Here is a 72,089-nt window from a genome sequence, read left to right as displayed (position 1 = left end):
GTCCCTCCAGCATTTACCATTCTATGCTTTTTTCATTAGTAGAATATGAGGTGAAAGTTTTTGAAAATTTGTATTTCTCTTATTATTAGTGATTTGAACTATTCAGTCATTTGATCATTTATAATTCTTTTGAGAACTGTTTATTCATACCCTCTGACCATTTACCAATTAGAGCATTGTTTTTGTATATTATATATCTTCAATAATCCCACACACACACATTTGATGGCTCCCTTTCTTACCCTAGGTACATTTTTATTTTTTACCAGAACCTTTGTAGTTTTGTGTAATCAAAGTTGTGTATTTCTTCCCTTTTTTTCTTATGTGAATTATTCCCCCCCCCAACAGCTTTCCAGTTTCATGTAATTGAAGTTATCTATTAAGTTTTTTATGACTGCCTCTATTCTTTGCTTGGTTAAAAATACATATGAAGTCTTTCAGTATGGTTTTACTTTACCTTATTGTTGATACTGTGTAAATTATTCTCCAAGTTCTCTCTATCAGATAATGACATTTATGTAGCATTTTAAGGGCACAAAGAACTTTGCATATACTATTTACTTCATCCTCACAACACTGTGATGTAGATAGGTGTGTTGGGAAAGGAACTCATCCCCCCATTATGTTGTTTTGTTTTGATGTAATCAGGGACCTGGAGATCCTTTACCACTAAGATGGCAAGTACAGACAAATCCTCACAGAAAGGAAGATGAAACCATCAGGACCAGAAACTGATCCCACAGGCACTGCCCCCCTACCACTAGGCAAATTAAGGAACTATGTGATTGGTTCCTCAGAGAGCTCGTAGGTGAGGAAAACTACATATAAGCAGAGACCAAGGCTGCTTGCTCTCTCTTGGGCTCTTCTAGCTGAAGTTTAGAACCTGAAGGAGACTCTTTCGGTGGTGAGCTTCAATCCACCAAATGGTATGTAGGGTAGTAAGCTAATCAACTCTTTACTTCTTTCCTACAGTTCCCTCTCTTTACTATCACTACTTTTTAAAATTTTAATTTTATTTTGGTTACAAGAATCATGTTCTTTCCCTCCCTCCCCTCCATTCATCCTTCCCATAGCCAACACACAATTCCACTGGGTATAATATGTGTCCTTGACCAGAACCTATTTCCATGTTGTTGATGTTTGCACTAGGATGATCATTTAGAGTCTACATACCCAGTCATATCCCCCTCGACCCATGTAATCAAGCAGTAGTTTTTCTTTGGTATTTCTATTCCCACAGTTTTTCCTCTGAATGTGGATAGTGTGCTTTCTCATATATCCTTCAGAGTTGTTCAGGATCACTGCATTGCCACTAATAGAAAAGTCCATTATATTCGATTGTACCACAGTGTATCAGACTCTATATATAATATTCTCCTGGTTCTTCTCCTTTTGCTCTGCATCACTTCCTGGAAGTCGTTCCAGTTCACATGGAATTCCTCCAGTTTATTATTTCTTTGAGCACAATAGTATTCCATCACCAACAGATACCACAATTTGTTCAGCCATTCCCCAATTGAAGGGCACCCCCTCATTTTCCAATTTTTTGCCATCACAAAGAGCACAGTTATGAATATTCTTGTACATGTCTTTTTCCTTATTATCTCTTTGGGGTACAAACCCAGCAGTGCTATGGCTGGATCAAAGGGCAGACAGTTTTTTATCACCCTTTGGGCATAGTTACAAATTGCCCTCCAGAATGGTTGGATCAATTCACAACTCCACCAGCAATGAATTAGTGTCCCTACTTTGCCACATCCCCTCCAGCATTCATTACTTTCCTTTGCTGTCCTGTTAGCCAATCTGCTAGGTTTGAGATGATACCTCAGAGTTGTTTTGATTTGCATCTCTCTGATTATAAGAGATTTAGAACACTTTTTCATTTGCTTATTAATAGTTTTGATTTCTTTAACTGAAAATTGCCTATTCATGTCCCTTGCCCATTTATCAATTGGAGAATGGCTTCAATTTTGTACAATTGATTTAACTCTTTATGAATTTGAGTAATTAGGCCTTTGTCAGAGGTTTTTGTTATAAAGATTCCCCAATTTTTTCCTTCCCTTCTAATTTTGGTTGCATTTGTTTTGTCTGTACAAAACCTTTTTAATTTAATGTAATCAAAATTATTTATTTTACATTTTGTGATTTTTTTCTGACTCTTGCTTGGTCTTAAAATCTTTCCTTTTCCAAAGATCTGACATGTATACTATTCTGTGTTCACCTAATTTACTTATAGTTTCCTTCTTTATATTCAAGTCATTCACACATTCTGAGTTTATATTGGTGTAGAGTGTGAGATGTTGATCGAATCCCAATCTCTCCCATACTGCCTTCCAATTTTCCCAGCAGTTATTATCAAATAGTGGATTTTTGTCCCCAAAACTGAGATCTTTGGGTTTATCACTGACTGTCTTGGTGAGGTCACTTATCCTAAGTGTATTTCACTGATCCTCCTCCTTTCTGTCTTTTAGCCAGTACCATATTGTTTTGATGACCACTACTTTATAGTATAGTTTGAGATCTGGTACTGCAAGGCCCCCTTCCTTTGCATTTTTTTCATTGTTTCCTTGGATATTGTTGATCTTTTGTTCTTCCAAATGAACTTTGTCATGGTTCTCTCTAATTCAGTAAAAAAAAATTTTGGTAGTTCAATGGGTATAGTACTAAATAAGTAAATAAGTTTGGGTAGGATGGTCATTTTTATTATGTTAGCTTGTCCTACCCTTGAGAGCAGTTGATGTTTTTCCAATTATTTAGATCTAGTTTTAATTGTGTGAAAAGTGTTTTGTAGTTGTGTTCATATAGTTCCTGTTTTTGTCTCAGCAGATATATTCCCAAGTATTTTATATTTTCTAGGATGATTTTAAATGGAATTTCTCTTTCCAATTCTTGCTGCTGAGATGTGTAGGAGATGTATAGAAATGCTGATGACTTATGTGGGTTTATTTGGTATCCTACAGCTTTGCTAAAGTTGTTGATTATTTCTACTAGCTTTTCAGTTGATTTTCTAGGATTCTTTAAGTAGACCATCATATCATCTGCAAAGAGTTATAGCTTAATCTCCTCATTGCCAATTTTAATTCCTTCAATTTCTTTTTTGTCCTCTAATTTCTACTGCTAATGTTTCTAGTACAGTATTAAATAATAGAGGTGATAATAAGCATCCTTGTTTCACTCCTGATCTTATTGGGAATACATCTAGTTTCTCTCCATTGCAGATGATATTGGCTAATGGTTTTAGATAGATAGATACTGTTTATTATTTTTAGGAAAGATCCTTCTATTACTATACTTTCTGGTATTTTCAGTAGGAATGAGTGTTGTATTTTGCCAAAGGCTTTTTCTGCATCTATTGAGATAATCATGTGATTTTTCTTGGTTTGCTTGTTGATATGGTCAATTATGTGGATGGTTTTCCTAATATTGAACCATCCTTGCATTCCTGGTATAAATTCCACCTGATCATAGTGAATAACCCTCTTCATCACTTGCTGGAGTCTTTTTGCTAGTATTCTATTTAAGATTTTTGCATCTATGTTCCTTAAGGAGATCTGTCTATAGTTTTCTTTCTCTGTTTTTGACCTGCCTTGCTTTGGCATCAATACCATATTTGTGTCATGAAAGGAATTTGGTACCATTCCTTCTTTGCTTATTATGTCAAATAGTTTGTGTAATATTGGGATTAGTTGTTCTTTGAATGTTTGATAGAATTCACTTGTGAATCCACCAGGCCCTGGGGATTTTTACTTAGGGAGTTCTTTAATAACTTGTTCAATTTCTTTTTCTGATATGGGATTATTTAAGAATTCTATTATTTCTTTTGTTAATCTAGGCAATTTGTATTTTTGTAAATATTCATCCATATCACCTAGGTTGGTATCTTTATTGCCATATAGTTGGGCAAAGTAGTTTTTAATGATTGCCTTAATTTCCTCTTCGTTAGAGGTGAGGTCTTCCTTTTCATCTATGATACTGTTAATTTGGTTTTCTTCTTTCCTTTTTTTATTAGTTTGACAAGTACTTTATCTATTTTGTTTGTTTTTTCAAAATACCAGCTTCTAATCTTATTTTTTAAATCAATAGTTCTTTCACTTTCGGTTTTATTAATTTCTCCCTTAATTTTTATGATCTCTAATTTAGTTTTCATCTGGGGGTTTTTAATTTGTTCACTTTCAACTTTTTTGACTTGCATGTCCAATTCATTGACCTCTGCCCTCCCTAATTTGTTAATATATGAACTCAAGGATATAAATTTCCCCCTGAGTACTGTTTTGGCTGCATCCCATAGATTTTGCAAGGATGTGTCCTCATTGTCAATTTATTCAATGAAATCATTTATTGTTTCTGTGATTTGTTCTTTAACTAACTGATTTTGTAGAATCATATTATTTAATTCCTAATTTATTTTTGAATTGGCTCTCCATGTAACCATACTGATTATTATTTGTATTGCATTATGATCTGAAAAGGTTGCATTTATTATTTCTGCTTTTCTGCATTTGTTTGTTATGCTTTTATGCCCTAGTACAGGGTAAATCTTTGTGAATGTACCATGTGCTGCTGAAAAGAAGGTGTATTCCTTTTTGAACCTATTTATTTTTCTCCATATATCTATAACTTTAATTTTTATGAGATTTCATTCACATCTCTTACCTCTTTCTTATTTTTTTTTATTTATTTGATTTATATAGATTTGATTGTGGTAGATTAAGGTCTCCCTCTAGTATAGTTTTACTATCTATTTCCTCCTTCCACTCCACTAATTTCTCCTTTAGAAACTTGGAGGCTATCCCATTTGATGAATACATGTTTATTACTGAGGTTTCCTCATTGTTTACAATGCCTTTTATCAGGATGTAGTTACCTTCCCTATCCCTTTTAATCAGATCTATTTTTACTTTAACTTAGTCAGATATCATGATTGCAACTCCGGCCTTCTTTCTATCAGTCAAGGCCCAATAGATTTTACTCCAACCTTTAATTCTAACTTTGTGAGTGTCTACCTGCCTCATGTGTGTTTCTCGTAGGCAACATATGGTACAATTCTATTTCTAATCCACTCTGCTTTTTTTTATGGGTGAGTTCATCCAATTCACATTCAAAGTGCCACTTTTGTATTCCCCAGCATTTTGATATCCTCGCCTACTTCTGTCCTTTCTTCTTTTGCTATATCCTTTTAAATCAGTGATTTGCTTTTAATCAGTCCCTCTAAACCTCAACTATAATATGCTTCCCTTTCTTCCCCCTCCCTCTTTGTTCCATTCTTATTTTTTTGAATCTGTTAAGTACTTTCCCCACCTCTCTTTCCATCCCTTTCCTACTCCCCCCTCCTCCCCTTAGTTTTCCCTTCTCACTTTCCCTGTAGGATAAGATAGAATTCAATACCCAAATGGATCTAGATGCTCTTCCATCTCACAATTGGTTTCAATGAGAGTAATGTTTAGATATTATCTATTATCATTCTCTTCCTCTCCTTCTTATAATAGTATTCTTCCCCTCCCCTTCTCATGTGCCTCTTTGTGTGGTATAGACTATCCTATTTATCTTATTTCTTCAGGTTTCTCTTGGTGCCATCTTTGATTCCCCTGTCCCTTTTCCTTTTTTTTAATATCATCTTATACAAGTTATTATCCCAATCTGTTCCTGTGAATTATTCTTCTAATTACTATAATAATTAAAGTAATTTTTGAGTTACAAATAACATTTTTCCCATGTATTGATATGAACAATTTGATTTTATTGAAGCCCTTAAAGAAGAAAGTTTGAATAAAAAACATTTTTCTACTTTTCCCTCTCTTTCTTATTTACCTTTCCATGTTTCTCTTGATCTTCATGTTTGGATATCAAACTTTCCACTTAGTTCTGGTCTTTTCTTTACAAATATTTGAAAATCTTCTATTTTGTTGAATTTCCATACTTTCCCCTGGATGTATATTGTCAGTTTTGATGGGTAGGTTATTCTTGGTTGAAGACCCAATTCTCTTGCCTTTCTGAATATCATATTTCAAGCCTTGAAGTCCTTTAGTGTGGAAGCTGCCAAATCTCCTGTAATCCTGATTGTTGCTCCTTGATATCTGAATTGCCTCTTTTTGTCTTCTTGTAAAATTTCCTCCTTAGTTTGGAAGCTCTTGAATCTGGCACCTACATTCCTGGGAGCTGACTTTTGAGGATTTAGTGTAGGAGATATTCTATGAATTCAATATCTATTTTCCCACTGGTTCAAGAACATCAGGACAGTTTTCTTGGATAATTTCTTGTAGTGTGGTGTCAAGATTTCTGTTTATTTCTGGATTTTCAGGTAGACCAATGATTCTCAAATTTCCTCTTCGTGATTGGTTTTCCTGATCCATCATCTTGTCAGTAAGATATTTTATGTTTTCTTCTATTTTGTCAGTCTTTTGACTTTGCTTTATTAATTCTTGCTCTTTTGCAAGATCTTTGGTTTCCATTTGCCCAATTCTGGTCTTTAAAGTCTGGTTTTCTCCTTTTATCTGTTGATTTTCCTTTTTGGTTTGGTCTCTCCTGCTTATCATAGCTTCCAGTTCTTTCTACAATTGGGAGTTCTTGTCCTTTAAACTGTTGTTTTCTTTTTGAACTATTTCCTATTTTTCTTTCCAGAAGGCTTTCATCTTTTTGGTAAGCTCCAATTTAAATTCTTCAAGGGCTTGTGGCCAATTTCCATTTTTGGGGAAGATTTTGGCACATTTATTTGGATTTCCTCTTCTTCTAGTTCCTCTGTAGTCTGGATTTTTCCTCCATAAAAATTATCCAGGATCAATGCCTTCTTCTTGTTTTCTTAGTGTTGGGAACTTGTTCCTGGACACTGTTTGCCATCACTATGGTTGTTTTTCCTTCCCTTTCCAGTCAGAAATCTGAATGAGGTGGGCAGGGTCTCTGTGTATGGAGCTAAGGAGCAAGGACTTTGGTTGAGGCCAGCTCTCAAGTCTCTGCAGCTTCCACTGTTTGCTGCCCCTCTCTGTGCTATCTCCCCATGGGTACCCATGGTCTGTGCTTCTCAGTCTGCTCAGACCTCAGGTCTAACTGCTCTCAAGGGTAGGTCCTCAGTGATCTCAGTCAGCTGCTAAGGACCCAGAGGTGCCCTTCACTCACTCCAGAGGTGCCCCTCACTCACTCACCGATTCTAAGGCACGTTGGTTCTGACTCCTTCTCCGTAGGTGGGGTGGGGAAGGGTGGATCAGCTTGCATTTTGGTGGAAGCTTTTTCTTCCTCTTATGGTGTGGAAATGCCCAAATCCCATGTACCTTCAATGTTGAGCCTTACTGTAGAATTCCTTTGTTCATATGAATTTGGTATGTTTTTGGCTTTTTGATATGTATCAGTAGGTGGTGAGAAGAGGAAGAGTCCTCAGTCTAGACTGTTTACTTGGAAGTCTACTATCACTACTTAGATGTAATAAACTTACTGCAGCTACCAGCAGCCTCATGATTTAATTATAGTTATTGCAGGTACTGTTATTATCTCTATTTTACAGATGACTAAAAGGAGGTAGACAGAGGTTAAGTGACTTAACTGAGATTTATATTTAGTTATATACTAAATAAATGTCTGAAATAGGATTTGAATCTTCTTGACTCTAGGTCCAGTCATCTAGCCAGCTAGTAATTTTCCCCAAGTTTCTTTCTTTTTTATGTTTATTGTTTCCTGAGGTGAAAGAATATTTCATCTTATTTATATACTACCCTGTATTCAGGAATTCCCTAATCTAAGGATACTTATTTTCTGTCCCTTTCTTTGTTGTCACAAAGTGTTTTTTTACAGATATACACACATAACTTCATGAATAAATATACACACAGAACTATATATACACATACATGCATATGTCAATAAATATGCACACACACACACACACACACATATATATAATAGTTGTTGTTATTGTTGTTGAAGATCTTTTTCCAAATGGAGTCAAGCATTGAGACTTCTCCATGAGCCACATGCAAGATGGAAGAAATCTTTGTTTTAAATATTCACCTGCCTAAAGGGAGAAGTCTGTGACAGGTAGTAGCTTGGAGTTTTTTCTGCTCTGTAAGAATAAATATCTAGTGTTAAAACACTGTGTCTAGTGCCATTCAGATACTTGTTTGTTAAATTAGGTTGTGGGTGGTCATGGGTAAACAAAGAACAATGTTTTCACAACTTGAAGGAGATCTTTAAAGGTCATGCTTTGTCATAACTGGGACAGCCCTATAGGTTACTATTCACTAGTCCAGAATATTTTCATGTGAAGCTAGTTTCTCTGTCACCTTAACCTAAGCCTCAATGTCCTGGATCATCATATTCATGGGCAGTGTAAAGCAGCTTGATTTCATTCTGAATTTGTGCAAAAATAATTCCATTTGGTGCTTCCTAGGAAGGAGCACCCATGTAGTAAATGGAAAAAAAAGTTATACATAAGGCAGATGGCTCTGATTTAATGGTCAGTGAACTGAAGCTTGTCAGGGTTCCCTCAGGCAGAACGGTAATAAACAAGTGTTGGTTCTCTTCGTTGATCTTCCATCTCCCTCCTGGGCAGAGACACAACTTCCTTGAAGAGTGGGCTACATGAAAGAGAGTTGGATATTTAATTCGATGTGACAGTGAGGCAGTGATTGGATGTGGGAACTCCAAGGAGAGTACAAAATGGGGGACAAGATTTCAATTTTGAAAACCATAGACAGCTATTTCTTTAACAAGACCAGCCAGTGATTGGCACTGATTGAAGCACAGAGGTTCTGAGAAAAAGCTATAAGGTAACTTTAGAAGATTCTTTCTTTAAAGTGCCCTTCGTAGTCTAGGAAGACAAGCCTAGGTATGCTAGACCTTAATTATTTTTATTATCCAGCATTTTTCCTTCCAATGTCTCCCCTTTCCTACTAAAAAGAAGGGGGAGATTTAAAAAAAAATAGTTGACTTTTATGTCATTTTATTTACATTACTTCATTTGATCTTTACAACATCTCTGTGAATTAGGTGCATTATTATTTCCATTTTATAGAATAGGAAACAGGGAACTTAACTGACAAATAGTTAACAAATGTTTGAGGTAGAATTTGAAATTGGATCTTCTCCCCAAGTCAAGTGCTTCATCCCCTGCACATCTTGGAGACCTATACCTTATTTAGGTGCTAGCTGAGCAAACATCTTTGCTAGGAGTTTAAGCCCCAATAGTTTATTTTTTAAGTTGACAAAGGAACATGTTTTCTATGACTTTAGGCTTCTAGTATAATCCAGAAAGTGTCAACAAAAACCAAGTTGGTAATGTCAGATACCAATCCTACTTCCAATGGATTAACTTCCTCTCTTTAATTCTTTCCTGATTCACTCAGTTGCTGATAGTATTAGATAAATGTATACAAAGAGTTATATATTGGAGCAGTTAGGGTGTAAAATGGATAAAGTGCCAAGCCTGAAGTCAGGGAGACTTATCTTCCTGAGTTCAAATGTGACTTCAGACAGTTACTAGTTGTGTGACCCTGAGCAAGTCATTTAATCCTGTTTGTCTTAGTTTCCTCACTTACAAAAAGAGCTGGAGAAGGAAATGGTAAATCACTCCAGGTCTGTTGTTAAGAAAACCACCCAATGAGTTCATGAAGAGCTGGACACAACTAAAATGACTGAATAACAACAAAATAGAAATAGGAAATATATTATCCCTGGTTGGTTGGTTGTTCTTCATGCTGAAAGAGGATGAAAATTATATTACAGGATGATGTCTTTTGACTCATGTTAAGCTGAATTTAAGCAAGGCAGAGTCTCATATAACAGACAACATGAAAAGAACTGTGTACCAAGATACAGACAGGATCAATCAGAAACAATCAAAAGAAAGAAAACAAAGAAAAGGGAGCTTTCCCCATCTTTTTCTTTCCTACTTCCTTTCTTCATTCTCACCCTTACTTCCTCTATTTCCTTCATTTATTCCATCATTGCTTCCTTACCTCTTTTTTTTCATTATTCTCTCTCTCATTTCTTCAAATCCTTCCTATCTTTATTCTTCCCTCCATTATTTTCTTCTTTCCCCAAATATCCCATGTCTCCCCTTTCTCTTATTCTCAGCTAAGAACCTTGCTTCATATTTTACAGAACATTTTGAAGCTATTTTTTTTATTCAAGTGAATTTCCTCTTCCCTTCTATTCCCTCATCTCATAATTCAGATGCTTTTTGATGCATCTCCTCCTTCAACTCTATCTCTCATGAAAAGACAGCTCTTCCTGCCCAGACAAATCCCTTTACATAAGAAAGTGATTCCAATTGTATGCTGCTTTCCTCACCAGATTGCCCTCTCTATCTCGTCAACTTCTCACTCATCTTTAATCTCTCCCTGACTATCCTGGCTGTTTACCTACTGCCTTCAAGCATGTCTATATCTCCCATCCTCAAAAAATCTCATGATCTCTCCATCCCCTCTAACAATTATTCTATATTTATTTTCTCTTTTGTGTTTAGACTCCTCAAGAAGGGGTATATCTACTTCCTTTTAATTCCCACTCTCTTTTAACTCTCTGCAGTCTGACTTCCAATGGTATCATTCATTTGCAATTACTTTCTCCAGTTATGAATACTCTCCTAATTGCCAGATCTAATGCCCTTTTCTCAGTCTTCCACATTCTTGACTTCTTTGCAGTTTTTAACACTATCATCCTCTTCTCCATAATACTCTATTCTCTCTTAAGTTTTCATAATATGAATTCTTCCCTAGTTCTCCTACCTATCTGATTGTTTCTTCCCAGTCTCTTTTGTTGGATCTTCATCTAGGTCACATCTACTAACCGGAATTCTGTCCTAAAATCTCATCTCTTTTTTCTCTATATGATTTCACTTGGTAATCTCCCTGATTTTCATGGATTCAATTACCATCTCTATACTGATGATTCTCAAATCCACATATATGGCTCTCTCTCATTTCTCTATTGATCTCCAGTTTCATATCTCCAATTGCATATCAGATATATTCCACTGAATGTTCTGGAGATATTTTAAGCTCAACATATCCCAAGATGAACTCAATATCTTTTTACCAAAACCCTACTTACTTTTCAGTTTTCCTACTGTTGCTGAGGATGAGACCATTTTCCCAATCCCCCAGCCTCTCAAAAAACAGGATGCCCTATTCTCTCTCATATCTATTTTTTTTTTGCCAAGATCTATTGATTTTACCTTTGCAACATCTCCTAAATATTCCTCTCTTCTCTCCTTTGATCTTGCCACCATTCTGGCACAGGTCCTCACCACATCACACCTAGATTAATGTAATAGCCTGCTGGTTATTCTCCTGGTCACAAGCTTCTCTCCATTCTAGTTCATCAACTATTCAGCTCTTGTCATGATATTTCTAAAGTCAATGTCTGTCTGCATCTTTCACTACTCAAACTACAATAACTACATGCTACAAGATCAAATAGAAACTCCTCTGTCATTCAGAGCATTTTATAATCTCTTTGCCACACCCCTACATTCTTCTGATCTTTTTATACCTTATACTCCACTATGTACTTTGTGATCCAGTGGCATTGGCCTCCTTCCTATTTGTGAAACAAGATGTTCCATCATCCATCCATCATTGTTTTTCTCTTATCCCAGATTGCCCTCTTTCCTCATCTCTGCCTCCAAGCTTCAGCAGCTTCCTTCAAGTCCCTCCTTCTAGATGAAGCCTTTCACAACAGTGCATAATTCTATTATATTCTGTGTTGATTGTCTCAAGTTTAGCCTGAATATAGCTTGTTTGTACATCATTTTTTGCATGTTCTCTTCCTATTTAGACTGGAAGTTACTTGAGAATAGGTTCGGTTGGTTTTTTTGTTTGTTTGTTTGTTTTACATTTCTTTGTATCCCCTCATAGTGCCTGGTAATTGGTAAGTGATTAATGATTATTTTATTGATTGATTGACTACCTTCCTTTTCCTCTCCAAGCCCCTGAGTCAGGAGAGATCCTGAGCCAACATGTTCATCCATCCAGCCCCCAGAAACCATGGTTCGAAGGCTATAAGAAATGTGAAGGGAATAATAAGACCTCTGACAAACTTTTCTAACCAAGAGATTATTCCAAGGGGAGACCATGCTTTCTGTAATGTATTTCCTCCAACTAATAAAATGGTCTATTTTGTGCCTAAAATGCAGTCTCCTTCATGATTGTCAGCATGTGGTTCCTTTTAAACAACAATCTGGATGCTTTGGGACAAGGGGACTTGAAAAAACAAGCAGCCTGATGCTCTTGGATCTTTTTAAAGACATGTACCACCCAGACAGACTTCATGCTCTCAAACTGTACACAGGATGAAAGGAGAGTCATGGCAGTTGAAATAAACCCCACCCTGTGCATTTACTGAAGAGGGTGGGGTGGGCCATTCCTTGCTGGCCTCACTCCTTCATCCACTTCTTAGCCCTGTGGTCATCCTGACCTTAGCAGAGGGTAGGGCAGGCTGTACTGATAGCAACACTAGGGTTAGGAGAGGATTTCTCGAGACCTCAGAGCTATTTGTGACATGGATGTAAATTTGTAGTGACTATGGTTCTGTTACTGGAGATGTTTGAACTTCTGATGGTCTCTCCCCATCTCTACCACCATAGAATTCTGTCATCAGAAAAAAAAAGTAGGTTTACTTGGCAAATGTGAGTTTTCCATGATTTATTATTCTTGGTCTAGACCTGTGATTTCATTCCTATCAACTCCCTCTACTAATGTAGATTATCCATTTGACAATTTGAACTCATAAAACATTACTTGGCCCTCTTAAAGAGTGAGCAACTTCTTCAGGGTCATTCAGACAATATAAGGCAGAAGCAGGTCATGAACCTGTCTTCTGGACTCTAAAATAGCTCTATCCACAATACCACCCTGGCTATCTTTATATATTTGAGCTACTTCATGTTCTTTCTCGTGTCTGTGTGTGCATGTGTGTATACATATTTATGGGATGCTCAGGGAGGACTAGCACCTCTTCTGGGAGGACTTACTGACCCCTTTTCAGGACTTTTCATTCACCTTTGATGTCTACCTTTCACCCAACTCTCACCTGTGGCTCCAAGAAGTGGTAACAGACACAGCAATTACACTCCACATAAATCCGTCTCATCAGACTGAGGTCTTGAACACATCAGTGAGGTAGAGGGAATGTCTCCCCACAAGCATCTAAAGAATTTTCTGGGCAGAATGGGCAGAGAACAATTTGTTCCTACAGTCATAAAGGTGACTGAAGTAGGTGCTGGGGAACACTCAGATCTTGATTAGACATGGAAGACACCAAGGTCATTCTACCATGTCCCGGGCTGTCACCTTGATTTATGTCTTGACATTGGACTTTGATGACTCTGGAAGAAAGAACCAGGCTGACAATTTTGTGCAATTGATGGCATGGTCATTAGAATTCTCAGCCTGGAGTCAGTAGATCTGAGTTCAAAATCAGAGACTTCCTACCAATGTGATACTGAGCAAGTAATTCTTCTGTTTGCTTCAGTTTCTTCACTGTAAACTCAAAATAATAACAGGACCTGCATCTCAGGCTTGATCTTTTCCCTTAAAACTTCCCCAACTCCTACCTTCCCTACTGTAGAGGACACCATCTCCCCCAAACCCCAGAGTCTCAATCTAGAAGTTATTCTGCATTCCTCACTATCTCTCATTCCACACATTCAAGCTGTTGCCAATGCCTATCAATTTCACCTTTGCAGTACATCTCAGTTATGTCCCTTTCTCCTCTTTAATCGTCCCACTGCTGCATTATCTCATGCCTGAATTATTGCAATAACCCAAAAATGGTAGGTCTCGCTATCTCAGGTCTCTTCCCTCTCTAATCCATCCTCCATTCATACACTAAAGTAATTTTCCTAAAATAGAACTCCAATCATATCACCCTCTCTACCCCACCACATTCAATACATTTCAGTTGTTTCTTGTTGCCTATAGGAGCAAATAAATCCCAAAGCATTAAAAGTCCTTCATAATCTCATCCTCTCCCACCTTTCTAATCTAGTCTTACACCTTACTTCCTCATTCATGATTTTCAATTGGGATGACACTTTTCTCATGACTGTTCCACAAACAAGACATTCCATTTCTCATATCCAGACATTCTCTTTGGCTGTCCCCCGTTGTCTGGAATATTCTTGCTCCCATTGCCTTTGATTCAACTTTCTTGGTTTCCTTTAAGAGCCAACTAAGATGATACCATCTACAGAAAAGCTTCCCTAATCCCTCTTAATTCTAATACCTTCCTTATATTAATTATTTCCTATTTATCCTGTTTATGGCTTGCTTTGTATATAGTCATTTTCACACTCTCTAATTTGATTATAAATTCCCTGAGGGTAGGAACTCTATATGACCAGTGGTTAGGACAGTGCCCAGAACATAAATATTTTGTAAATGTTTATCATGATGATCAAATGAGATAATTTATGAAATATCATTGAACCCTCATAACAAACCCCTGAACTCAATAGAAATATTGGAGGTGTGGGATGCCCAGACACTCCAGTGTCTGGTAGGACACTCAGTAGAGTACCTGGCATGTTATAGGGACTATATAAATGCCTATTCCTTCCTCTCTCTCTTTCTCTCTCTCTTTCTCTCTCTCTCTCTGTCTCTCTCTCTGTCTCTCTCTTTCTCTCTCTTTCTCTCTTTTTCTCTTTTTCATTCTCTGTGTGTGTCTCTTCTTTTCCTTCTTAGTGCTTTTTAGGCAACTTTCTAAGGAATGTTACAAATGATCTCAACTCAAGGAATATACAGCCACCGGCCCACCCACACATACCCCATGAATTCCCTAGACTGAACATAAATTTAATCAGAAGGAATATCAAGAGCCATCAAGCCTAACTAAATTTTGCAAGAGAGGAAATAGAAACACAGAGAAGTGATGCAACTTCCCCAAACTCACACAGCTAGTAATTAGCTGGGGTAGGATTCAATCCCAAAGCTTCGTGACTTCAAGGCCAGTACCCTATATACTGTATACTACATGATAGGATCACAAATCAGGGCTTAGCCTCTAATCTCAATATCCAATGTAATTCTGGCATAGAAAGATCAGACTTCAAGTCTTGGTTCCATTACTTATAAGTTGTTTTACTCTGTAACAATCACTTAAGCCCTTTGAAGACAGAGGACATGACTTCTATTAATTCTTTTTTTGTCTTTGCCAACACCAATTTGTGGATATTTGGTAAAAATGTTTGCCTTTTTAGAGCACTTTTCTTTGTAAGCACAGTCCCCATTCTAGCCTTATGAGGTTCATAGTCCATTTTAGAGACGAGGAGAATTAAACTATGGGGAATTAAGTGATTTGCCAGTGGTCACATACCTAAAAAATGACAGAGACATTCAAACTCGGATCTTTTGACTCAGAATTCAGTGCCCTTCCCACTCTACCATACTGACTGAGGATAGAACTTTCAGTAAAAGCCAGAATCATAGATCTGTGTTTAGTCTTGAGGTTAGCTAGTTCCTCTTTGGGCCACCCCCAGGAGAAGATTGTGCAATTTTTCATAGTCATTCCTTCCTATGACTCTTGGTTTTTTAAATTGTATTTCTAACTCTTCGACATATGTAAAATCCTGGAAAGATTATCAAGGAAGACAATGGGATTTCCTTCTGTTTTTTTTTTTAAATAAGGTATCTGAATATGTTTCAGCTTCAGAGCCTAGAGTTTTATTTTTGTTTATATTGGTCTATATCTGTGGCATTTGTCTGTGAAACCTATAGTGGGACATTTGTTAGACTGTGAATTGGATTTAATTGAATTTTGTTGTTGTTTGTCCTTAATTCTCGAAGAGGACCAGTGACATCATGGGTCGATGTCTTGACTTGCACACTAATTGGATTTAAGGAAGACAGAGTTGCACAAAATTGTCAGCTTCATAGGATATGTGTTAGATCATACCTGAGGCAACTAGATGGAACAGTACATAGAGTAGTGGCTAAATCAAGGGAGGATCTAAGTTCAAATACAAACTCAGTTACTAGCTGTGTGTTTCTGGATGAGTCTTTATCCTCAAGTTTTCTCTCTATAAAATGGGGGAAAGAATAATACCTAGCTTGTGGGAACCAAGAAAGAAAAACTATGTAAAGCTTTGCAAATCTCAGTGTCATATAAATGTTGGCTATTATATATATATATATATATATATATATATATATATATATATATATATATAAATTATGGCTATATGACCTGATGTCATTTGTGTATTTCCAGACACCATGTTTTAAGAAAGAGATTAATAAATTAGAGACGATTCATAGGAAGACAATCAGTAGGGTGAAGGTAATCAATATCATTTTTTATAAGGTTAGATTAAAAGAAGTAGAATTTTTTTACATTAAAGATGGTTTTATTATCTTATTATACATTTTATTATACATTTTAATTTTTACAGATTACACATCAATACAATTTTAATATTCATTTTCTGATATTTTGTAGCCCATATTCTCTTTCACCCTCCCTTTCTTTTCCCTTTACCAAGAAGGCAGATAATATGATATAAACAATACATATATATATAATCCTATAATACATTTCCTTGTTCATCATGTTGTGAAAGAAGACACATATTGCTTACACTAGAGAAAAATTCATGGAGGAAATAAAGTAAAAAATAGTGTTTCAATTTGCATTTGGAGTCCATCTATTCCTTCTTTAGCAGTGGATATCCTCCTTTCATCCTGCATCTCTTGGCATTGTCCTGGAAGAAGTGATAATTTTTATGTAGATAAAATTATACAGATAATTTTTAAAGAAGTATAAAACTTTTTAAAAACCTTAAAGGACCAAGTTGTGTTAATTGATGCAATATGTTTTGTATCAGTAAAGAAAATTGACTGTGGGTTGAATTTTTTTCAAAGTAAAATATCAAGAATACCATTCTTCACTTAATTTCCTTTGTGAATTTTTCTTGAGTATAAATGAGATGTGTCCTTTTACATCATGATGAAAACAGAAATATATATTGCATAATATATGACCTATATCATATTGCCTACTGTCTCTGGGAAGGAGGAGGTAAGGAGGATCACAAAGGAGAAGATGGATCACAAAACGTCAGAAAATAATTATTAAAATTATATCAATACGTAACAAAAAGTTAAATTATGTTATATTCTTGTAACTATTTCTAAAGTCCATTTGCAAGAAAGGAGGACGGAAGTATTTATTATCAAATATATTTCTTCATCAATTTATGCATCTAGCCCTTTTAGTGGTAAAATGCTGATGAAAAGCCTTAGGGTTGATCCAATAACTGAAGGCCTGCCATGTTGAAAAGGTATTTTAAGAAATGACACACAGGATGATTTTAGAAACATTTATATGATCTGATGCAAAGTGAAGTGAACAGAACAAGGCAAACATTGTACACAGTAATGTCAATATTGTATGTTACCTAACTGTGAATGACTTAGCAATTTCAAAAATATACTGAACCAAGACAACTCCAAAGGACTCACGATAAAAAATGCAACCCACCTCCAGAGAAATAATGGTTGTAGTTTGAATGCAGATCAAAGAATAAAATTTTCCCCTCATTTTTTATATATGTCTTCTCCCACACATGATTGAATATGGAAAAATGTTTTACATGATAGCACATGTATAACCTATATAAAATAGCTTACTGTCTTATAAAGGGGGAAGGGTCAGAAGGAAATGAGAAAAGTGAGAACTCAAAATGTTAGAAAACAAATGTTAATGTAAAATGGAAAAGAAATGAAATATATTGAACTTAAAAATAATAATACTGCATTTAATCATCCATGGTGATATTTTCTCCATAAATGTAGATCATAGCCAATTTCCAACCTGTCCATTTTGTATGACTTATGGCCAGATCCTCTAATAAGTTATTATTAATTATTATTAATAAGTTATTCACCCAATTTTCTGTGAGTTTTCCTGGAATTATTTTGCTGTCTCTAGGGTAGAGATGGAGTGTTAAAGACATTTATTGATGTACTTTCCAAGAAAATAAGATCATATAATAAATAGAGAGTGGTAAAGCATAGACTATAAGTGCAAAGGCAGTAAGAAAACAGAGAGATTAATATTGACAGAGATTCAGAGGGAAAATCCCATGGAAAAGATACTTTGATTTCTTACGAAGACTATAGATAGGAGAAGAATAGATGAGAGGACAAGTTTGGGGAGAGAGGCACAAGAAGACTATAATAGCTATCAAAATGGGATAATGGAGGAGACAAAAAGTGATGGGAATGGCAACAACATGTGGAATGCCTTATAAACCAAACAGGAGTTTGGGTTTGATACTGTAGACTATAGGGAGTCATCACATTTCTGTCCTAATATGAGTTCTGGGACAGATGGGCAAGGGCTAACGAAAGGGGTTAAGTGACTTTCCCAGGGTCACACACAGCTAGGAAGTGTCTGAGCTCAGATTTGAACCAAGGCCCTTCCAACTTGCTACTTACAATCATCAAGGGATGGTATGAAGTGTGTCTTGCTGGAAAGGGTGGTTTTCACACTTACTTCTTGACTAAGAAAAAAAAATTATGGCTATTTCTATAAGCTTGTGAAATGATAGCCAGCTCAAATCCTTTTCATTGCTCAGTGATGGGCTTCCAGGGAGGCATCCACATATGCACAAGTGTTTACTTTGTTCTTTGAATGATGCCTCCAGTCTATTCCAAGGTTAAATGACTTAAACTTGCCCCACAGTGACACAGAAAGTTAGAAGGTGAGTCAAGAATAAAAGCCAGTCTACTGGATTTTTCAATTCTTTCCTGCCTTCTCCAGGCAGCTTGCATAGCCTCTGCCTATAGCTTGTGACACAGAATCAAATGTTCCTTTTGGATTATGGCAAATATTAATGCTCTAGAATTCTCACATGTGTTGCACATGAAATACAGCAATACAGTACTTGACTTCATTAAATCTGGTGAAGAGAGAAATATTCCACATCAACAGAAGTCCAGACTCAGAATGCCTTTCCAGGGTGAGTCTCCTTTTCTTCCCTGCTCTTTCCCTCCTGGATATGTCAGTTTTCATTTTCTGTAGAATGACATTTCCACCAAAAATGTGGACTTGGTCATCAGAGAGTATTTTGAGCATATTGAGAAATAATATAGTGGTGGTCACATCCTCCTCCTCTCAGTTTCAAATGACTTCACTTTTCTTCCCCTGGCAAAACTGGGGTTTTAGGAAAAAATAAATTCTCCTAGGTCAAATATAGCTTTTGTTATGGCGGCTAAGTCGTGTCATGGATGGAATGTCAGACCTGTAGTCAACTTTGGCCTCAGACACTTCACAAGATGCGTGATCCTGGAAAAGTGGTCCTTTGGCCCCATTTGCCTCAGTTTTCCTCATCTGTAATATAAGCTGGAGAAGGAAATGGCAAACCACTCTCTAGTATTTTTGCCAAGAAAAATCCAAAAGGGGTCATAAAGACTCAGACATAACTGAAATGACTAAACAACAAAAGCTTTTGTTAAATATGCTCCTTTTCTGGCCAAGAATCAGTATCCTTGTATTCTAAACCATGATTGGAAATCCAAATCCTATTCTCAGACATCACAGTCTTTAGTCAGATGTTTACTTCCTAATTTAATTTTTGTTCCCTGAGAAAAGGCATCTCTTGCCTTTGATGGGCAAAAATCAACCAAGGAAAAAAACAAACAATACCTCTATAGTCTACAATTTCTTGCCCAAGACTTCATAATCATTGTAATAATTTCTTGAACTGCTTCTGGTAATATCATTGGTGCCCACATGTGTCACTAAAAATAGGTAGCTTTTGGCCATTTTGATAAATTTTGTAAGATTGTCACTTTTTTAAAAATTTTATACATTATTTTATTTGGTCATTTTCCAACATTATTCCTTGGAAACAAAGATCATTTTCTTTTCCTCCCCATTCCCACCACCCCTCCCATAGCTGACACTCGATTCCACTGGGTATCACATGTGTCCTTGATTTGAACCCATTTCCTATCTGTCACTTCTTAGAGAGATACCAATCCAAAGAGGACAATAGACTTTTCTATTATTATCAGGTTGATAATTGTTGACTCAGAACATTTGAGCAGGGAATCACCAAACTCTTCTTAGTCACACTTTGTCTCTTAATGGATGAACTCTCACAAACAGGTTCTGTGGCTGCATTATGAGTCTAGCAGCTTCTTCCTCCTCAGTTTTTAGCCTTTCGTTTTTAGAAAAAAATCCCCAAAATTGTTTTAAACTTTAATGGCATATCTAGATATCTTTTTCTTGCCCTTTCTTCTCTGTGTAAAATTCTCTCTTGCCCCACTATTCTCACAAGAATCATTTCTTCTTCTCCATTGAAGCCTCACTTCTTTTTTCCTTTAGAAAGCCTTCATTCTCCTTAACCATCTGGAGTATGAAGAAGAATTATTTCATTCTCTTTACCTTTTTTCTATCAGAGAAAGATCAGTCTCTACTTGTAACACATATGATAGTCACTCAACTATAGAAGAAATGCAGACAATTCACCTTCAATAAGTCAAACCAAGATTTACAGCCATTTTTCTTGATAGATAATGGCCATATGTGAATGTGGCCTGGGATGGGACACTAAATGTGTTATGAGTGTGTATTATACAGAGGTATTCATTTCCCCATGGCTTAGCATTTTTCTTTAGTGATATCTGATCAGAAACACTGATGTAAGTGATTCCATTGTTCCCTAATTATTGGATCTTGAAATGTTTCCTCCCTTGGCCTTGTTTGTAACTCATTCCAGAAGGATTAAATACCAATCAGAGCCAAAGTCAGTATTTGAGAAAACTGAATCAGGATGAAGTGTTAGCCCCCTGTGACAAATAATTCATAGTAAGAACTTCTGAACAAACTTTTGGGTGGTTATTTCAGTGTGGCTCTTGTTCAGAGTAAAATCTCTGTATTTTCTTTCAGTTAGCTGGGAGGATCACATGACCTTGAGCATTATAATCATTCAGTAGGTATTTACTGAATTTAGTGAATAGAAATAGTGTAAGGAAATTCCTAAATTAATTAAACTGCTTTTCATATTTTGGTATCAGTGATTCTTAACAACTCTGGTATTTTTAACTAAAATTTTTCTTTTTCAAGAGCCTTTATTTATTCTTCTTTTTTCCTCCTTCCATGAAAAGAAAAAAGAAATACCATCATAACAAAATTCATACTTTACCGTTTTTTTAATTGATTCTCTTAATATTCTTGACTTCTTCCTCCATATGAAATATAAAAATATTCACATCAAGCAAAACAGATCTTCATGTTGGTGATATCCAAAAATATGGGCGTTATTTAGTGTCTTTAGTCCACTAATGTTTTTCAGGAACTGAATTGAGAGAGTATCTATCTTCTGAAATCAGAGCTAATTACTGTATTGATCAAAGAATTCTTAAGTAACAAAAATAGCTAACATTTATAAGTGGCACAGTGGATAGAGCACCGGGCCTAGAGCTAAGAAGACTAACCTTTGTGAGTTCAAATTCAGTCTCAGTCACAACAAAACAAAACAACAATAACAACAACAAAAAACCAAAGACCACCCTCCCAATTTAAGAAACCCTGATTTAGGAAGAACATAATAGTTGGCTAAATATTTTAGAGATTATCAGTTAAATAAAGGATTAGTCTGGTTTTCCTTCATTCCAGTAAGCATAACTAAAGCCAAAAGGTAAATGTTACAAGAGGAAAAGAAATTAGCTCAATATGAGGAAGAACTCAGTAACAATTAAAGCTGTCTAAAACTGTAATTGACTGGAAGGAGAGCTGTGCTCTCTCTGCATCCTTGGGTCAGAGGAGGGATGACCAAATGTCAGGTATGTTATAGAGGAGATTCATTTTCTAAAGAACAGTTAGAAAAGGTGACCACAAAAGTTCCTCCCAAATTTAATATCTAGGATAATAAAACATACTGATTGAAAATACTTAATAAAATAAACACTGTAAATTTATGATTTTGAGATACCAAAGGGATCGTGATAATTATAGCTTTAATCTGCATTGTTAATTTCTACATTGGCACCTTAGTCTTTTTTCGTCAAACATTCATCATATCTGTAATCTCAAGGATTTGGGAATTCTCACCAGTAAGAAAGATCAAAACCTCTGTTTGCCCCAGTGAGTTGGTAGCCTTGTTTCCTCTCTCCCACAATTATGAGGGTATAAGTGGGGTTTTCTCACTCTTAGCTGCCTATCTGTCATCAATATATTGGTTGCAGAAGACTGAGGCATCACTAGAAAAGAATCTATCTTTTGTTCTGTATCACTTCTAGTTTGCTTATCAGAGCTGGTATTCCAATAAACATTGGAGAAACTGGTCAATTGTTTCTGAGAGAAAAAGTGTTAATTTTAAGAACTTGGAAAATGGAAATGAAGTGTCTCAGGGAGAAGCATGAAGTATAATTAATGTAAATAAGCATCTTGCTGTGTTTTTGTTGATCAGTGAGGAATAATGATTCTCAATTATTTTATTGTAATAAACTACAAACTCAATTTCCTCTCTTCAATTCCACCTCTTGAAATCTCTGGTTTCCTTTAAGATTCAACTTTAGTTCCATCTTCTGCATAATGCCTTTGTTGATCCTTTCAACTCATACTGACCAGTGTCACCAGATTGAGGAGAACATGTTGAGGTTTAAGATATAAGAAGACAGAAAAGACAGGAGAAACATGTGTTATAGAAGGGCTTTGAATGCCAAATGGGGCTTTTTTGTAATTGTTCCTGGAGGCAATAGGGGACCACACAAGTTTATTGGAGTAGGTGACATGGTTATACCTGCAGTTTAGGAAAATCATTTTAGTTACCAAAAGGAATATGAGATTAATGAGTCAGAGGAGTAGACCATGAACATTTCCTCAACTGAAAATGAAACTGAGGAGCTGCTAAATAATTTTATTTTTAAATGTTTATTGGAATGAATTAGTTTCCCAGTTCTCCTACTTCTCTCAAGAAGGAATATCAAGGAGACAATTCTAGTCAGCTCTAGAAATTGAGAACCAAAACAATCTCTTCTGATTTAATTTAGCATTGTAAATTTAATATAATGTACTATAATCAGAAAATAACTAAGGAGTTGAACATGAGTTAGATTCATAGGTTTATCATGTTAGCTGTTCGATCTACAGGAAATTTGTTTAGGAACCTCAATTTCATTTTTGAGAGAGAGAGAGAGAGAGAGAGAGAGAGAGAGAGAGAGAGAGAGAGAGAGAGAGAAAGAGAGAGAGAGAGAGAGAGAGAGAGAGAGAGAGAGAGAGAGAGAGAGAGAGAGAGAGAGAGAGAGAGAATTGTTTTGTAGAGGTGGAGAATTTGGTCTGTTGATCTCCTTCTGGTTGATCATTTTGTCATTCATTTTGGTGTAACAGGAGTTCCAAAAGGAAACAGAAAGCTAAATAAGAGAAGAGCTAGCCTATTAGTTGAGTCCTATCCATTTACTCATGAACCTTTTCCATCCTAGATCCTCTTTCAAGTATTACAGTGTCTGCCATTCTTACCTTCCAGGTTCTAAATATTTTGATCTCATCTTCTCATTTTTTTTGTGAGTAAAGGGCTTTTTGTTTTTATCTCTCAATATTTGTAGTTTCTGTGGAGTGGTCATATTTACATGTTTTGCTGGAATTATAGGTTGTTATTAATACTATGCACTGTCTAGACTCTGGTCTCTTAAGCAGGGAAAGGTAAGAGATGGGAAGCACAGAAAGTAAAGGGAGCACAAATCCCAAAATGCCATTTTCAGATAGAAACAATAAAAAGTAAAACATTGAAAAGTCTGTTGAAAAAAAATTTAATGGTGATTTATAAAGTAAAATCATAAAATCTTTTAAATAAGATACATTCACTTTCTCAGAGCAGATAATTTACATATCACACATTTTCCCCACATTAAAAATTCAGCTAAATTATACCTTTTTTCTAACCAAAGATATTATAGCTTATACAGTGAAAATTACATTATAAACAACACTCCTGGAAGGGAGAATGGCAGGGCCTATTAGGAAATGCTACATAGTCTCCATTGGAAAAAATATATATTTTATCACTTTCATTTGTCATAATATAAACAGAATATAAATTTCTCTTTCTAAAATTAAGTCTTATACAATTTCCATTTTAAGATGATAAATATGTACAAACCTCCTATCTGAATGAATATAAATAGCAAATACTGCATTAGTGTTATCAACATGTTTGGAGCTTTTACATAAAATGACCCTTGAATAAAAGCATCCAGGATTGCTGAACACTCCAAGTTCTCCCAGTTAAACATTCCTATACATAGTAAGGCATGATGAAATAAAAACTTTTTTCCATCTGGGTTACTGTTTCCAGTTGAGTTACTTCTAGCAGTAAAGATAGTCAGTAGATACTGAACCAGATCTCAGTTTGGTTTGTATTGAACTTTTGGGGTGTACGGTCTCTTGCACATCACCAGAGCAGTCACTTAATTACTGTTTGGTCACAAATTGGTCCAAAACAACAGGATGGACTGCGCCCTCCATGTGCCTCACTGAAGAGACTGAGCATGTTCCATCATCTCTCAGCTTGCTCAACCTCTGCCCCAACGGTCTTGGCTGGTTATAAGCAGCTGATTTTACCTGACTGGACTTGGTTCCCTATCATTTCTAGAAATAGCTTCTGGTATAATCTGTACATTGTAAAACTGTGCAGAAATTTGACTGTCTTCCTCAGGCTCTGAAGGACCACTTTGGGAAAGTGGTATGTTTTTAAGTGTTTTAGTCCATGTGCCAAACCCTTCAGAGTATCTTGATCACCATTTTTTATTCTCCACAGGTTAAGCAGCTTTAGGACCTGATCAGTCGATTTGCATAACTTCATAGTTTTTTCGATGTCTTCCAATCCTACTTTCTTCCCTGGTAAACTTTCCATCAGACTACGGAGCTGTTCCAGGGTAAGGTTCAAGAACCCGATGTGTTTCACTACACTGTTCTCACAAAGGTCAATATCTGTAATTAAAAATCAGAAAGAGATGCTATTATGAGTTATTCCCCTGATAGTCCCTTAAGCCTCTACATATGTGATGATACTGTTTTGAGGATACGTAAGTGATTTCTTAAGTAGATGCTGTTATATAGTTAAAAACATTTTTAAGAGAAACCAGTACCTTAAATCTGAATGAAAAGTAAAATCATAATGGAATTACATCAATAAATAGTCATTTATGTTATTTAGAATTCACTGACTGCTGGGTTGTTTGGAGGGGGAGGATAGATATATTATTGCTATCATATCACCAATGATCTGATAATGCCACAATCTATAGAATCCAATACTGAAAAACTAAACATGGTTCTGAAAATCAATAGTCCCCAGATGCAGGAGCACCATCATCAGTGAGTATAAATTTGATGGATTTATACAAACTAAAAACAATAACAATTTCGATCAATAGGCAGTGTACGACTCAAGAGTGGTCAAGTTAATGTTTTCCAATTCTCCTTAATTGTTAATATGTTCTAATCAAAATTAATTTCTGTGGTATCAAGTAGATCTTTAATAAATACATAATCTCGTGAGAGCTCCATAGCAAGAATAACCTCTGAAAACATATGAAGAAATAATCACACAAATGTCCATGATAAAGAGAAGATAGCAAAGATGAACTATGATGTAAGGACAGGGTAGAAAAGCTGCCCTATTTAAATAGTACACTGCCTTTTCAGTTTTTTTTGGTGGGGGGGAATTGTCCTTTGAAAAAGAACTCCTAGTCACCCTCCTCTATCTTCACAAGAAATTTTCCCTCTGCAAAGAATTGAAGTAACCAGCTGTTGGGATGTCTGAGACCTCTACACTAAGAAAGAAACTATCTTTAGGGCATTTTTTTCCTAATAAAATAAATGAATTGTCTATAGACAAAGTATATTCAGAAAACTTTTTACTGATTTTTCTTTTTCAAAATGGATGCCAAATATCCACTGTTCTAGACAATTAATTTTCTCTTTTTATCTGTGTCCCAAGACCTTGAACTCACTTTCACTTTAATTTGACTTTTCCCCTTGGTTCACTGATTACAAAAAAGATTTTTGATTTTATTTTGTTTTTTTTCTAGCATGAACAAAGGAAAAAGAAAGTTTCTCTAGGACTATTTTAAAATCTCTTAAATGGTTTATGAATACCTGATTTTAAAAGAATCCTCTTCATAGAATCATTAATATAAAACAGTAAAGGACTTTCATCATCAATTATATGAGTCATATGTGTGAATCACTATTTATACCTCCTTCCTTTTACAGATGAAGAAACTGAGGCTTTGAGATATTAAGAGACTTGCTCAGGGTCACAAAGCTGTTAAGTATTTGAGAAGGGATTTAAACCTAAGTAGTCTTCACTCAACATCACTACTGCCTCATTTGAACCCCAATTATCCTTGCTCTCATTCTGCTGACAAAATTACAGCAAATTGCAGCCATGGCATTGAGCTCTGAAATTTAACTGAAGGAATTTTAACTTTGGATATTGCCCCATTAATTCTCACAATATAAAATCTTAAAATGGTTTCTTGAAAAACAGGTTTCATTATGGGGATTAATGAGAGGATGCCCATAAACTTTGCCTGACAAATGTGAGGTGCTTCATCAGATAAATACAGCATATGTCCTTGATTTAAGTGGAAACTGAGGCCCATAGTAGTTAAATGACTTTTGTTTGCTGGCCAAATTAGAAACCTAGTAAGAAGAAAAACTCCAGGTGTAGGAGGCAGGACCTGTGATCTATTTGGGCCTTACCAGATTGGAAGTTGCCTTTGTTTACATTGTACAGATGTTACCTTACACTATACCTCTGGGCAGCTAGGTGTTGTAGTAGTCAGAGTGCTGGACCTGGAGCCAGGAGGACCTCAGTTCAAATCCATCCCCTGACTTACTAGCTGAGGGACCCTAGGAAAATTGCTTAATTCTATTTGTCTCAGTTTTCTTCTCTGTAAAATAAGTTGGAGATGGAAATGGCAAAGCACTCTAGCACAATTGAGTCAGAAAAGACTAAAACCATTGAACATCAAATATATATATATATTTGGTTTCCAAAAGAAGCCCCAGGAAAATGAGTGAATCTATTTGTTTTTGGTAGGAGTAGCATCTTACATCATAGTAGCATATTGGTATTTTTTGGAACTTGGAAAGGATTCAAGATGGAGGATCATCAACTCTATACTATTTAACAGGGAAATGGATAATTTCTCATTTCCCAATAAATATATTCCTCTTTGATCCCTGCTTGAATCCTGGTTTGGGATACCATACCTTGAATAATCTTCTTGACCATACCCTGGTCTTTGTTTTGATGCTTCCATAACTTGAGCAGCTGGAAAGTTTGCTCCTGAGAGCTATGTCTTCTTTTAATTCTTTCTATCATTTCTGCATTCACCTTGGTTCCAGGCAAGCTGTCCACCAGAACACTGAGCCAATTAGGGGTAAACTTTGTAGGAAAAGCAAACCTGAAGAAAGCCTCCTCACACAGGGTGACATCTAAGTGGGACAAAAGAGGAAAAATATTATTAAAATGATCTTAGACACCTTGATTCTTGAGGAACTATTGATTTCAAAAGACTTCAGTTTCCTGTGACTGGCTGTGTCAAAAATCATTTATATATAACCATTCTTTTTGTTGGAATTTCTTGTATAGTGCCAGCCTGGGTAGAACTGTGTTAGTAGAATATAAGCTCCTTGAGAGAAGATTCTGTGTCACTTATGTCCTTGAACAGAGCGGACAAAATTGCTTGTTGAAGTGAATCAAAATTTTAAGTTTTCTAGGGCATTTAATATTATTTTAACTCAGTTAATTTAGAAGAATGATAATATCAACATGACTAAATCTTTGCCTCAAACTATTTTTCTAATTTAATTTAAATAACTAAATTCAATTAATGCTTATCTAGTATCCACAGGGTACTTCAGAATCAGGGGATGAAACAGATAGTCTCCACTCCTAAGAAAATTACAACGTGACTTAGAAAAAGCATATCAAGGTCCCAAATGATCTATGTACAGAAATACATATCATGTAAAGGACAAGTAGAAGGATCTTTTCTGAAGATGTGTCCATATTTTATTTATCTGCAGTATATTCTTTTCATTTTCCTAAAAGAATTAGTTTTAGAAGGAATATGTTTCATCATCTGATATATGGACCTCCTAAGCCTGGTTCTGAGTTGACCTGGGGCAAAAAATTTAGGTGAGGAACAGTTAAAAATCTAGAATGTGGGTCATGATAGGATGCAAAGGTCTCACCAACTCAAAATTAATTCTGATATGATATATAAGATGATCAAGGGAGGGGGCAGCTTAGGATGCACTGAACCTAGAGGCAGAAAGACCAGAGTTCACATTTGACCTCAGATGTTAGCAGTGTGAGACCCTGGGCAAGTCATTCAACCTCTACCTTCATAAAACTGGAGAAGCAAATAGCCAACTACTTCAGTATCTTTGACAAAAAAAACCCTATGGACAATATTTTTAAAAGATGAGATCCATGGGATCATGAAGGTGTGCCAGATATGATTGAATGGCTGACTGACAACAACAAAATCAAGGCATAATGAATCAATGCATAAGTGCTCTATTCGTATCTCTCCAATGTTAAGGGATAAAGAAGTCCACCAACACACTAGGTGGGCTGTCATACAGGATTTGGGGGATTATATGCATAGAATGGGAAAGTGTGAGTGAATTGGTTGGTATCTTCATGAATGATATAATAGATCCATCAAAAACTGACGACCGACTTACTAAGTGAATTATCAGAAACACATGAAAGATCTTATGATTTAGATGTTAATGATATGTGAGCCTCTTAGGCTATGACAAATTATAATTTTTTCATTAGATGACCATTTCATTTGTTAGTATCTGAAATTATGCATTAGTTGAAAGTGATAATATGACCTCTCTTTAAAAAATATTCCACCATTCTAACTTTTTTCATATTTGAATAGTTCATACACACTTCTCCTTCTTCCTTTCCTTCCCACCTCCAAGGAATGATATCTAATTTTAGGGTATAAAAGCAGAGGAATTGGACCAAACTAAGGTGGAAAAACAACTTCAACCAGAAAATAATGCATTAGACAATAGGAATTTTTAAAGTATTCTTATTAAATTGGAGATGGGGACAGGAAAGATAATAGCCATAGCAACAACCTTCAGGAATAAGTGTTAAATAAACTGGGGCCAGATTAAATGAAAAGTATTAAATGAGTCATGATCAACCAAGACTTGAGGAAGAAAAAAAATGGCTGAAGGAGCAGAGAGAAAGAGGTTTTAAGGCAAGCCTTGTCACACAAAATGCTGCCACTCCATCAGATTGTTTTTTTGGAACATAATTACCTATTCCACATTTTTGAGTTCCTTCTGTATTTCCAGAACAGAGATTGTCATGAGTTGCATTTCCTTTCGATGCCATTCGGAGACCAAGGGCACTGCAATTTGTGTGTTTCCTGCATGGTGCTTTAGAGGAAGTCTCATTTGAGAAAAATCCATCTGGGCACCTTTTGCAAATGGTATTTCGCTCTGGGGTTCCTTCAGGAAAGATAACATCCAGTTTAGCACTTCAGTGTCAAAGACTCTCACAGCAGGCATGGCATTAGGATGGTTCTGAAAAACCTGCTAAAAGTATTCCCGAAAGTCCTCCCCACCACTGTATATACCACATAATCTTTTACAATGACTTTCTGTTTTCACTTATACCACAGACAGAATGGTCAAGAAAGAGCAAATATCAACTGTGTCCTTTAAGCTATTGTTCTAGAAAAATCATGGACTCTGGTGGAAAATAATTTCTGTTTGTTGTTTTCTCATTCCAAGGAATGAATGTAATCTAAATGTCATGCCTTTAAATTCTAATTAGCCTCAGTGATGTTCTTTCTTGCCTTGAACATCAGCATATCCACTGACTAATAAATGTGCTAACCTCATGAAGTAAAAATTTACGATGTTATAATAAACTGCAGAACAAAGGAAGGGAACTTGAGCTGCCTCCAAAATGCTAACCTGTCATTGAGGAAGATAATAGATGTTAGATGAGATCCTATTTTGTTTTAGCTGTTGTGTTCAAGGGAACGAACAGTCATTATAACTTAGAGGAAGTGTGATTTCATGGGCATTCCTCTGTACTCTGGGAAGAAATTTGATATGTTTGGAGAAAACATTAATAAGAAGAACTTGAACCAGCCAACAAATAAAAATGTTATTCAAATAAATAATGTCAATACTCTCTTTTATGCATGAATATGCTACATGCTGCACGATATATTTGCATATGAAAATATCTCCATCTAGCGTGGGCTAGCTGTACTTTTAAAGCAATATTTATAAGAATGGATCATTCAAATGAATATTTTCAACTTATTCATTCTTTAATCAAGAGAGATTTACTAAGGTCATGGAACTGTGGGAGGTGAGGGAGGGGGCAGATATGAAAACAGAACTAAATAACCCCCTACCCTCAGAATCATATATTCTACTGCTTTCTATTCCATGCACAGTGGTAAAGGAAATACAAAATGTATTCAAAGTAGGAGCAACTAGGTGGTGCAGAAGATAGAACAACCATCCTGAGTCAGGAAGACATCCTTCTGGGTTCAAATCTGTCTCAGACACTTACTAGTTGTGTGACCCTAAAGAAGTTACTTAATCCTGTTTGCCTCAGTTTCCTCATTTGTAAAATTAACTAGAAAAGGAAATGTATATCACACCAGTGTCTGTACCAAGAGAATCCAAAATGGGGTCATGAAGAGTCATATGTCTGAAAAATAATAACTATTCCAAGTAAGTACAAAGTAATTTTGGTTCCTGGGAACAAAAATTGGGAAGAGGAGGGCATTAAGAAAGACTAATATAAAGGCAGTGGTGAAGGTAACAGTACTAGAAACTGGAGACATCCTGTAGAAAGGTAAGGAATGATATAGTCAACCTTTACCTAGTCAACAACTTATGAGTAAACTTAGAAAACTAGAACCCATAGATAATTCTCAAGCCTCATTTCAATAGCCATTTCAATCTCCAGTCCCTCATTTCCCTCTAGCCAAAATAAGTAGCAAAAATGACTTTTTTCATGAGCATATCCAGTCTAAATCCATAATTTTACAAATTAGGAAACTGAGGTCCAAAGAACTGGATTGCCCCAAATCAGGTAGGAAGCAATAGAAATGGGATTTTAATTTTCATCCTCTGAGCCTAAGGCCAGTATTCTTTCTACTGTCTTGCCACCATTTCTTCCTGTACTGAGCTTCTCTCTCTTTTTTGCTTCCTTGCTAATGGAAATAATCATGAGCAGTGACATGGAGGAAACAAATGGAGAGAAGCCAAACACCTGGATAGTGAGTTCCTGCCAGATGACTGTAAGCAATTGTGCTGAAACCCTGTTAGGACACTGTCTGTGGGTCCATGCTAGGGGATTCTCTTTAGGCAGAAACCATGGCATAACTAGGTAGGTTGATTGGTACTATAATTCAATTTCACAATTATTTGATAAGTACAAGTCATTTAGTACACAAAAATAAACTAAAAAAAGACCCTGGAATAACTGTAACTACTAAGTACTCTTGAATACAATCTAATATATATATATATATATAACACATATATCAAACTCATATCAAATTTGACCACATCGTGAGACGTCTCATTGTAAACCTTTAAGCACTATATAAATATGAATTTTTACATGAAAGTTCCAATATATTTCCTATCACACCAGTAGTTTCTCAGGATACTAGTGGCAAGTCTTTCTTTGTCATCTACTACATGTTATACAATGCTAACTACTAGAAATATGTAAATAGGGAGAACTGTGTAATTCTTTTCCCAGTTAAAGATAGCTAGGTGACAAATATTGAAAGCTCTGGGTCTGTGGTCAGGAAAACCTGATCTGAAATCCAGTCTTAGATAATAACTGGGCTGCCTTGGTAAGTCACTTAATCTCTATTTGCCTCAATTTCCTCATTTATAAAATGAAATAATAATAACACCTACCTCCCAGGGTTATTATTGTAAAGTGCTTAGCCCAGTGCCTGTGATAAGCACTATATAAGTGTGAGCAATTATTATTAATTTGAGAGAGAGAATTTGTAAGATCACAGAAGATCCTACATACCAGCTGTTCTTCAATATATACACATGGTCTTGGTCTTTCCTTTTTAAATTTTATTTCTTTTTAAAAAGACCTATGATTTCATCAGTATGGTGAACTTCACATGAAGAACTTTTATTTTGCCAAAATAGAACACCACCTGCTCTGTTATTAATAGTCTCTAAGAGCCATGTGGAGGATGAAGAAAAGTCAAGAGACTTGCTTATGGGCATATAGTCAGTATGGCAGGAGGAGGAATTGAATCCAGTAGTTCCTCACTCCAAGGCTAGCCTCCCACAAAGTAGCCTATTGTCTTTTTGCTTTATATCTAGTGAGTTTTTATAACTTGGGTGAAGATAAAGTAGCAATGGAAATGCCTTTAAGCGAAGTTCTAGAATCTTCCTAATGACCTCCTATTCTTCCCTCAATATTTCTTCTAGGTAGTATGATCACCAAGCAATGAGAAAGTTTATTTTAGACTTAGAAAAATAGAGACAGTGTGGCCTAGTGAACAGATTATCAAAGGGCTATAATTTTACTGCAGAAATATCCAATATAATTTCATTTTAGACATTATTACACAACTTTGGACAGGATGGTAATGTCTCAGAGTCAGGAATCTAACCAATCCAAGCCATTTATTAAGTGCCTTCCAGGTTCTGTGTCTGACATGAAGAAGAAAAAAAAGCAAAACTCTCAGTACTCAAGGAGCTCAGACTCTATTGAATTATAACATATGCAAAGCAGATAAGTACCATTATCTCTTCCACATTGTGGGGCGGGGTGCTTTAGTGATCTTGAAAATACAAGTAAAATTTTTTGGACCTCCCTTCACACCAGAAAAGAAGTCAGAACTTTTTCTTTTATGGGGAACTTATAGTACCATATTATAAATTTTGCATTATGTACAAATTCCTGAGTTTTTAAAATTTTTCTATGTCGTCTGGCTTTTACATATCATCTGTGGTTTCCACAAAACTGCAAAATGAAAAAAAAATCCCATTTGTCAACCCGCATTACATCAAAAACAAAAAGGCAAGTCACAATGTGGTTGTATATGCATTATAACTTGAGAAAGTAGGAGAAATCTTGAAAATTAAAGGGATCAGGAAAAGATTTGAGATGGTCTATGACATGGATAATCAGAGATGCCAACAGGAAGAAGTGTCTGGAAGTCCTGAGTTCCAAAAAGCACAATGATACCCACTAACTCTGTGACCCTTGGGAAATGATTTAAACTCTCTTTGTGTTCAGGCAACTCTCTAGGAATAAACTACTAAGTTATAGATTGTTGGTTGAAAGAGTTGTTGGTGGAATCAATGTTGGTGGAAAGGGTTTCCACAGAGGAGGTACAGCATCTTTCTAATATTCTTGTGTAAACTGAAGTAATAGCCCCTATTTCCTAACCTTGGGTGAGTGGAAATACAAAGCATAATACTGAGCATCACCAACATGATGCAGGATTAGGCCTGCAGTACAGCTGGAGGTTGCCCCTATGCTGGTCTAAGAAGTTCCATGTGGCTTAGAAGTATAGTAGGGTCAGAAGAAGCAAACAAGACTTAGACGCATTTCATTGAAAATAGGATGAGGGGAATTCATGTTTTGGAAACTGGCATCCCATACATATCCTTCCTTCTGCTTATTTTGGAAAACATTTTTCAATAGAGAGGACAGCTTGTGTGTTCAGGGAAAGGAAAGAGTGGAAGACAGAAGTAAATAAGGCCTTCTGTGGTGGGGCTAAATAGAATGGCTGTCTTTGTCCAGAGAATTCTGGCTTGACATTTCTCTTTGCAAACATGGTTTCATGCTTCCTTCAAGGAGGTCTCTTCTTCCCAGCTTCATTATTCTAGAAAGGTCTTCAACAAAATTTAAAGTGTCCATTCCAGAGAGATTTGAGTCAATACAAGTCCTCCCTCAAGTGTTCTGAAGAAACTCACTTTAGAGCCTTCCTTATAGAGAGTGACACACACAGAAAGACTGACAGAGAGAGAAAGTGAGACAGATAGAGACACACAGAGAGATAGATAGAAAGAGACAGAGACAGAGAGAGAGAAGCAAAGACATAGATGTGTGTGTGTATATATATATATATATATATATATAAAGAGAGAGAGAGAGAGAGAGAGAGAGAGAGAGAGAGAGAGAGAGAGAGAGAGAGAGAGAGAGAGAGAGAGAGAGAGAGAGAGAGAGAGAAACAGACAGGAAGAGAGCCTGGGGGGGGGGGGAGAAAAAACAGAGAGATTGAGACAAAGAGAGGAGAAAAAAGACACAGAAATAAAAAGGGATAGAGAGGAAAGAAAGATGATGGTGAGAGTGGTGATGATGATAATGAAGATGAGAATGATGACAATCAATTGTCATATGTTTTGGAAAAGGAAATATTTTTCAGAAATGGGTTGAATGACATAGCCACTGAGGTGGTGGTACCTCCCAACTTTGAAGTTCTGTGATTCTTGTAGTGATTCTATAGGTAGAAAAGAAGCAAAGGCAGATAGGTGGCATGGTAAATAGATAAGACACTAGAATCAGGAAGAAATCAATTCAAATCCTGTTTCAGGCACTTATAAACTTTGTGCCCCTGAATAAATCACTTAACTTCTCTCAGGTTTAGTTTGTTAATCTCTAAAATGGGTATCATAATAACACCTACCCCACTTAGCTGACGAATAAGATTTAATACAAAGTATTCCAAAAGTCTTTGAGTATTTTAAGCTATTAAAGTTAAGACTTTTTAAGCTTTAATAACTGCATGAAGGCTTTTAGAATTCTTTAGCTAACTACACAGATATCCACATCTATACATTTATCACTGGTTTAAACTTAAACACTATTTAAATACTAGTTGTTATAGTGAAATGCATGTGAAAACCCCAAGTTCTTGACCAAGTACTACAGCTTCATCACAAATTCTATAGTAAAATTTTACAGGCAGAAATGTTTAGATATTGTCTGTCTTACCCTCTCATTTTTACTTAGCGGCTATGTAATCTTGGGCAAGACCCTTAAACTTTATTCACTTTAGTTGGTCCAGATCATTTCCAAGAGCAAACTTAGTTTTAAAATACTATGATTCTCTGAAATATTCCAAAATTTTCTCATATATATATATATATATATATATACTATGTTGAAGTTTTATAAATGCGATAAGAGAAAAGTCAAATTGTATCTTAAGATTCCAAAGGTTCTGACTGAATTGTATTCTCCAAATGTAGGGAAAAGGGAATAAAGTTAATTGATGTAGGGAACTCCTATTTCTATTTGAGTTTGCTACCATTGGACTAGAGTGATTCAATAACCTGTCTGGGGAACCTATCCAGTGAGTGTCAGGGACAGTTCTTGATCCTGTCTTCCTGTCTTCAAGAACAATTCTCTAACCATTTACCTCATCACTTTTTAAAAAATGAGGAGACTAGCCTTTTGTCTGGGGCAGCTAGGTGGTACATTGGAATAGAGTGCCAAACTTCTTCCTGAGTTCAAATCTGGCCACAGATACTTACTAGTTGTGTGAACCAGGGCAAGTCACTGAACCCTATTTGCCTCAGTTCCCTCATCTGTAAAATGAGCTGGAGAAGGAAATGGCAAACTACTGCAGTATCATGGCCAAGAAAGCCCAAAAGGGGTCACAAAGAGAAGGGCATGGCTGAAATGACTACAACAATAACCTTTTGTTAATAGATGAACAGTTATGCTTCACTTTAACAAGTTGTTTCATCTAAAATGAAGAATAAAGCCATTGAAGATACATTGCTCTAGCCTTTATCCTTCCCAGACACTCAACACATTTGAATTCCCTGCCAAAGAAAGAGCCGGCTTTCTTTATAATAATAAAAATATGCACTCCCAAACGGCTCTCATATTTTTGACATAATTAATTATAACTGTGCATTGTTACAGCTCTAGTGCCTCATTAATATTGGTATAATTACTCTCTTGGTATCAATTAACATTTCTGATGTTTGTCAAAAAGCACTGTAGCTTGAAGCAGCCAGCTTCGAAATGAAAAACGGAGTATTTATCAGGTATAAACAGTGTAACCCAGAGTAGGCTCTTTTGAAAAAAGGGCAATCCATCATGTTTCTCATTAGAGGGCAATTTGCTACATTTGAGACTTGTCACTAAATTGCATTTTAGTACCAAAGGATTCCTTGGAGAGTAGCTCTTTTGGCAAGAGTCCATGGAAGAGGTATAGCCTGAGAAGCTTCTTTCATTGCCTTCGGAGTTTGTTATCCTGTAATGTCATCAGAACAAGTTTGTTTCTTTATCTGTCAGTCTGGCGACTCTCCTGTGCTATGTATAACACTAATTAATTTTGCTTGGGATGGAAATCAGCCACCTACCTGCTTGTACTACACCGAATCCTGGGGGACAGCTGGTGTGCCTTAGACAAAACTCCAACTCCAGATACCGTCCTTCCATACATTCACACACACGGTTGTGTGTGCTATTACACTCCTGTTTCACATGCTGCAGCTCTTTGCACACTCCACTGCAGTATAAACACTCCTCACTAAAATGCCAGCTCTCAGTATAGTAGTGATGAGGGCAGGGCTCACACTGGGTCCTTCTCCTTGTTGTACAGTGTTGCTTTAAGTAAGTGCCTGGGGGGCATTGGTCACACAACAGCTGGCGAGATGTTTCTGGGTCATAATGAAGGTATTTTGGAGGAAAGGTTTCCTGTGTGGTCCACTTAACTGAGATGTCCAAGAACTAAAAAAAGGGAAGGAAATAGATGGAATTAAGCATCAAGGTCTGATTTTCTCTCTGTATCAGCATCAGCGTTTTCAAAAGGCATTCCCTTTATCAAAGTTTCCACCTAAACATAGTGCCTAGCTCAATATGTCAAGGGTCTAGGATTTCCTTGGGATCAAAAGTAGAGAATGGACCTCAGAAGACAGTCCCCTCATTTTACAGATAAGGAAAATGAGATCCCATGGAGTTTAAGTAACAAACAAAATCAGATTAGTAAACATCAGAGCTAGGATTTGAACCCAGGTCTTCTGACTCCCAAACCAATGCTTTTCCCACACTTCCACTTTGTCTCTCCAAGACTATAAAATAGTTTTGCTCTATCACTTGATTTTCGTCATGAATTTCTGTGACTTAGAAAATTGATCACATGGTGGCCAACCATTGGTTGATGAGCTTTTCCAAAGTGGGTCAAGATTGTTCTCCAACAAGAGATATGAGTTTGTAGCTGGGCTTGTACCTAAAATCTGTCCAGCTGAGAAGGACCTGCCAAGAACTCTATTTCAACTGGTATGACCTTTGAGAATGAAAGGTCACCTCTTACCATAATGAGGTATATAGATGGCAGAGTGGATTGTATGTTAGACTTGGAAATGAGGAATTTGGGATTTAAATGCTGCCTTAGCTGTTCCCTGAGCAATGTTAGAGAAGCCATTTAATTTTCCCTATCATCAGTTTCCTCATTTGTAAAAATAGGATAATAACAGCACCTACTTCAGCCAAAACATTGACTTTACCCAATATATAGAGAACATATAGACACCAGAAATAGAAAGACCACTATAAAAAGGCATTTGCTTCCAGGTCTGGCTCTGCCCCTAATTCATGGTATAACCTTGGACAGGTCAATTGCCCATTTAGTCCTTCATTTTCTCATCTAGAAAATAAATAGTTTGGCTTAGGTGATTGTTAAGGAACCCTCTAATTTCTATAGCCTAGATTTTGATTTCAACCGAAACAAAGAGTTAAGTAAATTAGTATTTGTATGGTATATAAACAATGGTACAGCTGAATTTAGGGGTAGAGAATAAAGTTAGAGTTGGGGAGGAAGTATAAAGAGTTAGTATCTTACACCGAATTGTTTGGACTGAATACAACCATGGTGGGTGGGGGAAGAGATATTTGTTAAAGTCTACTGTGTTCTATACTGGGGTTACAAAGATAAGTAAGAAACAGTTCTAACATCTACCTAAGGGGAGAGACAGAGACAGAGACAGAGACAGACAAAAGAGAGCAGTAGAGAGGAAAGAAGAAGAAACAATGTTGACACATAAATAAATTTCAAGTATATATAAAGTAATTTCAAGAAGAAAGGACACTAATAACTGGTGGGACTAAAAGAAATTTGCTACAAAATAATGGCACATCTAGATTGTTTTTTGACAGGAGCTACAGATTTTAAGAGTCTGTGTTAAGGAGAGAGTGACCATCTATTCAAAGACATGAAAGTGGGAGATGGAATGTCTTATAGTTGAGTCAAGTCAAGAAGTATTTATTAAGCATGTGCTATTTTACAGGAACTGGGCTGAGAGCTGATGCTACCAACAAATACAAAACACAATCCCTATTCTCAAGGAGCTCACAGTCTAAAGACTTCAAATTTGCAGCAGCACATAATTGAGTGATAGCAGTGATGGAAGAAGCTGAGTTGTGAGAAAAAGGAGTTTGTTTACGTGATAAGGAAAATGTGGAAGTTCAAGAGAGAAGGAAGATGATGTCAAATGCAACTTCCTGTGAATAACAACAATTTTACCCAGTCAGTTTGATGTACATTAGAAAATAAACTGAAGAACCAGTTTTGAACCAGGAAACACACTTTTTGGTCATTCTTATCCAAGAGTTTTCAAGGAAGCATTGGTGTTATTATCTATTCAAATGATAGGACATGGGTATTTTGGTTAAAGTCACCAATATTATTTTCAAGCTGCAGGGAGGTAAAGGGCTGCAATACATCATTACTTTTTCTAGCCCCATATACTGGTTTGCTAAATTCTTGAAATCTCATGAAACTTACTATAGCCAAAGACAGAGAAAGAGCACTGCCTTGAGTTTGGATGAAAAGTATTAATGATGTGTTCATAAACATGCAGATGTCTCCATCAGAGTAACTTCATTCTCTTCTTCCTGGAAGACCGCAGGCTTTGGAATTCCAAGAAGATGAAAAGTTGGCATTTCTTGGAAAGGGTTTCTTGTTATTTCCTCTATTTGACATTTGCAAACTGTTATTCATAGAACTCTGCATCAACTGTGATTATTATGACCACCTTTCCATCAGAACCTTGGACTCTGCCCCAGAACCCATCTATATTGTTAGACCACCTCTTTCCTATATATTTTTTTTCCTTCTACTACTCTTTAAGGCTATTTCCATACCATAGTGCCATATTTTTATCCTCACCTCTTTCCAGTTCTCCTCTATGTATTTTCTACCACCGTTAGAATGTAAGCTCCTTGAGGGCAAGAAATTTCTTGCTTGCTTATATTTATGTCCTCAATGTATAGTGAATAATATACCAAGTAAGCAAGTAAATGCTTAATAAATGCTCCATCATCTGTTTCTCTCACTCTCTCCCTGCCTCTGTCTGTCTGGATGTCTATCTCACATGGCCTCATGTATAGAAGTGAGCCCAAGTTCTAAAAGAGGATGCAGAAGAGTTAAACTCTTAAGCAAGTCTTACTGATCTCACAAAGCTTCAGGTATAGGTCTGGCAGTAGACCATATGTTCAAGGAATAGCCCAAGTTTGGAAACATCATTTCAAGGTTGCATGTGGGGTGAAAATGTTTTTATTCACAATGACTTTTTGTGGATTTTTATCTATTTATCATACAGAACACTATCTTCTGTCTCTGCTTTTGCTCTGGCTACCCCCCCCCCATCTTTCAAAAATATTCCTTTTTAAAGATGAAGCTTAAGCACTATCTTCTGTATAGATGGAACCTTTCCTAAACATTGGTACAGTACCTTAAGAGTAGAGGATTATTATAGAAAAATTATCTCATTTTATCTTCACAGCATCCCTAAGAAATAGGTGCTATTGTTTATTATTTTCCTCCCTATTACTAAGTGCTCTTCTTTCCATACTACTCTATTTAACTATTTTTGTGTTTATTCATTTTATATTGATTTTATGTGGGTTTACATGTGTACTTTATATATCTATATACATATAAAGATATACCTCATTAGGATGTAAGTTTATTGTAGCTAGGGATTGTTTCTTGTGTACTTAGCACCAAACATATAGCTTGGTAAGTAGTAGGGCTTGATAATGGTTTCTCAATCACTGTCTGGGAAGTTATGATCTATATTATTTGAATATTGAACGATGGGGAGAGGACAACATAGAATAGGTAATCAGACAGAGGATTGAACTAAAGAAGATTGAATTATCCCCCAGACATTGCTTGGAACTTGCCATAGGGAGTTTTCTGTTTCTTATTGATATTTTCTTTTCATGTGTAGAGATATCCTGAGTCATTAGAGAATTCATATTTGAAAAACTATCAGAATTTCCTTAAATAATAATTTTATATAAAGGTCTTTACTATGTCACTTGGGTCAGAGTACTAAAACACAGTATCAAAAGCCTGGTTTGTTCTCAGTTCTGACTTTGGGATAAGTTATTTAAACATTCGGCTGAGAAGGGAAAGAAAATAATAATAATTCTAATTTCTTTAGCGTCATTTGTAAGCCACAACTGAACCTTAAGTTCTAAAATGAGGGAAAAGTACCATATCAAGTTGTCACTCTAACAGAACACCAATCAATCCAGCCAATAAACACTATACAATCTTTTATTGTTCATCAATGGAAGTGAAGTGTAGCTTGGGGAATGTGGTATGGCAGAATTGCAATTGGACTGGCCTAGGGTTTTTTCTGTTTGTGCAGTTTTTTCAAGCTAGGGTTTCTACCTAATTCACGAGTGAGGGAAAAAAGGGATGAGTCCTGGGACTGTCTTAGAATTTTCCATTAACTCAGGGGAAGCTACTTTAGGGAACTAGAAGTTAAGGGTATGGAAGGAGCAGCTATAGTTCTTCTGGTTATATTAGGACTTCTTAGAACCAATTTTAATCTTTTAGGAGACCTTATATAGTCATCACAACTACCATCTTCTTATTCTAAGGTGCTACCTTCACTCAGAATAAATCCTTTAAACTCACTGAAAGCTGGGGAAGACCCAAAGAATGTTTAGCATCCTGTCTAGCTGGTCACCTGGAATGCAATTTGGAATTTGGCTCTTGGTCAATTGGACATATATTGGGACATTCTATTGCCCATTTTGTCACTTTTAAATGGATTTTTATGCTCCTAAAAGGAGGCAGCCTGAGTGCAACTTAAAAAGTTGCAGCTGAACACAGAGGGAAGGTAATGATCATTTAATTAAGTGCCTACTGTGTGTCAGGCACTATGCTAAGCAATTTACAATTATCTCTTTTGATTCTCACAACAACCTTGGGAGGCAGGTGTTATTATCCCACTTTTCAACTAAAGAAACTGAGGCAGGGGGAGGTTAAGTGATTTGCCCAATGTCACAAAGCCAGTAAGTATCAGAGACAAAATTTGAACTCAGATTTTTCTGACTGCAGGCCCAGGGCTTTATCCACTGCGCCACTTAGCTGCTTCTAATTGTACCATGAGTTTAAGACAAACCATTAAAATCAAAAAAGGGTAATGAGAGGGGACAATTATGAGACCTTCCTAAAGTTTACAATTGGTTATGAGAGTTCCTGACCAAACTAGAATTATCATTGCTTCTTCCTCACCTTTCACTTCCTGTTCCTTGAGATATCTTCCCCTGAGCCAATCAAAAGACCTAAGGGGCTCTCAAGACAGATACAAAATGAATGAGAAACATTTTTATCCTGTTATCTTTTTATTACCTAGGAAGCTGAAATAGATAGGATCTCTATTTTTTCCCACTCCCCAGTATTTTTCCTTTATAAAAGGAGGGGTAGAAAAGAGATGAGGGGTTATATTTTGCCCATACCCTCCTTAACAGTTAAAGGGTAGGGCCCACTGAATCTCCATGTTCCTCACCAGATGGTAATGTTTAAGTGCAATCTGTCACTTTCTGTAGATTCTATAAACCTTGCTATTACAAGGATTTAGCCTATGTAATTGAACATTGTTAAGGACTCTGGAAATCATATTAAGAAGCTAGGTATCAATCAACCTCCTCTACTGGGAGGCTCAGAAAGCCCCATGACAGTAGTCTAAATATTTTAAATGATTATAACTTTGAGTTAGTTTGCAATTGTGTTAGGAAAGAATTTTTCAAGACAACTCTATGGAATTATATATAAAGGCAGTCTCAGCAAATTAGCACACTGGCTGATAACATTTTACAATCATTCTTTTAATATATTATACCCAAACTATGCTATAATGTACCAAACCATCACAATTCCCCTCACCATTTGTCAATTTGCCCAAAATAAAGTGTCCTAGTTCTCTCTTCCTCATTCATTAAGTTTTTGGGAAAAAAAATCAGTCCATACTCATTGCATCTATTACTACCACTAATTACCTAGGCTCTTTTGATCTGTTTTCCATTCTCCCTGCTCAATTTTAACCTCTCTCTAGGGAATGAGGATCTATTATTTACCAAATCCACCAGCCTCTTTTCCAACTAAAGTTCCTTAATCTTTCTCTATTTAACACTATTTAATTAACACTATTGATCAGATAGCTCATCTTGATATGTTTATTTCTCTTGTCTTCCATTATAAAGCTTCATCTTCATTTCTTTATATCTTTAACTGATTCATTTTTTCCTTCAGTGGCTCCCCACTCTTCTCTAATCTAAATATGGAGTCTGGTTCTAGACCATCTTATCTTCTCTTAGTTTTATAAAACTCATCTATTCTCACAACTTTCCTTATGGTCTCTTTTCAAATGATTCCCAAGTCTGTATCTCTAAAGGTAGCTTCTCTCATGCATTCTAGTTTCCTCTCCTAGATCTGTTTTCACCATTCCTTTTTTTTTAACCCTTACCTTCTGTCTTAGAATCAATTTGATTCGAGGGCAAAAGAGTGATAAAGGCTAGACAATAGGGGTTAAGTGATTTGCCCAGGATCACACAACTAGGAAGTGTCTGAGGCTAGATTTGAACCTAGGACCTCTCATCTCTATGCCTGACTCTCAAGCCACTAAGCCACCTAGCTGTCCCCTTCACCATTCTTCAAAGTTCAAATCAGGTAAAATTTCCACTATGAAGTTGTTTCTAATTGAAATCACACATCAGGCTATTCTGGTTGACTTCTTCCATGCATTGAATCAGCTTATAGTTTATAGTATTAACTATTTGTCAAGACTGGACTGACTTAGATTACTTACAAAGACAATATGCAATAACCACAGTGGGATCTTATATTTTCTGTATATTTTATTTGAGTGGAGTGTTAAAGTGTTAAAGGCCTTTATAATGAGTGAAAAACCTCACTACTTCTTCCAGTATTCTTATTGCTGATGTTCTTGATGCGCACCTGTAGCTTATTCTAACAAAATTTTATATATCCTGTATTAGGAAAGTAAGCCCAGAGACTGACCTTTTTAACAAGGAGAGAGAGCCTAGTAATAAGATGTAAGAATTTCCCCCCATCTTTGATATCTTCATTCCCTTCATCTATACAGAAAGCTCATGCTTTAATCTATTTTAACCATTGTATCCCCATCTGGCATGGACTTCCTTTGTGAATGTTTGGTCTAATTCAGCTGCTTTTCCTTTTTTTCTACCCTCTCAATAAGCACATACAGGACTGGACTGCGTTGTTTGAATCCAAGTGTGATGGTGAAAACATTTTTATTATCGAAATATTTGAAGATATTTTCTATCATTTGTCTTTCTAATGTACAGTCTGATATCTATCACTACTTAGCAAATCAATCAAATGTTTACTGGTTAAGGTAGTTTTCAGGTTCTTTTGATTTCCTCAGGAAATGATATGTATGAATTACTTGATATGTATGAATTAAATTTTTGTATAGAATTACTATAGCCAATCTGTTAATGTCTTTCCATCCATCGATATTTTAGTTTGGTACATCAATGACTTTAAATAGATACAAGTTGTAATTGCATTCCATATTTGTTTCTTTTTTTTGGTCAGAAACTTTATATTAATTTAATCTTTGTCTTAAGAAATTCATCATAGTCTGACATAACATGGATTGCTTAGGAGTGATTCCCACAACAGTAACATTCCCTGCCCATAAAAGAACAAAACAATTTCTTTTTTGCGATGTTATTCAGTGTCTTCAACATCTAATTAATACTTTATGCTTTTTTCTCAAAGAATATATATTTGATATTTATCCATGACACTACTGCAATGTCTACAGACCATTGATCTCTCTTGTTCCTTGTTCTTGAACCATAATTACCTGAATATTTTCTCCAGCATATTCTTTTCAATGTTCTGGTCAATTCCCACCTTTTTATTGAATTTGTCAACATAATCATCATTATCACTCATAATAAAATGATAGTTAATACTTGTATAAAACTTTTAAAGTTTTCAAATTTTAAATACATTGTTTCATTTGACCCTCATAAAAATCCTCTGAGATGGATGCATTATTTTTCCCATTTTAATAGATGAGGAAGTCAACTGGGAGCTTATGTGACATGCTTGGAGTTACATAACTAATGAGTGTCTGAGGAAAGATCTGAAAATCAAAGCACATTTTGCTATATTTTGGAGTATCTTACTGAAATCTTCATAGAATTTCTCAACCTCTATATTGTGAACATGAACTGAAAATGTTTTCATGATGCTCTGCGTTTTTTGGGTTAAAATACTTAGCCCAAGCACTATAATATGAGATGACTCAATGCCCCATGAAATGATCTTGCTTGTATTTAATACAGGACAAAGCTATTTCTATCAATAGCTTTCTCTGTCTTTTCAAAGATAACCTATAACCCTGCCACATCCCGTTTGGAATTGCAACTGTCTTCTGTTTTCTTATTTTGTTTACCAAAGATTGGTATGATTCAGTTCCTCCAGTAGTTTGCTCATTCACTGATCACTGGAAAGGGATCACACACTTACAAGTACCAATTATGTCAATATTTGTAGATAGCCTAAACATTGTTTGGGGCAGCTAGGTGGTATAGTATATAGAGTCCTGGATTTGAAGTCAAGAAGACTCATCTCTCTGAATTCAAATCCAGTCTTGGACAGTTCAGTTCCTAGTTGTGTTGCCATAGGCAAGTCACTTAACTTGGCTTACCTCACTTTTTTCACCTGTAAAAATGAGCTAGAGAAGTAAAAGGCAAAGTCCTGCATTATCTTGGCCAAGAAACCCCAAAAGGGGTCACAAAGAGTTGGACATGACTGAAAATGACTGAATGACAACAAAAATTGTTTGATTCTTAGTCTTCTCTGCCTCCTTATCTTCTGCCACGATTGCTGAAGACCTGGAAGTGGGATTGCATGGTGCTTAAGGTCATCCTAATGGTTGAGATGGAGACAGATGGACAGACAGATGACAGATGGATAAATAGACGTATGGATAGATAGAAAAAATATATGTACCTATGTATATGTGTGTCTGTCTGTCTATCAACATATCTGATTATCTATCTATTGATATGTGTACAAACAAATGCACATATATTGTTCATACTGTGCTAGCCTAGCCTTTGAAAACCCATGGCAGCTTTTGTGTTCCAATGGAGCATCAGACTACAACTTTGAAGAGGATTTGGGCACAGAGAGCATAAAACATTTTAATTGCCTGAATGGAATGAACTGCCCCCGCATCCTCTTTTTGAACTTAATGTCATGTTTTCATAGGGCCAATTCAATCTACATAACATTTATTTGTCATCAATTAGTGATGTTGGTCAGGAATACACCTACATATTTTAAAAATATCAGTTAGTGTTGGATAGATTATAAATTGAGTTTCTGTTCTTGATTTCAAAATTTTCCACTTTAGTAAAAAGACAGAACACCATGTGGTTAAAATTACACATTTGAGTCTCTATCTCTGGTTAGCCGAGATACCCACACAGAATTTCTGTGAATAGAACCAGTGAGAGTCTAAAAGAGGATGGAAAAAAAAAAGATTAATACAGCCTTTTATCTCAATTCTCTATTGCTCTCTTTCAAGTTTCCTTCCAGGATTCTTCTCTTTCTCTCCATAGAAGCACTAGGCACAAATACTAAAGCTACCTTTGTTCTAATACAATTATATATTGGAAATTGACACAAGGTGATTTAGTAGCTTCCCTAGAAATGCAATTAAAATGATGCTATGAAACAGATAATCTGTGTACTTTTCATTTATACACTGCTTTTAAAACCAGATTTGAAGATTGAATGAGATTTTTAAGTACAAAATATGTTCCCTCAAATCCCCTTAATTAGATTAGATCATAGGATCAAAATTCTGAAACTGGAAGGGACCTTAGAGGCCACATAGTTAGATCTTCCTCATTGTACAGTGGAGGAAACTGAGGTTCATGGAGTTTTAGTGATATGCCCCAAGCACTACAGACAGTAGGCACCAGTCAAGGTTGCTGAATTAAAGTCCTATGAATCCATCCAGTGCTCTTTCTGTTTTATGAAACTACCTTCTATTTTGTAAGCTCTTCAAAGGCAGGAACCATATCTTATTTATTTTTTATTCCCCTCTGCCTCAGTATCTAACACAGGGTTTTACATATAGCATGTGCTTATAAGTGTTTGTCAAATTAAAACACACATTCTCCCAAGAGCTAAAACACTTACAACCTATATCCTTTCTGCTTTCTGTTATTTTTACCTTCTGAGGTATATTGTCCTTTATTCATTATGTTTGTTCTACCATTACTTATACTTAAAAAAGAGGTCTTAAAGTGTGGGTTGGACTTGTCACTCTTCTGCTTAGTAAACTTCAAAAGCTCCCTATAGCCTATGGTATAAAATATAAACTTCTCTAATTAGTATTTGGGAAGCTAGGTAAATACAATGGATAGAAAACTAGTTCCCTGGAGTCAGAAAGACCTGAGTTAAAATCTGGCCTCAGACACTTACTAGCTGTGTGACCCTGGGTAAGTCACTTAATCATGTTTGCCTTAATTTCTTCATTTATAAATGAGCTGGAGAAGGAAACAGCAAACCATTCCAGGGTCTTTGCCAAGAAAATCCCAAAAGAGATCATATGAAGAGTCAGGTCTGAAGAAAAAAAAACAACTAAACAACAAAATAATTAGCATTTAAAATATTTCACAATTTAGTTTCTATATTTTCCTAGACGTCTTTCATACTATGTCCTCTCACACAGTCAATGTTTCAGTCAAAGTGGTTTAGTGCCAAGGATGCCCTCCTGGTCTGTTTTAGTGCTAATGCCCTCCTAATATTATTTCCACTTTCTCCCTGTATTTATTTGAACATAGTTGTTTTAATGTAATCTCCCCCATATCAAACTCAAATAGAAATAGTGGGATATATTGCCTTAGAAAACCACAAATTAACATTATCTATGCTGAATTATATTTTTATTTATTTTGTTAAACATCTCCTGTTTGGATGGATGTTTTGCATCCCAAGTTTGTTATCTCTCCCATTAGACCATGAGCATCTTGAGAGTAGATACTGTTTTTGCCTTTCCTTATATCCCCTTCACTTAGCACAATGCCTGAAATTTGGTAGGTGCTTAATCAGTGTTTATCTACTTGATTTATTTATGGTCTCTTCCTTCTGGCTTATACTCTAAGCAGTTCTAAGTTTTACTATGGGACCACTTTGAACTAAAATTCATTTTTGTTATCTGCAAAGTGAGGAGGCAGGACTACATTCTTCCTAAAGCATCTTCTAGCTCACCCATTCTGTTTCCATAATGGTCCACATGGTCAATAATACTTTGGTCTATTTCTTCCACTCTCTGCCATTTCCCTACACCTATCTTTTGATCTTTGTGACCCTTTCTTTATAACCAGTTGAAAGATCATGTGATTAGGAAGCATGGAGAGATGACTTGGGAAGGTAAATGAAAATCAGCCTTTGCCTTGATCAGAAAACAATACATAATCTTTCAGGCAAGCACAAATTTCAGGGCACTTTATCTTGTTGTAAAATCTTCCTTTTCAACTCTAGCCTTCACTCATCTTCTGAGCATCTTTGGACTGCTGTAGTGTCTTCAACAAGTCTAGTCTGTACCACATCATTTAGCTTTCTATCATACATTATCTTGCAGTCCAATTATTTTGAGTGTGTTAATGCTGACAATTCAATTGTAAGCACCTTGAAGTCAAGACTCTACATTTCTCTGCCTTTTCTGTAATCTTCACAACACTCAAGACGGGGCTGGGTAAGTGCTTCATAAACATTTATTGATTAATGAGTTATCTCAAACCCTTAAGGTACTGACTAAGCAGACATTGATCAATCACAAAACAATAGGGTAAGAGCTGAAAGGGATCTCTGAAACCACCTAGCACAGGGGCTTGACCTGAGGTCCTCAAACTTTTTTCCATGTCTGAATTTCAGTATAATTAGTTTTCATTGGAATCATGTGAATTTTATTTTATACAGTTTAAAAAATAGTCTGAGAAGGGGTCGATAGGCTTTACCAATTGTCAAAGGGGTTTGTGACATGAGAAAAAAAGGTTACCAATCCAAAATCTAATCCAAAACCTACAAATCAGTAAAGTAAGAAACCTGATGGCCCTAACCTATTGCAGCTTAGAAGTCCCAAGTCCAAGGATCCACCATTCTTAGCATTTTTATTAGTAGGGATTCTAGACCACAGCAGGCTTACTCTAATTCCTAAGGGACTTATTACATACTCCAAGGATTTTCTCATCTAGATCAGTCAGAGGACCTGAGATGAAATCACAACTCTTTTATTTATTATGTGGGTGAATACTAGAAAGTCATTTAACCTGTCTGAAACTCAGTTTACTCTTTTGTAAAATGAAGAATTTGGATTAGATGAACTCTAAGGTCTTTTCTGGGTCTAAACTGATGATGCAGGAATGTTTAGCTTAACCTCAAGGTAACCCAGAAAAAATACAATGCCAGATGCTTTTCTGAATCTCTAAATAGTAAGAAGTGTTTGCCAAGAGTATTTTTAACTACTCTGAGAGAACAATTTCTGTGAAATGTTATCAGGGTGGCAGTTTACTTGCAAATGGGCAAGTAGAAAAATACCCTGTAGCTTCATTTGAAGAAATGGAATTTTGTCCTAAAGAGCAAGAAAGAAAAAAAAAAGATCAACTTCCAATGAGAATATTTTTGTCTTAGAAAATACAAGTTCTGTGCTTTAGAGCTTTTACTCCAGGATGTGAAGTCATGAATGGGCTAGTGGGTTTCTGCTTTTAGAAAGTTCATTAAAAAAAGCCCACACAAACTCCTAAAATAACCACTATGTTTGGGAGTTCCTTTGGTGTTCCTTCGTCATGATCTCTGCCACAGGGAAATTCTTGAGGATGATCCAGAGTTAGCTACATTTCTGGTTAGTCTGTAAGGATATGTATAGCTGGAACTCAGTGCAAGCCAAGACAGCAGCATTCACTAAGACTATTCACTGTGGTATGCTGCTGAAAATTCCATTTGCCAGAGATGTGTGTGATTGTGACAAAGGAAACATCCTTTGAAATACTTAAGAACTCTGATCATTGTAATAGCCAACCATGCCATTCATCACCAGGTAGAGAAATGATAGACTCAAGATGCCAAATGAGACATATATTTTTGAATTTGGCTAATACAGGGATATGTTTTGCTTAAACAAGCATAGCTATTAAAAAGTGTTTTGTTTTTCTTTCTTGTTTTTCAAGGAAAAGGGTTGGGGCAGAGGGAAGAAAAAATAAAAGTTTGTTAATTGAAAAAATAAATTAAAAAAGAACATCAAAGAACCAGACAATTTTTAAGTAGGGAAGAACCTTGGGTGATTTTTACTTGTCTTCCTCCTAGTTCTGCCTCTCAAATGGCATCCAGAGGCAGTGTGACTGCCAAAATAGTTAGATGCACAGCCTTATAGTCAACTTTGGATGTAGAAAGAAAATTGCTCTGTAGACCATGAATACAGTTTCAAATCTTCCCAATGATACTTACTCATTGTGTGCCTTTGGATTCCTTACTTAACCTCATTGGGCCACTGTAAAATAAAGGGGTGGTTTGGATAGCTCTTAAGGGCCCTTTCCAGATCTTATGAGTCAAGAAGACCTAGGCTCAAGTTCCTCTCCTTGATTCTCAATCATTTTTTAAACAATTTTTACTATTGTTTAAATCAAGGGACCTTTCAGAGCTCCCAGTTAATTGTTTAAGGTGGATTCCTAACCTTTTTTGTTTCATAGACCTTTTGTCATTCTAGTGAAGCCTATGGGTCCATTTGCAAAGCAATGTCTTTAAATGCATGAAACATAATAGATAGGGTTAGAAAGGAAACTAATGACCATTTGTTAGGAGTAGTCTAGAATGGATTCTCATACAGGTGCAGTTGGCCCTGATGGCTTCCAAAGCCTCTTTCAACCCTTACACTCTGATTATAAATGTTTGACCACATACAAAACATAATCTCTCTAAGCCTCAATTTCCTTCTTTGTAAATTAACAATAAAATTATTTTCACTGCCTATTTCATAGGAATATTAGGAGAAACAAGTGTTGCAAACCCTGAATATAAATAGGGGATAGTGGTTGGAATAGTGATTTAATTGATTTAAGGAATTCCTAGATAAAGGAACTCCCTATACCAATGCGGAAGAAACCAACATGAAGGTTCAACGGCTGAGATGGCAATGCAGCAAGGCACTGTGGAGTGTTTAGGGCATGATGGAGCACAAAAGACAACACGGCCATCCAATGCAGCTGAGGAAGTCTCCAGGTGTAACGACTTTTCATGCCATTGGACCCAGGCTTCCAACGCCGAGAGAGTGGGACTGTCTCTGTGCATCGACTTTTCCACTTAAATCTTCATGCACAGGTGTCTTTGTGCACAAAAACACACAAAGACAATAGTCATCCTCAGTTCGAGAGACAACCAACAACTAAAATTTTTTGTTCCTTCCTTTGTACCAGAGAAGTCTAAACTTTTCTTTTCCTTTTATGGGGCATTTATTCTAAATTTTGGATTATGTATTTGATCATAGGCTATAAATAGCTCAACGTTAACATTTCTAGCCTTTGTGTGTTGTCTATTGGCTTTCTTGTTTTTGCAAACTTTTGACTTTTTATCCATTTTTTAAACACTTTCCTTCTTGTTCCAAAGGAGAAGAGTCATAAGGTCTAGGCAATTGGAGTTAAGTGACTGACTTGCCTAGAGTCACATAGATAGCAAGTATATGAGGTCAGATTTTGAACCCAGGACCTCCCATCTCTGAGCATATTGAGGCATTTATTAAATAGCTGTTAAAAAAGAATGACTAGTTTTCAAGAGGAGAATATTCAAGGTAGGAATGAGGATAGCTATCTTCAACTGTTGAAAGGGTTGTTTTATTGTTTTATGGAAGAGTAACTACTAGAGTTATGTCTTAGATGACCATTCCATCAGTATCATTTGAAAATACAAATGCCAGCCAATATTGATCTACTGAGCCAGAAGAATGGTTACAGTTCTCACTTTCCTTTTCCAAATTGGCAAAAATAAAAGATTAAGTTTGACAAAAATTTGGTGAATTTTCTTTTACCCAATGAGCCTCAAACTGAGACAGCAAAGAAGAGGGAACTGAGCTGAAACGTACCTATAAAAATAATATGTTTAGTTGGGGAAAAAATGGAAATCACCAAAATTGCTATAGGATCATCTATCAACCCCAAGGACTTGTTAAGTGCCTACTAGGTAGGAAGATCATTGATATAAAGAGGAAAATGAAATAGACTTGGCCCTCAAGGAAGGAAGGGACAACACACATCTCTAGAAATACATAAAAAACACAGAATAGATATAAGATAATGAGAATCAAATAATGAGAGAATTTGAGAGCTGTTAGGGAATATAGGAACCATCTGCTTCAGAAACCATACAAACTTTGGTAGGGAGGACCCTAGCAGTTAGCAGCAGACAAGAAAGGCATGTAGAAGGGAGGTAGGACTTAACCTCTCCAGAATGAAATCCAGAATTCTAAGAGGCATTCGTGACAAGAGGAATACTCTTGGCATGAGCCATAACCAATGAGTTCAAAAAGCTGTCCTTGATTTAGTACGCTTCACTCATTTTACATAGGAAGAAACTGAGGCTTAGAGGTATTTTATCTAAGGGATTATCACAGAGATAGTAAACAAAAAAAGTTTTGATATCTGGTCCTCCAAATATAATTCTTTTTCTATTCTATTGTGATCAAGAGACATAGAAAATAAGTAATTTCAAAAGAAAGCAAAGGTTCCTTACTAACTAATAAGGCTACTAGAATGCACAAGGATGCTCATCGTGAGTGGATTTTTGGAAAACAGTGAAGTTCTTATTTTAAAGACCATGTAGCCAGAAAATTACTGCTTCCCTCTGGTATCCTCACATTGTGGTTAGAAGCCTACATTGATGAGGAGAGACAAGACAGTAAAGATGAATAGCAGCTCTCATCCATTTGCTTGGCCTCTACTGTGGCTTCCACCTCTGGGCTTAGTGTAAACATCTGGAAATAGGCCAGTCCACAAGAAGGATAGAGGTGAAGCCCTTCTTAGAGGAAAGATCCTGTCTTTGTAGTCTCCCTTGATAGAATATGAGCCCTTGGGGAGTAGGAGCTGTTTATTTTTCTCTTTTCATCCCCAGTGATTAGCACAGTCCCTGACAACTTTAATACATGGTTTTAATTAATTAATTTATTATATATATATATATGTATAAATTAATATTGTAATACTTGTTTTTTAACTTGTTGATTGAAGCTGTAATCATAGTCTAGCATATTTAGGAACTGCTTCAGTTAAATAGTGACAGATTTTCAAAACAACTCTGAGTATCACCTCACACCTAGCAGATTGGCTAACATGACAGCAAAGGAAAGTAATGAATGCTGGAGGGGATGTGGCAAAGTCAGGACATTAATTCATTGCTGGTGGAGTTGTGAATTGATCCAACCATTCTGGAGGGTAATTTGGAACTATGCCCAAAGGGCGATAAAAGACTGTCTGCCCTTTGATCCAGCCATAGCACTGCTGGGTTTGTACCTCAAAGAGATAATAAGGAAAAAGACATGTACAAGAATATTCATATCTGTGCTCTTTGTGGTAGCCAAAAAATTAGAAAATGAGGGGATGCCCTTCAATTGGAAATGGCTGAACAAATTGTGGTATATGTTGGTGATGGAATACTATTGTGCTCAAAGCAATAATAAAGTGGAGGGATTCCATGTGAACTGGAACAACCTCCAGGAAGTGATGCAGAGCAAAAGGAGAAGAACCAGGAAAATATTGTACACAGAGACTGATACACTGTGGTACAATTGAAGGTAATGGACTTCTCTACTAGCAGCAATGCAATGATCCAGGACAATTCTGAGGGACTTATGAGAAAGAAGTTATCCACATTCAGAGGAAAAACTGTGGGAATAGAAACACCGAAGAAAAACAACTGCTTGATTACATGGGTTGAGGGGAATATGGTTGGGTATATAGACCCTAAAGGAACATCCTAGTGCAAACATCAACAGCATGGAAATAGGTTTTGATCAAGGACACATGTAACATCCAGTGGAATTGCCTGTCGGCTGTGGGAAGGGGTGTGGGAGGGGAGGGAGGGAAAGAATATGATTCTTGGAACCAGGAATAATGTTCTAAATTGACTAAATAAATTTTTCAAAAAATAAAAAGCAACATTATGAGGGCATCTTTAATGAAGTGTTCCTGAGATTTTCTTCTTAAAGGGTTTAGAAATATCTAGAGAATCTGCTGGAAAGCATAGAGTTACATTTTGAAATAAATGTGCTATTGTTATCATTAAAAAAAAAACAAACTAGTGATAGATTTTGAGTCAAAGGATCTGAATCTGAATCTTAGCTATTTTACTTACTATGTATGTGACCTTGGTCAATTCTTCCTAACCTTCCATAGTTTCCTCATCTAGAAAATGAGGGGGTTGGAATGAATAGCATTTAAGGTCCCTTCTTGTTCTTAATCTATGATTGCTAGGCAAGTAGGCACTTTGGAGTTAGGACTGTTTGCATTCAAATCCTGGCTTTGACATTTACAAGCTGTGTGACACTAGAGGAGTAGCTTAATTTCCCAGAGTCTCAGTTTACTAATCTATAAAATAAAAATAATAGTCCTACTTCCCAGTATTATTATGAGGATAAAATGAGATAATATGTAAAGTCTTTGTAAACATTTACGTACTCTCTGAATTATATTATTATATACATTCAGAATTATTTAGCATATTACTTCTCTATCTTGTGGTTCTTACAACTCTTTTGTATTCCTTTCAATTACTAGATCACTATCTTGTTCTCTCTCATTCTACATAGGCATAACCCAGTGTTCTATATTGGAGCCTCTATTCTTCTCTCTTCATCCTTTCTCTTGATGGTCTTATCAGAATCCACATGCTCAAACATCATCTCTATTCAGAGGACTTCTAAATCTACATATCCAGTTCTGATGTCTCTCTGGAATTTCAGTTACACATCATTAAACACCTCTAAGTCTCTTAGGCACTTCAAACAACATACCTCCAAAACCATCATCTTTTTTCCCCCACCCATCTTTTTTCCTGACTTTCCTGTTTATACCAAGGGCACTTCTACCTTTCCAATAATCTAGGTTCATAGCAGTCATCTTAGAAATGTCCTTCTCCCTCACCACTCATATCTAATCATTTGGCAGTTGCTGATGATTAGACTTCCACAGCATTCCTTGAATCTCTCTCCTTATTTCAACTTATGTGGTGACCACCCTGGATCTGTCCTTTACCATCTCTCAAATGAATTCATCCTATTTCATTCTCATATAAAGTGCTTCCTGATTTGTAGTTTATAGCACAAGGGTATGCATGTAAATAAGCTTCAGTGGCTTCCTCTGATGACTAGTGCAAAATAACAATAACTAACATTGATACAGTACTTTAAGAGTAGAGGATTATTATACAAAAATTCTCATTTTGTCTTCACAACAGCCCTGGGAAACAGGTGCTATTATTTATCCTATTTTGCAGTTTAGGAAAGTGAGATTTCAAGATACTTGTCCAGGGTTCCACAGGAAGTTTCTGATGCTGGATAGGAACACATTTTTCTGATTCCAAGTCTAGGATTCTATCTATTATGCCACCTAGTTGCCTCTAGTATTTAAGGTTCTTTAAAATATGGCTCTAAACTTGACTTTCTAGACTTATTTCAAATCATTTCCCCATATCTTTCTATATTCCTGTCAAAATAGTTTATTTACAATTCTCTGCTTATGGCATCCCTCTTTCTAAAACTGTCTTTGCACTGGCTATTCCCCTGTCTGGAATGTCTTTTTCACCTTTACCTCTTAGAATGTCCAGCCCCATTCAAGTTTCAATTCAAGTGCTAACTCCTATTTGAGCTTTCCCTTGCCTTGTAGATAGAAGCATTTTACCACACAATTATTTGGGATCTACTTTGCATATATTTTATATTTCTTTATCTTTGTGTATCTCCTATCCTTCAGTCCCCACACAGGATCCTGGAGGACAGTTAAGTTGGAGGAAAGATGACAAAAGAAGAGCTGTCAGTCTCTATCATGTTGGCTTCTTCCCGGTCTTTTCATTCATCAACTTGAAATAGGGTTGGGAACTTCTTTCTTCCCTGTAGCAGGTGGAAGTCAGAAACATCTACTGCTACCAAAGTGTCCCCAAAGACTCAAGAAATTAAAAGAAACTGAAAAGACTCATTAAGATTGGAGTTCTCTTCTCTCTAGATCTCAACTCCACTCTTCTCCTCATGCCTTGCAGAGCATGGATTTCCAGCAGTAAGGAGAGAGTCCCACACCAACAGGCTTTGAGACTTGAGTTACATTTCCCAGATCCTAGCAAGTTCCCTGGTAAATAATAGATGCTCAATTGATGCTCACTGAATTGGACTGACTTCATTCCACTTCCAGAATGTGCAATTTTTCTATCTTTTAAAAAATTAATTAATTAATTTAGAATAGTTTTCCATGGGTACATGATTCATGAGCTTTCCCAACTCTCTTCCCTCTCTCTCCGGAGGCTGACAAGCAATTCCACTGGGTTATGCATGTATCAGTGTTCAAAACCTATTCCATATTATTCATATTTGCACTAGACTGATCTTTTAAAGCCAAAACCCCAATCATACACCCATCAAACCACATGATCAATTGTGTGTTTTTCTTCTGTGTTTCTTCTCCCACAGTTCTTTCTCTGGATGTGGATAGCGTTCTTTCTCATATGTCCCTCAGGATTCTCCCATTGTGAGTAGTAGAAAAGTCTGTTATATTTGATTGTGCCACAATGTTTCAGGCAGACTTTGCAATTTTTCATTGCCCATTTAGCGGCTGTGTAAGGGAAGAAGGAAGAGACTCAAATCTATCTTCACATTTATTTGTTATGAACTTTGACAATATACTTCACAGAAAGGAGATTAAGATTAATTTTATATACCTAAATTGTATTTTTCAATGATTGGTTATTTAACTTATAATTACTCATTTAATTTATAATTTATGTCTAATTTTATTGTTTTATTATATATTACATTTTATTAATATATTAGATATAATCTAATTTATATTTATTATTTAATTATTGTATTATGCATCATTATATGTTTTATTTAAAACTTCGTAATTTAATTTATAATTAATTTATGATCATATTATCTTTTATATATTTTGATAATGTATATTATATATAATTTAATTGATAATTATACTCCCATCACAAATCATTCATTCATGAAGAGTTGTCAGTGATCATAAAACAAAGCTCACATTTTCCTGTTAGTCTTTGTAGGACTGAAGTCTGGTTGAATTTTTTTTTCCCCTGTGGAGATAAAAGGAAAAGAAACTCATCCAGGAACTTGGTGCATTTAAAAAGACCTCACATGTCTCTGGAGCATATCTAATCATTGTGTTTCCTTGTCCTACCATCTTGCTTACCAGATTTGAATACTGAAAGATCAATCCTATAAAGTAAAATGAATTTGTCAAGTATTTCTATGAATATTATAATCAAGAAATTCTAGCTGAAAACTCTAAAGAGACTGTTAATAAGAATTATAACCATCAGGAAATACTTAGAGGAATGCCTTGAAATTGTCTCCTAATAGAGAACAATATAAAAATTATCCACGTGTACCATATATATACAATATATATAGATGTGCAGACATATATATATATCTATCTATTGTAGATATGTGTGTATAGATTAATACATATATACTTATACATATAAATGTATTGTATATCTACATTACACATATATTTATACATATGTGTGTATGTATATATATATATATATATATATATATCACATTGGGTATATATACTATATTATCATATTACCATTGTGCCAGAGGGAAAAGAGGGTAGGCTTTAGAAATATCAGAATTCAAGTCCTGCCCTCATTGAAGGAAAGGACATCTTTTGTCTCTGAATCCTATCACTTAGTACAATGTCTGGCACACGCTAGACAGTTAATGCATCTTTATTAATTGGTTGATGATACATACTACCTGTGTCCATGAGGACACATTTCTTAACTTCCTACCTCAGGGGAAACCCTATAAGATTCTGTTATCCAGGAATCAAGGTATTTGACTAGTGAAGAGTGAAGAGTACTTTCATACTTTGAGTTCCCCATCTGACTAAAATCTCAGTTCTAGCCTACAAAAATTAATTCCATGCCAAGAAGTGCATTATAGTGGGTGTTAGATTTGGAGTCATGGAGGCTGGTTTGAGTCCTGATTCCATTTACTACTTATGTGATCTTAAACAACAAGTAATCATATCTCCTCCAAATCAAAAGTTAAGACCATAATAATAATAGCAATCATTTTTAAAGCTCCTTAAGATTTGTAAATTGTTTGCAAATATCACCTCACATTATCCTCACAACAGCCCTGGGAGGTAGATGCTATTATTATCACTATTTTATTGATGAAGAACCTGAGGCAGATAGAAGTCAAGTGACTTGCCTAGGCTCATACAACTATTAAGTCTGAGGCAGGCTTTGAACTCATGTATTTTTTATTTTAAGTCTAGAACTCTTATCTAATTTTATGCATGTGTTCATCTAAAATGCAGCTTAAATAATGGCTTCAATTCAGAAGAATGAATTTTAGACTTTTAATAAGGAAGATGTAATTATAATAAGTCATGCCAGGTTTACCTAATATGGCCAAAATTTCAAGTTTTCCACCAAGGATTGCATCAAAAAATTTTACTCCAATTCTGCAGTAGACAGAAACCATGCCAATTACGACAAAACGTCTTTCATTTTCTGAACTCTTAGGAGAGAATTGCTCAAAGGAAAACAAACCTTATGAAACATTTTGGTCCTTTAGCATGAAAAATAATGTATACTTCTTCCCTTTAAAATTCAGATAATTGCATCTTAAATAATGTTGTGACATTAGAGGGCATGTATTGAAATCCTCCCCTTTTAACAGATGAGAAAACTGAAGCTTTCAAAAGTTTAAATGACTTGTCATCTAAGGTTCCACAGGTGATAAAATTGGAACTGGATTCCAACTCTCCCATAGACTTTTTCTTGCTGAATCAAAATTTTAAAAATCCTTTCAAGAATGTGTTGTGCTAGAACTTTCTGAGAATAAAAGAAAGCATTTTCAGAGCAAGAAAGGAATATCATATGGCAAAGGCTTTGAGGTTTTGGATCAGAGGCCAGAGGAAAAAAAAATGACTTTTCTAAGACAGAAAAGGGGGAAAATGGTTGCACCAGTGTCTGTTTTTAATTTTAAATATATCTTGTCATCTGTTTTTCTACTTTGGAGGTCTTATACAAATATGTGCATGTCAGTGTTTGAAAGAAATCTTATAGAAAATATTGCCAGTGGATAATGGGAGTCCCAATGAAACTATCCTTTTATTTTTTCAATAAAATTTAAAATGAAAACAAATCTTTTATTTTTAAAATAAAATGAAATCATTTGAATGATATTTTGAACTCATTAAAGGCCCAAGATTTAATATTTTTGGAAAAAATAAATCCAAATAATAATTTGAAAAAAGAAATTTGATTACTAACCTCAATAGCATATTAATTTCTCTTTAGAAGAATAGCAATAAACTTAATCTGAGAGTTCATTTCCTGTAGTATCATGTATCTACTTATAGCCTGAGTGATTCAGGTGCTTCTGAGAATTTGATTGGGTTGGGGTGAAACAAGGGATTCATAGTCCACCTGGCCAGTTATATAACCTTGCAAAATATTATATTGAATAAATACCTTAAAAAAACACTTGAGCATGATTCCTCATTATAAACCAAACAAATACTTGAGCTTGTCTGTTCATAAGTTAAGTCTTTGTAGCATAAATCATCAGTATCCAAGCATATGATAAAAGGGGGTCATAATTACATCTGGTTTACTAATGCTTTGTACAGATATTCTTATCCCAAAGAATGTCTAACTCTTGTTTTTATGCTTTCTGTGCTTCTTGCCCCCAAAATATTCTGTTAACTGGTTCCAAAAGCTAATTACAGGTCATATAAAAATACCATACATGTATCTATTTCAAGTTTACCATACCTCACTTCATTTTTTTTTTCAAAGATAGCTCACAGATGTTGCTGGTGTTGTCAGTGTAACTAGCTCTTACAATTGTGGAGTATCGCATTTTAACCAAATCTGATTAATGTTGGAGTTTTTACTGACTTGGGAACCATTGTCAGGCCCTTGATGGACCCTCACAGCATCAATGTGAAGCAACAGCAAGACAGCAGCTCCACTTCCCAATCCCATCCATCCCTTTTGTTTGGAAAAATTAAGGGACTAGGAAGGAGAGTGTTTTAACGAGTGTTGTCCAGACTTAGGCTTTCACTGTCCTCACAATCTTCCCAGTGGGGCAAGCTTAAAGAACAGGGACATGGATCATAGGATCATGGTTTATGGCTGGAAGATATCATTATCTAGTTTTCAATCATTCCATTTTATGCATGTAAATTGATTTCATTTCAACAAATATTCCCATTAGAAGAACTGGGAACAAGATGTTGGTTTCCTTGTTCATAGTTCATAGTCTGGGCATTAGAACAGGGAGTTCAAGTAGGACAGAGGAACAAACATTGGTCTTGATGAGAAGCTGTGAGTTTGGTTCCTGGCTAGGGAACTCATCATATAACTCTACATAGCTTTTCATATGCTGTTTTTCCCATTAAATGTGAATTTCTAGAGGGAAGAAATCTCATCTTTACCTTTTTGTATATTCTCAGCACTTAGCACATAGTCTGACGTTTAGTAGGTACGTAAATACTGCTTGTTGAGTAACTTACCTTTGGCAACTCACAACTTCTCAAATCTCAATGTCCTTATTCATTCAATGAGAAAGACAGTGTGCTCTTGCTAGCCTAACTCACAGAGTATTTATGAGAGAATGTGTAAGTTTTAAAGGACTAGTTATATAAAAGTGAGTTGTAAAAAGTTCCCTTACAAGGCAGTTAGGAAGAAAGAGCTGTATAAACTTTGTCATCATCATCATCATCACCATCATTGTTATTTTATTATGCACAACCCTGCCTTTAGTCATAAATCAACAACATAGAAATTTCTATATGCCTCCATATGTACCAGGGATGGTTCCTGAAGTTGTCAATGAAGTAAAACATTATCAATGGTGGTAGAATAATGCTCTGCTTATGTCAAGTTAAAGTTTCTCCTTTAGGAAAACATCTCTACTTTTTAAAAATATATAAGTCAATAGGAAAATAAAGTTCAATATATGGGACTGTACCTAACGGCAACTTTTCACTAATACAACAATTTTTTTTCCTGACTGACCTGTCAGCAGAAGGACTCTGTAATTGGCAGTGCCACTACCTAAGGGTACCACAAAATTCCATAATTGAGTCTCCAGATACTGTATACTGAATCCATTTCCTGCTTTATTAATTCCATAAGATTGACACTTCTCATATTGAGCTATTCCCTGGAGGAAAGAAATAGCATTACTTAGACCAGATGGTGACCCTGGAAGCCTCTCTCAAATGACCTTCCAAAGGGAAGGTAATTAAAAACAGGGCAAGATTGACAGCCTGGGTGAAGTCAGAAGTCACCCGAATCATTGGTGCTATCTTTTGACATGAAAGACCTAAGTGGTGCTAGTGTTAAGGAACTGGAGAATGTTAGCACTGAAAGATGCCTTGTAAATCATAGGGTCCAATCTTCTAATTTTACAGATGAGGAAACTGAGGCCCCTAGAATTGACGTGAGTTGCTCAAAGATGAATAATAGTTAATTAGTAGTCATTTCTTTTAAAGTTTGCCAAAGATTCATTTTGAGAGCTGAAAAAAGTGGCCTATCTAAAAAGATAGGTACTTACATCAGATTTTGGAAATTATGATTTATTCTTTTTGATGAAAAGGCAACTAAGTCACTGATCTCCAGGATCTAGGTCTGCCTCAGCTTTTTATTTAGAGAATTTGTCTTGATCTTTCTTTTGTTGCCAGAGCTCTGCAAATACAAATTTCTTTCCTCTCCATTAGGCTTTTGATTTCATTTATGTAGGAAATTCCCACTAAGGAACTCCTATCGAGGCAAAGTTTCACCTTTTATGTGCCTCATGTTGAGGTTCAGTGATTTTTCCTTCCCAGGATCATATAGTCAGCATGTGATAGAGGCCGGGCTTGAACTTCTCCACTCTGAGACCAATATTCCCTTCACTATGAAATATTGACTCTGAAGTCATCCTATACTTAATAAATTCTTGATGAATGCATCAATGGACTGAGAGACAGTGATTCATTGCCTGGCTCTGTCTTTTTATTTCAGATAACATGTTGATACAATTATTAATAATCATTTTCTGATATTTTTTAATCCATGTTCTCTCTTTCCTTTCTACCTCTCTTTCCTCCCCAAGATGGCAGATAAGATGATATAGGTTGAACACGTGTTCTCATACAATGAATATTTTTCCATGATCATAATGTTGAAAAAGAAGACACATATTTACACTAGTGAAATATTCATGGAGGAAATAAAGTGAAGAATGGCATGTCTCAATACATATTCAGTCTCCATAAGTTCATTCTATGGTTGGGTATTTAGTTCTCTCTTAAGTCTTTTCTATACATTGGGCATAATACTGTAGAATATTATAGCATGGGCTAATTTGGTGAGAGAGATTAAATTTAAAATGAGAACTTTTTATTAATGTGCAAGGTATTGTGGGTACAAAAAGAAAGAAATTGAGCTGAGCATTTGAAAGATATAGCCTAGGATGGAATTTTGAATGGATGATTGAAAGATATAGTCTTGGATGTAATGCTGAAGAAGTCCATGATGCTGAAATAGCTATGGAAAATCAATCACCTGGAAAATTTCATACTCCTGTTCAGGCTTGTCATTTAGGCTACACAGAAAAGGCATGAGGACCTATCCAGTATGAGAAATAAAGCCTCAATTAACCCAAATATTACAAAGAAATATATGTGTATTTGTCAGCATAATACACATCCAGATCCATAAGCATGTAACTATGCATATTATATATATATGATATTTACAGTATATAATACATATCATATATGAAAAGTGTAATTGATATATTAAATTTCATACAAAAAATCCAAATATTTTCCTTTCTCTGGCTTTGTAATCAACACCTATCTCTAACTCAATGCATTTTTCCCTGATCTCTGGCTATGAGCGCATAGGTAGGATAGGGAGCTGGTGTTGAGTCAGGGAGATATGAATTTGAATTCTATCTCAGACATCTATTTGTTAGGCAAGTATTTAATACAGGTCTGCCTCTGTTTCCCCAATGTAAAATGAAAATAAGCTCATTATCTATACAAGGTTATTCTGAATACAAGAAAAGAAACTGATGACTATTCTAACACATTCTATGATTTGATTAAGTGTTACTGAATAACAGGATACCAAAAAAAATAATGTATTTCTTAGAATACTTTCAGCAAAGGAGGCAAACAGGGAGGATGTTAAAAGTAGTTGAAAGCAAAACCCAGCAGGCTCAATATCTGTAGGATGACAAGAATATTAGCTGACACCTTTGGTACAGCTACTTGCTAGCACTAACTGGGTTGAATGTCTTGGCAACAAAGTTTAATTCTTCAGCTAATGATATTTGGCTGCTGTGATTTTAGCTGAACTAATGAATTAAAGGCTGTATTACAATGAAAGCATACCCAGAAGGTTGCTAGGCACAGGTATATGATCTGTTTTAACATGTGCTTTATGAACAATTCTCCACACACTTCTATGTTCTCTCTCTCTCTCTCAAAATAAAAAAAAGCAAATAAATGAATCTAACCACACAAATAAACCAAAATTCCCCAAAGGGTAGCACCTACAGTACTACCTACATCAGAGAGGCAACCCACAGAAAAACATCACACACATACAAACCCTAAGATCATGAGTTTATGAAGCAAACATAAAGGTTAATTCTGATGGGTTCAATGAATGCTACTGGTGCATGGTGAAAGTCATGCCTTTTATCTCCTATCAACTAGTTCAAATTTAGGCTTGAGTTAGGATAATCCAAATCAAACCACTTATTTCACATTGGCCATGTACAACATGATCTGGTATTGTTCACATGTGTCCAGGGAAGTCAAACTTTACAACCTAGTGATTAGCCCTGCAGGGAAGCGATATTAGCCCTTTCCCATCACTTCCTCATGTACATCCTGAACTTTAGCCAAACCAATTTGGTGCACAGAGAGCTGGATTAGTAGTCCTAGGAACCAGATTTGAATCTCAACTCTGATGCTTACTACATCTGTGATTTCAGTCAAGTCACTAGAAGACTGTTTCCACATCTGCAAAATTGAAGGGGTTAGGTCCAATGCCTTCCAAGGTTCCTTGCCATTCTAACCCTATGATTTCATCCTTTCCCAAGCATATCTCTCCCCCTTAGTGTCTTTATTTATGCCATTCTCTCATGTGGTATGCCCACTCCAGGTTCTGTTGCCTAAAATCTACTCCATTCCCCAATATTCAAGTTAGCCAAATCCTTAAGAATAATGTAATGGAAGGACTAGTCCATTTGGAGTCTAAAGACCAGGCTATGAGTCAGCTCTATTACTTGTGTAAATTGTCACTTAGTATTGCTATGCCTTGATTTTATTTGTAATATAAAGAGGCTGGATTACATGATCTCTAACTTCCCCCTTCTGGCTCTGAGTCTATGATCCTATGATTCCTAGTCCTTCATTTTTATATGATTAGGTGGAAGAGCTTGATGTCTAAAATAATTTCTAGATTTAAGCTCTGATCCTTCCTAACTCCTCTATAGAAGGTTATTTTTGTTGTTTGTTTATTTTTAAAAATGTTGAATATGGCCTTTACCATCTATTTAATTTTCTGTGTTGGACTGAAAGAAGCAGGAATGTTGTATAAATGATATTTTGTTGTACTTGGAAGTCAGAAGTTCTGAATTCAAATCTGACCATGGCTAATGATCATTAATTATATAGTACTTTAACATATATTAACTCATTTGATTTTTACAACAATCCTATTTGGTACATAATGTTACAATCTCCATTTTAAAGATAAGGAAATTAAGGTTCAGAGAGATTGTGACTTTCCAATGTCATATGGCTGGTAAATAAATATGAGTCATTATTTGGATTCAGATTTTCTCAACTTCTAATTGGCTGATATTCAGAGATGTGATTTGCCCAAATAGGATAATTTATTGGACTTCAACTTCAAGTTCAATAAGCTATGGGAATTGGGAAAGTCACTTAATTTAAGTCACTTCATTTCTGCGGATTCACTAAAATTATTATTTTTTAATATTAGAATGAGGAGAGGGTCATCTTATACTTCTTTGCATCCCTCCTATTATCACCTAACACACTACTTGTTGCCCTTAGGAAGGAATAAAAGGAGGGAAAAGCCTGAGTACCCTAGTTGTTGGAGAAACCTCAGGCAAAAAGGGTAAAATTACTCAAACAGTTAGTAAGTGTCTTTAGTCATATTTGAACTCAGGATGAGGAGCCTCCCTGACTTCAGGCCCAGAATTCTACACACAGCATCATCTGTTTGCCAAACACAAAGTAGCCAATTTTATGTTTTCCCCAAAATGATAAATTGAATTTTAGGAACTGGAAGGGTTCCTAAAGGCCGTTTGGCCCAAGTTCCTTGTTTTACAGATTAAAAAATAAAACAAATGAAAAAATGTTCTAATCTGGAATGATATTTAATTCAGTGACAATTTCCTTTAGCTTGATTCCACAATGTACCATCTAAAGCAAAGTATCATCTATACAGGAATGTAACTGACATACACCTACCACCCATTATTACAGTGCCAATTGCCTAAGTATTATATACCTAAAAGTTGGCATTCTGTAATATGAGCAAAGGGACAGTACAACAGTCTCAAAGAACTTCTCCTAGCAAAGCCATATAGAAATAACATGTAGCTAGAACTAGATAACCATTAAATGAGTATTTACAGCTTGGAAACCAATTTGAATTTCTTTCATAATTTTTTTTTTTAATTTATGCTTTCCGTATCCCAGAAACTTCCTGGAAACCTACATAAGCTGCCATTCACTCTTTGTGGGCTAGAGGTTATAATTTATGTAGCCATCCCAACAAGTCCAAAACCCTTCTGTGGTTTAAATATTTGTTTTTGTAGCTTTATGTAGCAGCGAAGATCTACTTCATATTTAGGTGGACATTACGTTTCAGGGAAATATAAGACTAAGTCATTCCTTGTATAATTACTTATTTGTAAGTACTATTATCGTAACTGGGAGAAATTATTTTAATAGCTAGAGAGGAACTCATACAAGCAATAAAAATCTAATCCTGTATATTATTGTATAGCACCTAGGTCAAAGTGCATATAACACAATTTGATGTTTCTCTCTGTTATGACTAAAATTATGTTAATTTTTAAAAATGAAAATTCTGATTATCTGGCCAATTTCACCATTATTAAGTATATTATTATTACAGGCCGTATACATTTAAAGATGAAAAAGCACCTAAGAATGATTCCTTCCAAGCCCATCATTTTACACACTCCAAAACGTCGCCTTCAACCTCCTGGGCCACATTATTGCTCAAAAGGAGCTTATAGCAGGTGTAGGTAAAGATTATACAAGATGACCATGGCTCTGAGGGACAAGCGTGATAACTGGAGGCTCTGAGACCCTGACTGCACAAAAAGACCGAGGAAAGAATGATTTGGGTTTAAAAGGGAAACGTACTTCTTTAAAAGTCTTTGATGCCTTTCCCTTGTCTCCTTTACCAAGAGGGGGTCCTTAACCTGTTTTGTGTCTTGGGACCTTTTGAATGGACCTTCTCTGACGCAAGATACATAAGCTATAATGCGTAGGCTACAAAGAAAACCAATTATCTTGAATTACAGTTCTCAAATAATTTTTTATAAAAAAATGTTCAGCGTCCCGGGTGAAGAATTCCTGGGGAAGCAACTTAATTCATCTGAAATATTTCCCAAAGTTCGGTGTCACGGGAGTGAGAAAGGGAGTCGATTCGCTTGAGATTCTGGCTCTACTGAAATTGCCAGTCCAGGGTACAGGGTTGATCCAAGCCCCTCTGCCCCAAGGCGCAGGGTGACTGATGCAGGAAAGGGGACGCCCTGGACCCTGAATGACAGGCAGCAAGAGCCTGGATCTCCCTCAGTTGCCGGACTTACCACAAGCGTGCAGCAGAGGAACTTGTTCATTGTGGTCTCTAGGGAAACCCCGGGAGCTGGGAAGGCGGACAGACAGTAGAGGGCTTGCTCACTCGCTCGCTCCCGTCTTCTAGCTGGTGCTGACATCCCCCCAACATTACCAAGGCACTTATATATACAGAGCCTCCTACAACAGGAAGTATTGACTCGCTTTGATCTCTCACTCACTGCCCGTGACCAAAACTTTGAGTCTTTCTTTTTTTGGGAACCCGAGGGTGGGGGTTTGAGGGGAAAGGGGAAGCGATTAACTCTTTCAGTGCCAGGCCCAGAGAGTAAGCCAGAAGGGTGGAGAAAGGGGTGGGAAGAAAGTCTGCGCCAGGGCCAACAGGGAGCTGTGGATGTGCGCTTTGAAGAGGGGGGGTAGAGGAAATGTGGAGAGGGAAAGAAATATAAATAAATAAAGCCACTGACTGAGTTGTGCACACAGGGCAGCAGCTGTCTGGGGACAGGCTGTGAGCCATCCCTGGAGCGAGACTGGCGGCTGGGACGAAAGACTGGCGCAATTCAGAGTTCTTTCCCATTTCATAGGTTGGTCAGAGATGACAAAAATCCCAGCCACCCTGCGCTTGCTGCTTTAGGATCCTCCAACCCCCCTACCCATTGTATTTCCACCTGATAGGCCAGGGAATTCTGCTGTGAGGGAGCACGTTGGACTCTAGGACTAGTTGGCTCATGCGAGGAGTAAGATCCTTTGACAACTTAACTACCATGAAGGAAAGAAATGAGGTTCTCTTTCTCTTCCTCCACTCTCCCTCACTTTTTAAGTTAACTGCAAGTTACCACAGGGTAACTGTTCATAGATTCAGATTCTGAGCTAGAAGGGATTTTAAAGATGATCTAGTCCTACTCTTCTCATTTTACAGATTAGGAAACTAAGGTGAAGCACAGTGAAAAAGTAGATATAACTTAAGTGAATATTTTTTAAACTGATAATTGTTTGAATATCATTGCTTTCCTTTGCAATCCAATGTGCTTTATTTTATGCATTTAACAACATATTTCTGAGAAGGGGTCAATAGGATTCACCAGAATTTAGAGGGGGTCCATGACACAGATCATAAGTTTAAGAATCCCTGATCTAGTCCAACCTCATTTTACAAATGAGCAAATTGAGATCTAGAAAAAGTTAACTGTTTTAAGTTACATGGAATCTGATCTAGATTCTGGGAATTCCCATTCTTATCTGCCCTATGATATTTGCTATCTGTGTGACCTTGATCAATATGTTTGATCTCTCTGGGTTCAGGTTTTCCCATTTGAAAAATGTAGAAGTTGGGCTAAATGGTTTCTGACGTTATTCACATTCCCCATTTTCCAGGTGAGGAAAAAAGCATAGAGAAGTCAAGGGTCTTGATCAGCATCACACAGATAGTAGCAAATTCAAGATTCTCTGTCTCAAGTCTTCTGACTTCACATTCATTAATTGCCTTGGGTCACCTAGATAAAAGATATCATCTGACTTCTAACTTCCTCATCCTTCCTCTCCACCTCCCTATCTAACTATCCCAGCAACTCTATTGACATAGAGGCTGGTTATAACCAATGGCTAGTTATCACCACCCTGGGAGTCATCTCTTAGGCTTGGTGATAGAATTCCCTCCCATCTGCTTTCTTTCCCTTTCATGTCCAGTTGATTCCTATGTTGAATGAGTTTCCCTATGTTGTCTCCTTTTTCGGAAATTAACCATTACTAACATTTGGACAAGGGGTGATTTCAGTTCTAAGAGCCCTTAGGAGAGGAACTTCATTCACCTAGATATGAGTGCATAGCACCAGTCAGCTTCATGTGTCAGGAATACTTATGACAATATTAAAGCAAATACCTGAAAGTCTGAGCAAGTTTTTTACAGAAGGTATTAGGTATAGGAAACTCATGGTTCTGATAAAAAAGGGATGAAGGAGATAAGTATGGAGTCAGAAGCAGAGTAGGTATATTTGTAATGGTTGGTTTTCTCTTATTTATTAATCCTTGCTAAACTCCTTTACTAACAAGTATTTTCAATCTCTCATCCATGACAGTAAGGTCATTGTGATAAGAAAGCCCTTGACATTAGGAATTTATATTTTAAGAAAAAAATGCACTTTGTACCATCTCCACTGGTAACTTATGGGAGATTATCTCTTTTTTTCAAAGGCAGAGAGAAGGGAATTTATTCTTATCATTAATAATAATTAGCCATATAACATTTTAAGGTTTACAAAGCACTTTGGCTATATTATCTCATTTGATCCTCACAACAACCCTGTGAGGTAGCAGCTGTTATTGTACCCATTTTACAGATGAGGAAACTGAGGCTGATTTGGAAGAAGTAATATTGTTGGTAAATATCTGAGGCAAGGGTTAAACTAAAGTTGTCCTGAATCAAAGCAAAGCATATATCTCCCACCATTGTCATTCTGCCCCTCTCAAGTCTACTCTCAAAAAAATGCCATATGGTGGTTTTTGTTATCTAACTTACATAGTTTGTCTTTTTCTCTCTCCTGTTGACATAGCACCCAAAGCAGGGTATAAAAGAAGTCTCAGAGACCAGTTTCCATTGTTCTTCCCAAGCAGAATAGCTGTTTACATTCTATACCTTTTGACTGGGTGAGGTTGTTTGCTAGGGCTAACAGGGAAAAGGGAAGCTAATACATTTAGGGAGCAAAGTTCCTAAGTGTAAGAGTTCAATTACATTAAATAAAATAGGTCTTGGCCACCAGAGAAAAGAAAAACATCTGTGGAGCCTGTTGTACACATAAAGTATCTGAAAAGCATTCTACTCAATATTTGCTCATGGTACTTTATACAGGAAAGCTGGAAAATAGAGAACAGACTACTATAGAGGGGATGCTTCTGTGATTATTCCAAGGAATAAAATAATTCCTTGTTTGTGGTATTGATCCTGTCAGTTATCTTGGTTGCTTCAAATTTGTTTTCTCTGAAAGCTCAGATCAGTATCTTTATACCATCCAGTGATCTTTAACAGAAATAGTACTGTGAAGTCAACTCACAAGGGTGTTTTATGAGAAAAAAAATAACATACCTGGTGAGCAACAAAGGATTCTTATCTTTTTTCAACTAATTAATTAAATTAAATTCTACTACTTAATTAAAACTAGTTAAAATTCCTGGAGGGTGAAGATTGTAAATAGGAGGATAGGCAGGCCAAAGATTTCAATAACATAACAGAGCATTAATGAGCCATAAAGATGATTTAGTTCAACTTCATTTTTACAACTGGGAGAAATGGGGCCCATGAGGGACTTTCCCAAAGTCAAGAGGCTATGACTTGAACTCAGTTCTTCTGGTTCTAAAGCCCCAGTGAGTTTCCCAATATGTCACAATGCCTGCTTTTCCTAATCATTTGTCTCCCAGAGGCAGATGTTTTTCAGTTTGTTTTTTTTTTTTCAGCTAGAAGGAAGGTAACTATTCATTTCATAGAATTACAGGATCTGAGATTTAGAACTGAGAAAGATCTTAGAGGTCAATTAATCCCAACCCTTCATTTTAGTGATGACAAAACTGAGGCCAAGAGAAATTAGATGACTTGCCCAAGGTACTCAGAGAGCAAGTGACAGTGTTTAGACTTGACAATGACCTATGACTGAAAAGCCTGTGCTTTGTCTACTGCATCAAGTGTACAACATGTAAGAGATGACTCATGAAGTTTGTTGTCTAGTATTCTTCATATGAACTGTTGTATAGCCATAGGATCATAGAGAGAGGCAAAAGGGGCATCATTGGTCATTTAGTCTAACCCTTCATTTTATAGATGAGTAAACTAAAACCTAGAGCAATTAAGTGGCTTTAACCAACACAGAAATGTTCAGATAGTATGTGTCAGACCAAAGATTCAATGGCAAACTAGACCTTCTAATGGCAGATCCACTGCTTTGCCGGTCATCTATGCTGCCTCTTTTTCATGTCCTTATATAGTTGGTTGATTGTTCGTTGTCCTTTGTACTGGAAGAGGACCAAAAAAAATCACTAGTGATGTCTCTTAATACCTGCAAAAATTGGATTTAAGTGAGGCAGAGTTGCACAAAATCATCAACCTTACTCTCTTCCAGAATCATCAAAGTCCAGGGGCAAGATAAAAGTCAAGACAACTGTGGATGGCTCAGGATGCAGTGGATGGCTCTATTGTATTAGATATATGACCAAGATCTAAGCACTTCACAATTCCTATTTCGGCCTCCTTCATGGAACTTTAGAATGGTGGGATTTAATACTAGCCTGAATCACTTTTTTGATTCTCCAAGAAAGATTTTGGATTTTAAAGAAAAAAAGAAGAGCATAAATTTGAGAACTTGGAGGAGGTGAGGGCTTTTCTCCTGGGAATCCAGAATGAGGAGGTTTACAGTCCCAGCTCTCCAAAGGAAATTGGTGGCCCCAAATGGTTGGTACCTTCCCTTTTTCTGGTCTGCTTTTTATTATTTGATAATAATAATAAATTAAGATACAATCTCCATAGAATTCTAATCATAATGGGACAAATTGTTCTCATATGATACTTCCACTGGAATAAGTCTCCCTGTGCCTGGAGTAGACACCTCCATAACTCATTGATGGATTTGGAACCTGTTATTCACTCTCAACCTGATTTAGCCTATCTGCTGCGACAGTGAGTGCTAGATGACTAGTGTACATCCAAGGAGGAAAGCAGTCTTGAAATAGGTTCAGTAGGGGGACAGTTAGGAGGCTCAGTTGATTGAAAGCCAAGAGCCAGACATAGAGATGGGAGATCCTTGTTCAAATCTAGCCTCAGTTATGTCCTAGCTGTGTGACCCTTGGCAAGTCACTTATTCCCCATTACCTAGCTCTTACCACTCTTCTGTCTTTAAACCTAGTACACAGTATTGATTGTAAGACAAAAGGTACGGCTTTATAGAAAGAGAAATACACACATACACATACACACACAGAGAAAGAGAGACAGGTGGACAGATAGAGACAGAGACAGAGACAGAGAGAAAGAAGCAGGAAGGAAGGAAGGAAGGAAGGAAGGAAGGAAGGAAGGAAGGAAGGAAGGAAGGAAGGAAGGAAGGAAGGAAGGAAGTGACATGGGTACTGTATCCCCAGAAACCCAGGTGAACTATTATCAGGGAAACTCCCTTGCCTTTGCATCCTCCTGACTCTTAACCTAGAAACACCCAATGACCCCACCTAGGATCCTAAGATGTTTGTCCTCCTTAATTGTCCTCTAGATTTAAGATGGACAAAGAGATGAGTCTTTATGCCTCCAGGCAGACCCCAGTCAGATGACCACCTCACCCCACCAAATGCCTGAGGGACTAACACTGTATAGGTCAAGTCCACACCATGACATAGCATCTGTTGTAAAAAGTATAAAATCCCCAGAACTGATGGGGACTGTATAGGGGACAGCCTTTCCATTCATGCTGTCCCCATGGAAGAACAGCCTTTCCATTCATGCTGTCCTCCCAGGAACTGCTCCCTATCTTGCTGTCCCACCTTGCTATCCTCCTGGCCATTCTCAACATTGCTTTCTAAATTAATAAATTTCTCTTTTGTTAAGCCAAGTTTT

At 36.3% G+C, this 72,089-nt stretch overlaps 1 protein-coding gene across 1 annotated transcript; it reads right to left on the bottom strand.

Moving 5' to 3' along the window:
- Positions 1-23,725: 23,725 nt before the first annotated feature.
- Positions 23,726-66,754, bottom strand: TNFRSF11B (TNF receptor superfamily member 11b). Its single transcript, XM_001380950.4, has 5 exons — positions 66,523-66,754; positions 36,379-36,748; positions 29,296-29,487; positions 27,214-27,438; positions 23,726-24,921 (listed from the first exon to the last, which is right to left on the bottom strand). Exons 1-5 carry the CDS (start codon positions 66,646-66,648, stop codon positions 24,533-24,535), a joined length of 1,302 nt encoding a protein of 433 aa, XP_001380987.1. The 5' UTR covers positions 66,649-66,754; the 3' UTR covers positions 23,726-24,532.
- Positions 66,755-72,089: the final 5,335 nt, after the last annotated feature.

The sequence above is a fragment of the Monodelphis domestica genome, chromosome 3 (assembly GCF_027887165.1).
Source record: "Monodelphis domestica isolate mMonDom1 chromosome 3, mMonDom1.pri, whole genome shotgun sequence".
NCBI lineage: Eukaryota > Metazoa > Chordata > Mammalia > Didelphimorphia > Didelphidae > Monodelphis > Monodelphis domestica.
This window is presented reverse-complemented; position numbering and strand designations above follow the sequence as displayed.

Excerpts from the sequence above, each read along its gene's own strand:
- TNFRSF11B (XM_001380950.4), bottom strand. The coding sequence starts at position 66,648 with ATGTCAGCACCAGCTAGAAGACGGGAGCGAGCGAGTGAGCAAGCCCTC. Across the intron at positions 27,439-29,295 it reads AACTCAAAAATGTGGAATAG|ATGTCACCCTGTGTGAGGAG; the intron begins GTAATTATGTTC and ends TGTCCCACTTAG. Across the intron at positions 24,922-27,213 it reads GGTCAAGAAGATTATTCAAG|ATATTGACCTTTGTGAGAAC; the intron begins GTATGGTATCCC and ends TTTTAATTACAG.